The following is a 70198-nucleotide window of genomic DNA, read 5'->3' on the forward strand; positions in this document are numbered from 1 at the left end:
CTTGACATGTCTTTGTCTTGGAGACTTGCCTGCATCTCACCGTGAGAGGTATTGTATCCGCTTCTACCCTCTGGAGAAGCCCGTGTTCTCTCTCTTTAAACATGTAGCTCTTCCTCTCTCTGTCTCTGTCTCTGTCTCTCTCTCTCTCTGTCCCTATGTCTCTGTCCTCTCTCTCTCTCCTCATATTTCTCTAGATAAAATTATTTGACTTCACAATAAATGAATATAGAGACCTGGAGAGAAAGTACAGGGGGCACTTGCTTTGCATGTGGCTCAAGCAGCCGCAAAGTGGTTCGAATCCCGGCACCATATCAGTTCCCTGGCATCCCGCATGGTCCTCAGAGCCCTGTTGGGAGTGACTCTTTCTTTTTTGTTTTCTTTTTGGGTCACACCCAGCTATGCTCAGGGATTACTCCTAGGTCTGCACTCAGGATTACTCCTGGCCGTGCTCGGGGAGCCCTATGGGATGCCTGAGATTGAACCCGGGTCAGCCGCATGCAAGGCAAAAACGTCCTACTCTGGGGGCTGGAGCAATAGCACAGAGGGTAGGGCGTTTGCTTTGCACTCGGCTGACCCGGGTTCGATTCCTCCGTCCCTCTCGGAGAGCCTGGCAAGCTACCAAGAGTATCCCACCTGCACGGCAGAGCCTGGCAAGCTCCCCAGGGCGTATTCGATATGCCAAAAACAGTAACAACAAGTCTCCCAATGGAGACGTGACTGCTGCCCGCTCAAGCAAATCGATGAACAATGGGATGACAGGGCTTCTATTGATTGTGGAGTCACACCTGGCGGTGCTCAAGGCTTAGTCCTGGCTCTGCTCTTAGGGATCACTCATGTCAGGGTCTGGGGAACCAGACAGGGTGCCGGGGATTGCAGTTGTCAGCATGCAAGACAACCCTACCAGCTGTGCTATTGACTGGATTGACGTTACTGGTGCCCACTCAAGCAAATCGATGAGCAACGGGATGACAGTGACAGTGACAGTGGCTTGGAGGCCACACCCAGTGGTGCTCAGGATTTAGTCCTGGCTCTGTGCTCAGGGATCACCCTTGGCAGGTTGGGGGACCCTATGGCATGCCGGGGATTGAACCTGGGTCGGCCACATGCGAGACAAATGCCCTCCCCGCTGGACTATCGCTCCAGCCCCAACTATTGATTGTTCTGAAGCCTACTGAGACCTCACTCCCCAAACATGTAAAATCACACCCCAGTGTTTCTCTGCACACACAGTGTGTGTTTATTGCGTGTTCCTCAACTGCACGTGCTCATCTTCTCCCTGAAACACTCCAGGAATCTTCTAAGCCACCCCACCTCTCTCTCTGCATAAAACCAGCCCCAACTCCTTCTCTTGGAAAACAGTTCTCTAGCCCACACTGGTGACCTTTTTTCTCAGCCTCAGTGACCTTCATGCCTCTGAAGTCCCTCTTGTTCCGGGTGTTGGTGTGTTTTCAGGGAACACTGTCTACCTGTGGCTCTAAAAAATAATCCGGGGGGCTGGAGTGATAGCACAGCGGGTAGGGCATTTGCCTTGCACGTGGCCGACGCAGGTTCGGTTCCCAGCATCCCATATGGTCCCCTGAGCACCGCCAGAGGTGATTCCTGAGTGCAGAGCCAGGAGTGACCCCTGTGCATCGCCGGGTGTGACCCAGAAAGTTAAAAAAAATAATAATAATCCGGGTCTGGTGCTGGAACAATAATCCAGCCGGGAGGCGTTTGTCTCGCATGTGGCTGACCCAGGTTCAATCCCCGGCATGCCAAGGGTCCCCCAACTGCCAAGGGTGATCCCTGAGCACAGAGTCAGGACTAAACCCTGAGCACCACTGGGTGTGGCCTCCAAGCCACTGTCACTGTCACTGTCATCCCGTTGCTCATTGATTTGCTTGAGCTGGCACCAGTAATGTCTCCATGGTGAGACTTGTTGTTACTGTTTTTGGCATATCCAATACGCCACGGGGAGCTTTCCAGGCTCTGCCGTGTGGGCGCGATACTCTCAGTAGCTTGCCAGGCTCTCTGAGAGGGGCGAAGGAATCGAACCCGGGTCAGCCACGTGCAAGGCAAACATCCTATCCGCTGTGCTAATGCTCCAGCCCATAAATAAAATAAAATAAAATAAAATAGCCATGGTAAAAATATGCCTGAGCAATAGAACAGCGGGTAGGGCATTTGCCTTGCACGTGACCAAACTGGACTTGATCCCCAGTACCCTTATATGCTAGGAGTGATTTTTTTTTTCTTTGATTTTTGGGTCACTCGGTGATGCACAGGAGTTACTCCTGGCTCTGCACTCAGGAATCACTCCTGGCAGTGCTTGGGGAACCCTATGGGATGCTGGGAATCAAACCCGGGTCGGCCACTTGCAAGGCAAACGCCCTCCCCACTATGCTATCGCTCCAGCCCCCAGGAGTGTTTTCTGAGTGCAGAGCCAGGAGTAACCCCTGAGTACTGAGCATTGCTGGGTGTGACCTTCCACACACACACACACACACACACACACACACACACACACACCAAGGGGGGAAAAAAAATAGCGACCCCTCCCCCCTAAATGCCTGTCAAGCAGGCGGGCTTAGGGGTGGGAGGGAAGCAAAATTAAAATAAAATAAAATAAAATAAAATAAAATAAAATAAAATAAAATAACCCATGAGATGGTTCACGGGTGTTAGGTCCAGGTTTCTGGTCTCCAGAACTGAGCTTAGCCCAGTGGGGCCTGGCGGTCGGGAGGGCTGAGGGGCAGGGAGGGGGACACTGAAGCCAGGAGGGGTGGGGATGGGGGGAGCAGGCGCCGGAGTGGGCCGTGGGGTTGGCGCCCTGTGTACGAGCACCCCAGTGCAGATCATGGCGCTACACAAAAGAAAGAAGAAGACAGGGGCCGGAGCGATAGGACGGCAGGCCGGGCACTCGCCTGGCCGAGGCTGCCCTGGGCTGGGAGCCAGCCCACCAGGGCCGAGTCAGAGAGCAGAGCCAGGAGTAAGACCCCAGCAAGGCCGGGTGTGGCCCCAGAGCAAAGCACAAACAAGCCACCCACAAAGAAAGCTCCTCTGGAAGCTCCTCTGAGGAGGCCGACTGGATTTCCAGGATCTCAACTAAATCCATTATCACTGGGATGAGTTTAGATCTTGTTTCCTGGGGTGTGTGTGCGTGTGGCACGCCCCAGCTGTGCGTGGGAGCTGGGGGGACCCTTTATAATGCAGATCTGCTGGTTGGGTTTTTTTTTTTTTGGGGGGGGGTCACACCTGGCGATGCACAGGGGTTACTCCTGGCTCTGCACTCAGGAATTACTCCTGGCAGTGCTCAGGGGACCATATGGGATGCTGGGAATCGAACCCTGGTAGGCTGTGTACAATGTAAATGTCCTCCCCGATGTGCTATCACTCCAGCCCCTGGTTGGGTCTTTTTTCATTCTCTTTCTCTCTTTCTCTCTTTCTTTCTCTTTCTTTCTTTCTTTCTTTCTTTCTTTCTTTCTTTCTTTCTTTCTTTCTTTCTTTCTTTCTTTCTTTCTTTCTTTCTTTCTTTCTTTCTTTCTTTCTTTCTTTCTTTCTTTCTTTCTCTTTCTCTCTCTCTTTCTCTTTCTCTCTTTCTTTCTTTCTCTTTCTCTCTCTCTTTCTCTTTCTCTCTTTCTTTCTTTCTCTCTCTCTTTCTTTCTTTCTTCCTTTCTTTCTTTCTCTCTTTCTTCCTTCCTTCCTTCCTTCCTTCCTTCCTTCCTTCCTTCCTTCCTTCCTTCCTTCCTTCCTTCCTTCCTTCCTTCCTTCCTTCCTTTCTTTCTTTCTTTCTTTCTTTCTTTCTTTCTTTCTTTCTTTCTTTCTTTCTTTCTTTCTTTCTTTCTTTCTTTCTTTCTTCCTTCTTTTTTTGAGGCCTACGAGGAGATAGGATGATGGAAGTATGATGACTGTGACTGTGACCAAAACTGCAACTACGATGGTGCAGTGAGGGGAGAGAGAGGGGGGGGGTATTTTTTGGGGGGGGCAATGCTCAGGGGTGACTCCTGGCTCTGCACTCAGGAACTACTCCTGGCGGTGCTGGGGAACTATGCAAGGCAAACGCCCTACCCGCTGTGCTGTCATTCCAGTCCCTTCTTTTTTTATATATATATGCTTTTTGGGTCACACCCATCAGTGCTCAGGGGTTACTCCTGGCTCTGCACTCAGGAATTAACTCCTGGTGGTGTTCGGGGGACTCTCTGGAATGCTGGGGATTGAACCTGGGTCAGCTGCATGCAAGGCAAACGCCCTCCCCGCTGGACTATTCTCTCTTTAAAATTCTGTGCTAGTCTATTTTAGAATTTACATGAAATATGTAAAACCTACAAATGTAAAATTTAGCGGGGGTGAAGAGAATTGAGAAAAGTTGAATGGGAAAATCTGAATAGGCCTATGAAGTTCAAGGTGTTTTATCCCAAGAAAGGGAGTTGGGTTTGTTTACTTTGTTTTGGGGCCACACCTGGCGATGCTCAGGGCTTACTCCTGGCTCTGTGCTCAGAGATCACTCCTGCTGAACTCAGGGGATCCTATGTGATGTCGGGGCTCCAATCTGGGTCAACCACATGCAATGCAAACACCCTCCCTGCCATACTATCACCCTGGGCCCCCCCAACCCCAACCAAAAATGCTAACTTTGATGTTTGCTTTATTCTTTTTGTGTCTTGTGTCTTTCGGGGGGGAGGGAGTAAGGTGATTCGGGCCACACCTGGGGTTGTGGGAGCTACTCCCATCTCTGCGCTTATGACACTAGGGGGTGTCAGGGATTACGGGAAGGCAGGCACCACGCCCCTGAGCTACCTCTGACCCTGATAACGCTTGCTCCTGTGAATTTAGCTAGAAAGGAGGCCAGGGAGCTAGTACGGCGGGTGGGCACTGGCCCTGCACCCTGGGTTTGATCCCTGACACCCCATACGGCCCCCAGGAGCCCATCCAGGAGTGAGAGCAGAGCCTGGAGACCTCCCTAGGCACTGCCCGGTCTGGCCCCCGCCCTAAACAAAACAAAAGCTTAGCTAGAACCCAGAGAGATGCTGGGTGTGGCTCTGAGGTGTATCACAGATGCCTTTTCTCTTTCTTTCTTCCTTTTTTTTTTTTTTTTTTTGCTTTTTGGGTCATACCTGGCGATGCACAGGGGTTCCTCCTGGCTCTGCACTCAGGAATTACTCCTGGCGGTGCTCAGGGGACCCTATGGGATGCTGGGAATCAAACAACCCGGGTTGGCCACGTGCAAGGCAGACGCCCTCCCAGCTCTGTTATCGCTCCGGCCCCATAGATGCCCTTTCAGTGTGACGTCAGCTGACTTGTGGGCTTCCCAGGGGAAGGCAGGCGGGTCGGCTTTTTTTTTTTTTTAAATAATGTAAGGAGATCAGCCATTGATGAAGCTGATTGAGTTGGCATGAACCCCACCCTTGGCGGGATTTAAAGCCAGAGCGTTACGGCTCCTGCAGACCAGTTGACGGTCGCGCTCCACGTCCAGCCTGCAGCTTCTTGCTCGGCTTGGCCTGCCTGCCCCTCCTCGAGAGGTAAGCCCGTTTCCTCACCCTCACTGGCGGTCTCACAGGCACTGGTTTGAGTTAGTTAGGGTCCTGCAGTTTGGGAGTGCGGGCAGGAAAAGCTGGGTGCATTCAGGAGAAAGTGAATTTGGTGATTTTTTTTTTCTTTTTTTGGTCTGTCGGCTCGTGATTTGCTTTGCTGTGTTGTGAGTGGGAGGGAAAACATGTAGTCGATGTTGGCATCCGCCCAACTCACCTGATGCATGGGAACTTGGGGAAACCTTGGCAAAAAAAACCCCAAAAACCTTTTTTGGGGGAGGGGGGGTGGCCGTGGGATGGGAGATGGGCTTATTCCTTGCTCTGAGGTTAAAGATCATTCCTGGCGGGGCTCTTTGGACCATTTGCGGGAATCGAACCCAGGTCATCTGCATGCAAGGCGAGCACCTACCCACTGCCCTGGGAAGTTGCTGCCTATTGCTGCGACCCTCAAAGCTCTTTCTTATTGTGCTTTGGGGAAAAAGTTTATAGGGGAGCTGACGTTTATGGCTTTTTACGGTTACTGCACCCCCCCAACATCAAAGTCCCTAAGACATCCCTCACTCCTGTCATATATTTTTTGATTTGTTTTGGGTCACATCTGACTCTGCACTCAGCAATTACTCCCGGACTTGCTCAGGATACTTCTGGCCGTGCTCGGGGGGCCATATGGGATGCCGGGATCCAACCCAAGTCTGCTGTGTGCAAGACAATTGCCCTCCTTGCTGGACTATCACTCCACTCCCTCTCCCACACACCTCCGTCCATCCCCATCCTTATATCACTTTAAGTTCATCTACGAGGGCTGGAGCGATAGCCCAGGGGGTAGGGCATTTGCCTTGCACGTGGCCGACTTGGGTTTGATTCCTCCGTCCCTCTCAGAGAGCCCGGCAAGCTACCGAGAGTATCCCACCTGCACGGCAGAGCCTGGCAAGCTCCCCGTGGCGTATTCGATATGCCAAAAACAGTAACAAGTCTCACATGGAGACGTGACTGGTGTCCGCTCGAGCAAATCGATGAGCAACGAGATGACAGTGACAGTTCATCTATTCCTTCATCCCATCTCCCTCCTCTCTCTTCATCACCTAGATTTAATCCCCTGCATTCCATATGATTCCCTGAGCCTGCCATGAATAATTCCTGAGCACAGAGCCAGGAGTAAGCCCTGAGCATGGCTGTGTATGGCCCCTGTGTGGCTCCAGACATGAATTTCTATTTTTTTTGGGGGGGATGATTGGCGGCTGACAATGCTCCAGCATACTCCTAGCTCTATGCCACTCCTTGCTATGCTCAAGAGACCATGTGGTACCCAGGGCTGAGCATCCCATACATCCTAGTCTGTTGAGTGATCTCTAGTGCCGTGAAATTGACTGAAACACAACCATTCCCAGGGGGCCGGAGAGATAGTCCAGTGGGTAAGGCAAGCCTTGCTGTGGCCGACCCGGGTTTTGTCCCTGGCACCCCTAGTTCCACCAGGCGTGATCCCCCGCCCCACCCCCATTCCCGGGACCACTGGGTGTGGCCCCCAAACCAAGTAAAAACAAACTGGGAATTCCGTAGTAGTTTTTCTTTTGCTTTGGGGGCCACACCCGGTGCAGGGGAGAAGCTGTTGCCAGGGTGGGGAGGGAGGGACCTCACCTTGGGTCTTATTTTGAGAATTGTCTTATCCAAGGTCACAAAGATTTCTCCTAGGGGTCATTTTGGTACAAACAGTTTTCTGTAAGACAGCAAAGCTGTCAGCTGTAGTTTTGACTCCTCTGGGAATGGTCCATGCTTGAACGACATTTTTTCTGTAGTTTAGTTTTCACATTTAGGTTTTGTTTTTGTTTGGGTAGCCCTGAGCACCCCCGACTGTGCTCAGGGCTCAGTCCTGGCTCTGTGATCAGGGATGACTCCTGGTAGGAATCAGGAGACCATATGGGGTGCTGGGTATTGAACCCAGGTCAACTGCATGCAAGGCAAGGGACCCTACCGTGCTGTACTATCTCTCTGGCCTCATGTTTAAGTATTCTACAAATCTCATAGCCTACTTCTCCCTCTGGGAGAACCTGGCAAGCTACCGAGAGTTTCTTGCCCACATGGGAGAGCCTCCCAAACTCCCCATGGTGTATTCATATGACAAAACCAGTAACAATGCTGGGTCTCATTCCCCTGACCCTGAAAGAGCCCCCAATGCAGCATTGTTGGGAAAGGACGAGAAGAGAGAGGCTTCTAAAATCTCAGGTAGGACGAATGGAGACGTTGCTGAGACCGCTCAAGAAATTTGACAATCAAAGGGATGATGATGGAATGAGGATAAATTCTGAGTTATTTTGGGGCTGGAGTGATAGCACAGCGGGTATGGCATTTCCTTGCACGAAGCCAGACCCTGGTCGATTCCTAGCATCCCATAGGGTCCTCCAAGCACCGCCAGGAGTGATTCCTGAGTGCAGAGCCAGGAGTCACCCCTATGCATCGCCAGGTGTGACCCAAAAAACAAAAAAATATTTTTAATTTTTGCATACCATAGGTTGGCAGAGGACCACACATTATTTTTTCTTTTTTGGGTCACACTGAGCAATGCTGAGGGGTTACTCTTGGCTCTTCACTCAGGAATTACCCCTGGCAGTGCTCGGGGAACCATATGAAATGCCAGGGATTGAACTCAGGTTGGCCACATTCAAGGCAAACGCCCTACCCTCTGTACTGTCGCTCTGTCCCCACACAAATTCTTTTGCATATGAACTTCTACTTCCTGAACCATTTGTTTCAATGGTTGCATGCTCAGGCCCCTTTGCCTTATATGTGGATACAGGCATTAGTGTACAGGCTGATTGCTAGTTCAGCATGCTTGTTTTTGGTGGTGGTGGTGGTGTCTGTTGGGGGGAAAATCTGCAGAATGGTCTTCAGGGCTGATTGCTCGTGGTGTTCTGGAGACCAAATGTGGTTCCGGAAATCAGTGGAATCGGTCACTTGCCAAGCAAGTGTCTTACCTGCTATCTCTCTAGCCACACCTGGCCATGCCTCAGGGCTTACTCCTGCCTGTGGTCAGGGATTATTCCTGGTCGCGCTTGGGGGACCACGTGGCGTGCTGGGGAGTGAACCTTATGTGCCGTGTGCAAGGCAAGCATCCTCTGCTCTCTGGTCTCTGGTATGATCTTGTATTTTTTTTCCCCTCTAATACTTCCAAATAATCATACCTCCAAGATAATCATTTGTTCAGTGGATTGAATTAAGCAAGAGTGAAATTTGCAATGGGAACATTTAGGAAAAATAAAAAATGCTTTTATGACAACACGATGACAGTATTCATCTATGTTAGTTATTTGCTTTCATTTATTTCCAACATAAACTCACAAAATAATTAAAATACATTTATCGGAAAAGAAAGTTTAAAAAAAGGACACTTTATAGGCAGTATACTATAAAACAGGTGAGAGATTTTAATTAACTTTTTTACAAACTTATGTACAATAAAATTAAGACAATGCAACATATTTAACTTTTTTGTTTTGTTTTGGGGTCACAACCAGACAATACTCAGGCGTTACTACCGCCTCTGCCCTCAGGAATCATTCCTGGCTGGATCAGGGGACCACATGGGATGCCTGGGATTGAACCCGGGTCGGCCTCATGCAAGGCAAGCGCCATCACTGCTGTCCTGTTTCCCCATTCCCATGTTCAACTTTTCAAACCTTTGAATCAGTTCGTCTTCATGCAAGGGTACTTGGTAATAAGTGTAGTCTCATGGGCTTTACATGCGTGGAGAAGAATCGTGGCCACAACTGGCAGTGCTAAACACTTCGACTGATGTTTAAAAGAGCTTGAGGTTAAAAGAGCCCTGTAGGAGCCTCCTTGCAAGCATCACGTGTCAAGAGTGAGAGGGGACGTGGTAGCTTCTGGAAGGTGAGCTGCTTCCAGCTTCCTGCTTCCAGCTCCATCAAGGCATCGATGACCTGCTGATGCACAGGGGTTAGTCCTGGCTCTGCACTCAGGAATTCCTTCCTCCTGGCAGTGCTCGAGGGACCCTATGGGATGCTGGGAATCAACCCGGGTCGGCCTCGTGCAAGGCAAACGCCCTCCCTGCTGTGTTAATCGCTCCAGTCCTCACGATCATGATTTATGATCCTTTATAACCTAGTCAGAAGGTGACCTTACCTGTTCATTGGTAAGAAAAATAAACTGTACTAACAAGAAAACGTCCTAGGGGGTCGAAGTTGAGGTTGAGCGAATGCTTCTCCTGTGTCTCTGTCCCAGGCACAAAAACATCAGCCTCAAAAGACAAATCAATCAACCAAACAAAGACAAATCAATCAACCAAACAAAGACAAATCAATCAACCAAACGTGCATGGATATTCATGCTCTGAGAGGTTTGTGCTATAGTCCCTTATTAGGAGCCTCTAAGAGATCACTTCAGAGTAATCCCCAAAGGAAAAGAGGGAAAAAACCAATTTTGTTCTACAGTCATAATCAATCAAATGATTTTGAAAATTTTTGTTTTGGTTTTCTACCTTCCCCGAGACGTGCCCTAGAAGGAGGTCCCAGACCCTGCAATTCCATAATACCCCAGCAGGGGGAGGCATAGCCTTGAAAATGTGCAGTTATACCTCTGCTCCCATTTTCAAGGGTTTTTTTTTTCTTTTCAAGTCATATTTTTCTCTAAGTAGAAAAACGGAAAACGTGGATTGTCCTTTTCCCACACTCTCTTCAGAGGCAGTTTGTCGTAGGCGACATCCTAAGAGGTCAGTATCAAAGTCCCAAAGTACGAAATGCATCACGTAGATCATCCACTTCATACAGGGGCTGTGGAGGAAGGGAAAAAGAAAAGGGGTGAATGGCTGAGGCTTTGGAAGAAAGTGAACTGAAAGGGAGCAGGAGGCAGCCTTGGGAAGAGGCACAGGAGGGACCAGGAGGGACCAGGAGGGAAAGAAAAGTTCAACCTGAGAACTGGGGTGGAAGGGAAAGGAATCTTAGGACTCTGAAATACAGAACCAACTATTGTCGGGAAAGTGACAACAAAAAAGCACATGAGAGAACAAGGTTTTCATAAAGAGCCAAGTGACAAATACACGCAGAGTGCATTTTCTGTGTGATTATAGATGATATAAATGTATACATGGGCGGGGCTGGCGTGATAGCACAGCGGGGAGGGCGTTTGCCTTGCACACAGGGCCGACCCGGATTTGATTCCCAGCATCCCATAGGGTCCCCTGAGCACTGTCAGGAGTAATTCCTGAGTGCATGAGCCAGGAGTAACCCCTGTGCATCGCCGGGTGTGACCCAAAAAGCAATATATATATGTACGTATATATATATATGCATATGTATACGCATGTTGGGTTTGATGTGTAGAAAAGAGACTTAGAGTGAAAATATGAGTGATACATGAGGAAAAAAAGCTGGAAAAAAAGCCCCACTAAAAAAACATACCAGGGGCTGGAGTGATAGCACAGCGGGTAGGGCGTTTGCCTTGCACGCGGCCGACCCGGGTTCAAATCCCAGCATCCCATATGGTCCCCTGAGCACCGCCAGGGGTAATTCCTGAGTGCATGAGCCAGGAATGATCCCTGTGCATTGCCGGGTGTGAACCAAAAAGAAAAATAAATAAATAAATTAAAAAAAAAAACATACCAAAAGAATGCGCCGAAGCTGTCTGGAAAGACGAACTGAATTTTCGTGCAGCCCCTCCCAGGCCTTGAAGGTTCTCTCTCGGTTTTCCACAAAAGTATTCCAGCAATAAAAATAATCTTTAAAGGTCCAGGGAGATAGATAGTTAGTACAATGGTTAGAGTCGACCCCAGCTCAACCCCGGCACCACGTGTGGTCCTCCAAGCCCTGCCAGGAGTGATCCCTGAGCACAGAGTCCTGAGTTAGCTCTGTGAGCACCCCTGGGTACCACCCCCAAATGAAAACCAAAGTATTTTATATTGTTATCGTTTTGGCATATGCATCTCCAAAATACAGTAACAGGTATATACAAACCTCTCGGAGAGCCCAGCAAACTACCGAGAATATCTCGCCCACACGGCAGAACCTTGGCATATTCGATACGCCCAAAACAGTAACAATAGGTCTCATTCCCCTGACCCTGCAAGAGCCTCCAATTGTTGGGAGAGACGAGTAAGGAGAGGCTGCTAAAATCTCAGGGCTGCGTGTAATAGAGACGTTACTGGTGCCCGTTCGAATAAACTGACAAACAATGGGATGACAGTGATACGGTGATTGGTGATTGTTTTGTCTTGGGGTCACACCCATTGTTTTGTCTTGGGGTCACACCCAGTGATGCTCAGGGCTTACTCCTGGCTCTGCACTCAGGACTCACTCCTGGCGGTGCTCGGGGGGCCATATAGAATGCCGGGGATCCAACCCGGGTTGGCTGCATTGCAAGGCAAGTGCCCTACCCATTGTACTATCTCTCCTGCGCCGAAAAACATTTTAAAAGGGGCTTGGAGCGTGGAGGGTGGACAAGATGATTTCAAACCAATAAAATTCTAGTCCCCCTTAATTTGGGGCTTTGGCGGAGCACACCTGGTAGTGCTCAGGGCTCTACCTGGCTCTTTGCTGGGGAAGGCGGGGGGGGGGGGGGGAAACATATCCTGTGTGTATTTGGGGATCAAGTTTACGTCAACTAGGGGCTGGAGTGGTAGCACAGCAGGGAGGGCATTTGCCTTGCATGCAGCCGACCCGGGGTTCAACCCCCGGCATCCCATAGGGTCCCCCAAGCATCCCCAGGAGTAATTCCTGAGTGCAGAGCCAGGAGTGAGCCCTGAGCATCGCCGGGTGTGAGCCCAGACCCCTCACCCCCCAATATAACCAGACAGGTGCCAACCATACGCACCTTTTCTCATCTTTTCCTATTTTGACACCCCGACCCCATTCCAATGCACAGTTGGGGGCTTGGCCGGGGGTCCCCCCTCCCCACCCCCCGCCCGCCCGCCGCACCCTGCCCTGCAGTCACCTTTGAAGGTCATGATGGCGAGCTGCACCCCCGCGCGGTGCAGCCGCCGCAGCCCCTCGGGCTCGGCCTTGCGGTCCTCGCAGAAGTACAGGCGCGCGGCGAAGATGCGCAGGCTGAGGTTGGGGTTCCCCCGCAGGAAGTCGGCCACGTGCCGCGCGCAGTCGTAGCAGGGGCTCCACGACGTGAACCAGGTGACGCGGTAGCAGCGGCCGGGGTCCAGGTCCCAGTCGGAGATGTAGCGGAGGAACAGCAGCTCCACGTGGCAGCCGGACTGCGGGGGGCAGCCGGACAGAGGGGTGACCGGGGGCGGGGGGCAGCCGGACAGAGGGGTGACCGGGGGCGTTGGGGGGCCAATCGCGCGCCCCGCTGTGCTCAGGGCTGGCTCTGCACTCGGGGTTCCCCTTGGGCGGGAATCAGGGGACCCTTTGGGGTGCAAGGTGAGCGCCCTACCTGCTGTATCATTGCTCTGGCCCTCTGCGCTTTTTTAAAAAATTATTTTATTTTATTTTTTTGCTTTTTGGGTCACATCCCGTGATGTGCAAAGGTGACTCCTGGCTCTGCACTCAGGAATTACTCCAGGCAGTGCTCGGGGGACCCTATGGGATGCCAGGGATCGAACCCAGGTCGGCTGCTTACAAGGCAAACGGCCTCCCCGCTGTGCTATCGCCCCAGCCCCCCTCTGTGCTTTTGTGGTTCGCTGCCTATTGTCAGGGCTGACTCCTGGCTCTGCTACTCAGGGAACCCGGGTTCAAGGCACAGGCCCTATCCGTTGTATCATTGCTCTGTGCTTTTGTTGTTTCCAGCTATACTCGGGGCTTGCTGGGTATATTCTGGCTCTGCACTCAGGGATCATCTTGGGTAGGCTCAGGGGATCCTCATGAGGTGCTGGGATTCGAACCCGGGTTCAAGGCAAATGCCCTATACAATGCATTATTACTGCTCGGGCCCTCTGTGCTATTGTTGCTTCCTGCTGTGCTCAGGCCTCACTGAGTAGACTCTGGCTCTGCACTCAGGGGTCACCTCCTGCTGGGCTCAGGGGACCCAAATGGGGTGCAAGGGATGGAACCCCGGGAGCAAGGCAAGCGCTCGCACTCCCTGAGGGATGGTTGCTCTGGCCCCTTGCCCCTTTGTTGCTACTTGTCCCGAATGCCAGGTCCTGATCAGTCCCGTAGCGGGTGTTAAGGGCGCGAGCAATGCCCTCATGTCACCGACTCCATCCAGAGGGCAAGGGCGACAATTGGAGGAAGGTGGTGCCACAATGTAAGTGGAGGCAAGGGACCAGAGCGAGAGCACAGCTGGGAGGGCGCTTGCCTTGCACGCGGCCGCCCAGGGTTCAATCCTGGCATCCCAGAGGGTCCCCTTGAGCACTGCCAGGAGTTAATCCTGAGTGCAGAGCCAGGAGGAACCCCTGTGCATCGCCAGGTGTGATTCATAAAGGAAAAAAAGAAGCGTGGCGGGAAAGGGATTTGGGGACTGGCAGGAAGGTCGGCAGCAGGTGGCCGAACTCCCGGGGAGCAGGGCGCGCGTCCCTACCTTGTTGCGAAGGTAACCGAAGTCCAGGGAAAAGGACGTGGCGCTGTCCCGCCGCTTCACCACGTAGCACAGGTAGGTCTCGTGCCGCCCCTTGGCCCAGCGCACGTTTTTGAAGTGGTAGAGAAACTTCTTCTGCTTCATGAGGAGGCTGCGGCGAGAGGTGGGGGGAGGGGAGGATACAGATTGTCGCCCCCCGAAGCCCCACCCCCTAAGCCCCGTCCTACCCAGCCCTGGTGGGTTCCTGCCGTTTCCTATTCGCCTCCAGCTTCTACCTAGTCACTCCACTCATCGCGACCCGGGTTCGATTCCTCCGCCCCTCTCAGAGAGCCCGGCAAGCACCCGAGAGGATCCCGCCCGCACGCAGAGCCTGGCAAGCTCCCCGTGGCGTATTGGGTATGCCTAAAACAGTCACAAGTCTCACGACGGAGACGTTACTGGGATGACAGTGCTACAGACAGTGCTATTTATTTATTTATTTCATTTTTAAATTTTTTTTTTGCTTTTTGGGTCACGCCTGGCGATGCACAGGGGTTACTCCTAGTTTTGCACTCAGGAATTACCCCTGGCGGTGCTCAGGGGACCATATGGGATGCTGGGATTCGAACCCGGGTCGGCCGCGTGCAAGGCAAACACCCTACCCGCTGTGCTATTGCTCCAGCCCCCTATTTATTTATTTATTTATTTTTATTGCTTTTTGGGTCACACCTGGTGATGCTTAGCAGTGCTTGGGGAGTCACTCGTGGAAGTAATCAAAGTACTATATGGTGCTGGGCATTGAACCCCGGACCTCTGCATGCACAGTCATCACCCTAAGCCATCTAGAATTTTTTTTTTCTTCTTGGGCCACATCCAGGGATGCACAGGGATTTCTCCTGGCTCTGCACTCAGGAATGACTCCTGGTGGTGCTCGGGGGACCCTATGGGATGCCGGGGATCAATCCGGGTCGGCCACATGCAAGGCAAACGCCCAACTCACTGTTCTATCGCTCCAGCCCCTCATCCATTTTTTAAAACCTAAGTTCCTTTTTTTTTCATACCTGGTGATTCACAGGGGTTACTCCTGGCTCTGCACTCAGGAATGACTCCTAGCAGTGCTCGGGGGACCCTATGGGATGCTGGGAATTGAACCCGGGTTGGCCGCATGCAAGGCAAACGCCCTACCCGCTGTGCTATCGCTCCAGCCCCTTAAGTTCCTTTTATTGAATCACCATGACAACCACCAGGAGGGATCCCCGAGTGCAGAACCACCAGTAAGCCCTGAGCACTGCCAAGTGTGGTCCCCAGACAGACAAAGCTTGCCCTGGGCACACAGTTATGGAAACCTGAAGAGGAGTGAAATAAATCAGGAAGTGAAAGACACAGAATGGAGGGGCTAGAGCGATAGCACAGCGGGGAGGGCGTTTGCCTTGCACACGGCCGACCCGGGTTTGAATCCCAGCATCCCATAGGGTCCCCTGAGCACTGCCAGGGGTGGTTCCTGTGTGCAGAGCCAGGAGGAACCCCTGTGCATCGCTGGGTGTGACCTAAAAAAAAAAGGAAAAAAACACAGGATGGATTCATTCACAAATGGGATGGGAATAAGTGAACTGGCAAAACCCAAAAAAACTTGGGGTGGGGGATGGAAGTGGTGGCAGGAGGGAAGTTGGGGACATTGGTGGTGGGAAATGTCCACTGGGGAAGGGACGGGAGTTGGAACCTTGTATGGCTGAAGACCAATCAATCAGGAACAACTTGGTGACCGTGTTCTCACACGGATTCAATTAAAATGATTTTTTTCAATTAAAAAAAAAAAGATTTCTTATCCATAGTACTAAGTGGCTCCTGGAGGGGAGGGAACAGAGTGGGGACAATGATTAGAGGGCTCTCCGGTGGGATGGCCTTGGAACTTTGGATGTGGTGAGGCTTCTATCCGGAGAAGTAATGCTGCTAAAACTCCTGGATTTCCATAATGCCCGAGACCAATGTTTTCCATCCTGTTTTCTGTAGGCACATAATTACATGATTTTGAATGTTGTGTAATTTCAGAGTCTGGTGCTTTGATGTTTTGAAATGATTATTGGCAGGGTCTCTCCTGGCGGGGGGCTTAAAGGGGCGCCTGTGGTCCTGGAGATCAAACCAGGGCTTCTTCATATAGTAGGGGGTGCTCCAGCCTTGCGTGTTACCTCCCTGCTCTTCTGTTGCTTCTTTAAAAATTCATTTTTTAGATTATATTTTTTGGGGGAGGCTTTTTGGGTTAAATCTGGCCATGCTCAGGGGTTCTTCCTGGCTCTGCACTCAGGAATTACTCCTGGCGGTTTCTCAGGGGATCCTAAGGGATGCTGGGGATCGAACCCGGGTCAGCTGTGTGCAAGGCAAACGCCCTCTCCGCTGTACTATTGCTCCGGTCCCCTTCTGAGGCTTTTTTAAAGGGGCTATAATCTAAATCAGTCCTGGTCGGGTCTGTTTCCTAGCTCCTAGACACATCTTAGATGCCACCGCACTGTAATTATGGGAAATAGCAGGTATGGGAGCCCCCCTCACAGCGTTCCCCCCCCAGGCCAGGCAGTGTGGCTGGCACCGGGCTGAGTGCTCTCTGGTTATCGTCCTGAGACTACGACAGGAATGTATTTGTCCAACCCAGAGTCAGGCTGTCAGCACCTAATGGTCTCTGCAAACACGCTGAGAACTAATCAAAGTAAACCTAGTGAGGAATTTGAATACGGTTTGCTGGCAGGAGAATTGAAACTTTTTTTTTTTAAGCACCGAGGTGTAATTTACATGCATAATATATAAATTGTCCAGTTCTATGAAGGTTGTGAGACGTAAACACCCCCTAAATTACTACCAGCATCAGGGGACAGAACATTTTCAGGGTTTGCTTGTTTCATTTGCTTTAAAAAAAAATTGTCTTTTTTTTTTTTTTTTTACTCCTGGCTCTGCACTCAGGAATTACTCCTGGTGGTGCTCAGGGGACCATATGGGATGCTGGGATTCGAACCTGGGTCGGCTGCGTGCAAGGCAAACGCCCTACCCGCTGTGCTATTGCCCCAGCCCCCCTCAAAACTTTTTAAAAAATGATTTTATTATTAAATCACTGTGAGATAGATCCTTACAAAGCCGTTCATTATTTGGTTTCAGTCCTACAGTGTCCCAACACCCATCCCTGCACCCGTGTCCCCAGGTTCCCTCCCATCCTCTCCCCCCCATGCTTTTTTAACTTTTTTTAAAAGAGAGGTGTTGGGGGACAAACTTGGCTGTGTTCAGGGAATTACTCCTGGCTGGGAACTGGGAACCAGGTGGGGTACTGGGGATACAACCTGAGTTGGCTGTGTGCAAGGCAAGTGCCCTACCCATTGCACTATCTCTCTGGCCCCCTGACTCATTTGCAATCAATTCTCCCCTCCTCCAGCCCTCTATGAAGCTATTTTCCACAACTTTTTGTTTTGGGGCCACAACCTACAATCCTCCGGGCTTACATCTGGCTCTGCACCCAGGGGTTACTCCTGGCGGTGCTTGGGGGGACCGTATGGGGTGCTGGGAGTCAAACCCGGGTCTGCAGTGTGTAAGGCAAACGCCCTACATGCTGTCCTATCACTTTGGCCTCCGCTTTCTTTTTCTCTGTTTTCCATAACTTTGTGTTTCATCGCTTAGAATTTCATATCCATCAGGCATAATCCCTTGCGTTATGTGTGACCCCTTTCACTTAGCAGCGCCCACCACATTCTTTCGTGGTGTTGTGCGTCTAATTTTGCACGGATAACCCTTTCCTTGTGCAGACCCTTGTGGCTCGCTCGTATTGGGAAGCCGTTGGGATTCACTTGCCGCTCTTGTGCAGAGAAGGGGTATTGCGGGGGCTGGAGCAATAGCACAGCGGGGAGGGCGTTTGCCTTGCACGGGGTCTACCCGGGTTCGATTCCCAGCATCCCATAGGGTCCCCTGAGCACCGCCAGGAGTGATTCCTGAGTGCAGAGCCAGAGTAACCACTGTGCATTGCCGGTGTGTTCATGACGCGGTTGTCTTATTGGAACAGGACTGGGGATTCTTGGGGAGGTGGTGGGCTGACTTTCCTCCTTTCTCATTGGTCGAAGTCAGGTTACGTGCGTTGACTTTAGCCAATCCCTGGCAAGGGAATTGGCTCAGCCGAGGGCAGGTTCGATTCCCAGCATCCCATAGGGTCCCCTGAGCACCGCCAGGATTAATTCCTGAGTGCAGAGCCAGGAGTAACCCCTGAGCATCGCTGAGTGTGACCCAAAAAGAAAAAAAAACCCCAGCTGGTTATTGGTTTGGGGCACTGGAAAAAAAAAATCTACAAATTGTGGCCTTAGAGATAGAGAGTAGAGAGCTTGCCTTCCATGTCCCCCACCCAGGTTGGATCCCCAGCCCGCTATGTGGTCCCTCAAGACCCCTCCAGGTGTGATCCCTGAACACATAGCCAAGAAGTAGGAGTTGAGCATTACCCAGGTGAGGTCAAAACCCAACCAACAGAAAGAACCCAAAGACCAAGAAGGCTAGAGGGAGTGTGTAAGGAAAATCCCGAATGCCCAGGGAGGTGGCTCCAAGGGCTTGGAGACCTTCTCCGGCTGGAACAGTGGAGTCCCCGGCACTGCACGGTCCCCAGGACACCCTTGGGAATGACCCCCAAGCACTTCCAATTGTCTCCTAAAAAAAATGCTGGTGTTTGGCCTGGTCGCACGTGTTGGCAAAAGTGTCTGTGTGGCACCCACAATGCACCAAGGTGTGGTGCTCAGGGCTGACTCCTGGCTCTGTGCTCAGGGATCACTACTGCCGGTGCTTAGGGACCATATGGGATGTCAGGAATCAAACCCGGCTCAGCCGCATCTAAGGCAAACACCCTCCCCACTGCACGGTCTCTCCGGCCCAACGGCAAGATCTGTTCAAGGGCCAACGGGACACGAGTCCTTTCCGTGAATGTGACACGCCTCTCAGTGGCTGGGTTGCTCTCTGGAGCCATCCTTTTCTTTCCATCTGCCCAGAATCCTCTCAGCACCCTGCTCTTCTCTTCCTGGCTCCAAGGATTTGATGGAGCTTATTTGGTTTTTTTTTTTTTTTTTTTGGTTTTTGGGTCACACCTGGCGATGCACAGGGGTTCCTCCTGACTCATGCACTCAGGAATTACTCCTGGCCCTGCTCAGGGGACCCTATGGAATGGTGGGAATCAAACCCAGGTGGACTGAGTGCAAGGATACGCCCTACCTGCTGTGCTATCACTCCAGCCCCAGTTTTTTTTTTTTTCTAATGTAGGAGTACTGCTATTTATTCAGCCATTGATTAAGCTGATTGAATCGGGCATGAACTCCACATTACTTTTTTTTAAAATACAAAATGTTAATTTTATTTTATTATTTTATTATTATTATTATTATTGCTTTTTGGGTCACACCCGGTGATGCTCAGGGGTTACTCCTGGCTCATGTACTCAGGAATTATTCCTGGCAGTGCTCGGGGGACCATATGGGATGCTGGGAATCAACCCAGGTCAGCCATGTGCAAGGCAAATGCCCTCCCCCTATACTATCGCTCCAGCCCCTATTATTATTATTATTATTATTATTATTATTATTTTAATCACTGTGAGATACAGTTACAAAGCTTTCCTGTTTGAGTTTCAGTCATACAATGATTGACCACCCATCCCTCCACCAGGACACATCCTCCACCACCCAGAACCCCAGTACCCCTCCTCCCCGCCCAACCCCTCCCCCCTGCCTCTCTGGCAGACAATCTCCCCCATACTCTCTTTTGTTTTATTATTTTTTTTTTGCTTTTTGGGTCACACCTGGCGATGCACAAGGGTTATTCCTGGTTCATGCACTCAGGAATTACTCCTGGCGGTGCTCAGGGGACTATATGGGATGCTGGGAATCAACCCAGGTTGGCCTCATGCAAGGCAAACGCCCTCCCCGCTGTGCTATTGCTCCAGCCCCAAACCCCGTACTCTCTTTTGATGGAGAGTTTCTGTTGTTGTTGATGTTGGAGCCACCCCTGGCAGTGCTCCGGGCTTAATTCTGGCTCTGGGCTCAGGAATCACTCTTGGTGGAGCTCAGGGGAGCTGGGATCCAATCAGGGTGGACTGGCCTGCAAGGCAAGCGCCTCACCCACTACTCTCCGGCCCCTGTGTAGGAGTGTGTCCAGCCCCCGGGCTGACAGCTGCTCTGCACAGCTGTGTCCCCTGAGGCGGAACGTGACTGTACCCCCAGCAGTGCAAGCCGGAGAGGAGCGAGTTAAAAATAAGCTGGCCACTCATGTGATCACTCCAAGACATTGCACAAACAGTACTTACAAAAAAATTCTAAATTTCTTTGGGTTGAATTTCATCTTTTTTTTTTTTTTTGCTTTTTTTTTTTTTTAAGTAACACCTCCACCGTTTTTTTTTTTTTTCCCTTTTCTTTTTGGGTCACACCCGGCGAACCACAGGGGTCACTCCTGGCTCTGCACTCAGGAATCCCCCACCCCCCGCCCCCGGCGATGCTCAGGGGACCCTATGGGATGCTGGGAATTGAACCTGGGTCGGCCTCGTGCAAGGCAAATGCCCTCCCCGCTGTGCTATTGCTCCAGCCCCCCACCTTCACCTTTTGCTTTGCATTTTTTTTATAGACTACCAGATCCTTTGTCTTATACATCAGACTAAATGTTCAAAATTTTATTTGCCAATGAAGCAGAGGTTTAATTTCCTTGCTCTCAGGAAGATTTTCTGAAAAACACTTAGTTCTACCACTTAATATATATATTATATATATATCATATATATATATATGAGAGAGAGGGGGGAGGGAGAGGGGGAGAGAAATGACTGAAGGATTAAGTTGGGGGCTGGAGTGACAGTACAGTGTATAGGGCGCTTGCTTGCATGCAGCCACCCTGGATTTGAGCCCAGGCATCCCCCCGTGTGCCCTGAGCCTCGACAGTCAGTGATCCCTGAGCCTGGAGTAAGCCTAGTGGTTAGGTCTGATTCTCAGGCATTTCTTCATAAAACCAGGAATGGATTTCCTACTGTATTATAGCTCCAGCTTTCTCCCTGTATCTTTTTTTTTTTTTTTTTTTTTTTGCATTACACCCGGCGATGCACAGGGGTTACTCCTGGCTCTGCACTCAGAAATTACTCCTGGTAGTGCTCGGGGGACCCTATGGGATGCTGGGGATCGAACCCGGGTCAGCCGCATGCAAGGCAAGCGCCTTACCCTCTGTACTATAGCTCCAGCCCCTAGGAATGAATTTCTGAGGAAATAACTTCACCGTCGAGGGAGCGAGCGCACACAGGTGCTGTGAGGTTTTTGTTTTTTTTTAAACACACGGCGCATTGAAAAGAGAAGAAATGAAAAAAGATGAGGTCTAGTGACAGTGCCCTTCGCTGAACGAGCACGAGCCAGTCATATGCGTGACAGCATTGCTTTCTCTTTGTCAGGGGTCACAGCCCTAGCGCCTTATTTTCCTGCCATCCGTTCTGAGCCTTGGCATGACGGAATCGCTTCCTTTGTAACAAAATTATTCTGCTAAGAAAGTTCATTTTCAAGCTCTTTGACAGTTGACTATTTATATACAATGATGAGCCCGTCCTGTTTTTAGCCACTGAACCAGAGCTTACCCTCACCTTTTTTTTTCACTTTTTGGGGTACACCCAGTGTTGCACAGGGGTTCCTCCTGGCTTTGCACTAAGGAATTACTCCTGGCGGTGCTCAGAAGACCATATGGGATGCTGGGAATCGAACTCGGATCAGCCGCGTGCAAGGCAAACACCTTACCCTCTGTACTATCACCCCAGCCCCCAGAGTTACCCCTTTATGTGTTTTTTTTTCTTTTTTTGCTTTTTGGGTCACACCCGGCGATGCACAGGGGTTCCTCCTGGCTCTGCACTCAGGAATTATTCCTGGCAGTGCTGGGGGGACCGAATGGGATGCTGGGAATCGAACCCGGGTCAGGCAAACACCTTACCCACTGTGCTGTCTATCCCCCTTTCCCCTAGAGCTCTCCCTTTTAATACGGTGAGAGTCTCCAAACATTCCCTGCCCATTAGCACCATAAACTAGTCGGAACCGAGGCGCAAAGCTCAGGCCTCACCAACCCATCCTGCAAAAAAGATCTTTGAAATGGGACCAGGCAACAGAGAAAGGGTGAGCTCGCAGGAGGGCTGATGAGAGAGCTGGAGAAGTGAGCGTGGGCAGTGGGTGAGTCAGAGGGCAGCTGCCAGGCTCTCCAGAAGCCGCCTCCTTACCTGTCCATTGGGCAATCCAGGGCGTCTGTCCCTCTGAGCGAAGCAGGCCACGGGAGCTGGCTCAAGGTGTGCTGCTTCTCTGACAACACCGGGGCCCCAAAATTCAAATTTGAGCCAGCTCTGGAGGGCTCCTCCTCCTCCTCACCCCAGCATCGTTGCCCCCACTGGGTACCCCAAAGGCCTTCCTCCTGTTAGGGTGCAGTGAAGAGGGGCGGGGCCACACGGGCAAGAAGGATTGGATGCCACCTTCCTTTTTTTTTAAAAAAAAAAGATTTTATTTTCATAAAATTTCAAAGCAGCACACATGGGTTTGGTGCTAACATACTTGCTTGCATTCTCTGTCCCTCTCAGAGAATGCTGGGGAATGCTGGGGATTGAACCCGGGTCGGCCGGGTGCAAGGCAAACACCCAACCTGTTGTACTATCCTCTGCCTCTAGAGTTAATCCATTTTGAAATTCATTTGGGAGTCTCTGGATCAAGGCCATTAATGCGAGTTGAACAGCCTTGCATTGAGACGGTGCCCAGGGGCAGTTCATGGGTGTGACAGAGAGGACCCTAGGAATGTCACCTTCCTTAACTGTAGGTCTGTTGTTGTTTCTTTTAAAGCTTTTTGGGTCACCCCTAGCAATGCTTAGGGTTCACTCCTGGCTCTGCACTCAGGAATTCCTCCTGGTGGTGCTCAGGGGACCATATGGGATGCTGGGAATCGAACCTGGGTCATCCGTGTGCAAGGCAAACGCCCTCCCTGCTGTGCTATCGCTCCAGCCTGCAACTGTAGGTTCTTTCAAGGTATTCTTTCAAAAAAAATTTATCTACTCCCTGTCAACTAGATAAAAGACCAAGAGACAGTTGTATTAGTCACAGTCGCAATAGGAGGCCAGAGAAAATAAAGCAGATAGGACATTTACCTTCCTGCTGGCAACATTTACTGGCCAACCCATGTTCATTTCCAGCATCCCCAGTGGTCCCCCATTCCCTACCAGGAGTGGCCCCTGGGCACAGAGTCAGAAGTAAGTATCTGGGAGTGGCCCCAAAACCATTTGCAAAAAATTTTTAGTGGTACTTACATATGAGCAAATACCCTCATTTATTTAATCATTTTTTTTTTTTTTATTTTGGGTGTTTGGGCGACACCTGGCTGTGCTCAGGGCTGACTCCTCGCTCTGCACTGTGGTGTCACCCCTGTCATTTCTCAGGGGACCACATGGGGTGCTAAGGATCAAGGCTGTCAGGCCAGCAGTCTACCTGCTAAACTATCTCTCCGATCCTCTTCAGAGCTTTGTTTTCCGGGTCATACCTAGTGGTGCTCAGGGCTTAGGACTGGTATGAGCACTATTTTCAGAGACTGAAGTTCATGTATTGAAAGCCTAATGAGCGCGGCGCATGGGACAGTACTGCAGGGAGGGCATTTGACTTGCAAGCCCTCAACCCTGGTTTGATCCCCAGCATCCCATAGGGTCCACAAGCACCTCCAGGAGTAATGTCTGAGTGCAAGAATAACTCCTGAGCATCACCGGTTTGAGCCCCCAAGCAAAACAAAACAAAAAAATAATCCTAGATGAGAAAAAATGTAAAGTAGCTTTGAATGGGGCCACATGGCATTTGATAGTTCCTCAGGGGATTTACGATTTTGTATAGGGCTTTGAAAAGGAATAATGGGGTGTGGGGGGGAAATGAAATGCTGACAAAAGGCAATAAGTCTAGAAGCCACAGAATAGGAGTACCTCAAAATGGAAGGACCTTAGTAAGCATCCACCCTTAAGCAGCTCAAAAAGGAACGTGTGGAGGTTGGAGCGATAGCACAGCGGGTAGGGCGTTTGCCTTGCACTCGGCTGCCCCAGGTTCGATTCCCAGCATCCCATAAGGTCCCCTGAGCACCGCCAGGAGTAACTCCTGAGTGCAGAGCCAGGACTAACTCCTGAGTGCAGAGCCAGGAGTAACTCCTGAGTGCAGAGCCAGGAGTAACTCCTGAGTGCAGAGCCAGGAGTGTGACCCCTGTGCATCGACAGTTGTGACCCCCCCCAAAAAAAAAGGGAACATGTGTGTTTGGAAAGAGGTCAAAATTCAGGCATGAAACTAGGTCAGCCACAGAATAATCTAACCAAGTTACCAACCAAGTTACCTTAGCACATCAAGGCTCTCGGGTGCTGAAGAGAGAGAGGAAGAGGATGCAATTCTTGTGAGACTCAAGTTTGAGCCAGCTGCTGTATATGCCTCAACTCACCCCCTTCCCCATGACCACATGTGCCACATGTGCCCTTGCATTTGTTTGGGGTGGGGTCGGGGTCGGGAATGTGGTAGCACACCCAGTGGTGCTTAGGATTTACCATCGGCTTTATTCAGGGATCACTACGAGTGGTGCTCAGGGAACTTGGGGTGCCAGGAATCGAACCTGGGATCTAGCCTGGGTTGACCTGAGGCCAAGGCAGGCGCCCTACCACACTATAGTGTGGCTCTACCCCCTCAGCGCTTTTCTTTTCTTTTCTTTTCTTTTTTTTTTTTTTTTTTTTTTTTGCTTTTTGGGTCACACCCGGCGATGCACAGGGGTCACTCCTGGCTCATGCACTCAGGAATCACCTCTGGCGGTGCTCAGGGGACCATATGGGATGCTGGGATTCGAACCTGGGTCGGCCGCATGCAAGACAAACGCCCTACCCGCTGTGCTATCACTCCAGCCCCTCCTCAGCGCTTTTCTTATTCCTCTTGGTAGAACAGTAAACAGAGGGATGAAATGAGAAAAACGATTTCTGTAATTCTCTGAGTCAATCAGTCCAAACAGGGGTCTCCTCCCTTCCCGAGTTTGGATCCCACCCCTGGTGTCTGGAGTTTGGAAGGAGAAGAGACTCTTCCTTAGGTGCTACATGTCACCTCAGGCACGGTACCAGGTGAAGACCTTGAGGAAATCATAAAAGTTATTTTTTTTTATTTTTGGGTCACACCCGGTGATGCACAGGGGTTCCTCCTGGCTCTGCACTCAGGAATTACCCCTGGCGGTGCTCGGGGGACTCTATGGGATGCTGGGAATCAAATCCAGGTCGGCTGCGTGCAAGACAAACGCTCTACCCCCTGTGCTATTGCTCCAGCCCCAATCATAAAAGTTTATGTATTAAAAAAAAAACATGATTTTCGTGGAGGAGTTGTTGAGGAACAGCTGGCACCAAGGCAGGACTCTGGGGCTGTGTGCTTTCTGTTGTATTCAGTAAACATAAGCTGTTAATTTGATTTGACACAGAGCCCATAAGTGTGTGTGTGTATGTGTGTGTGCGCGCATCACACCCAAAGTGCTCAGGGCTCACTCTTGGCTCTATGCTCAGGGATCATTCCTAGCAGTGCTGGGAGATCACACGCAGTGCCAGGAATCGAACCCACGCTGGTCACGTGCCACACAAGTGTCTTACCCTCTGACCCTGACCCTTCTGCACTATCTCTCTGACCCACAGAATCACTGCTATCCCGGTTTCATACAGGCTGCTGACAGAAAACTTGCTAACAAAACCTTTTTTTGGTTTTGTTTTGTTGTTTCTGTTGTTGCTTTTGTTGTTGTCTTTTTGGGTTCCGCACTGAGGAATTACTGCTGGTGGTGCTCAGGGGACCATATGGGATGTCGGGGATCCAACTCGGTCCCCGCTGTGCTATGGCTCTGGTCCCACTAACAAAACTTCTAACAAAAGCAAAATTAAGGAGTCTTTCTAACGGCCGTTTAGAGCGTCAGGCGTGAGAAAGGCAGTGTTGGGTACCCCTAGCGAACAGCAGTTTCTCTGAAAGCGGACCACCTTTCCGAGGAAGGCAAAGACGCATCTTTTGGGTGCAACTTTTATTCCTGATGACTTCTAATCACCAGTGAGATGCGGGGGGAAAAAAAAAAAACTTCCCAGCTGGGAGGAGGGGGTTTATTCAGCTCTGCTTTCAAAGCCGGTCTCTTTACTTATGCCCCTCACCACGCGGCCATTTCTCTTGAAAAACCACAGCACAACTGGCGTGGCATTATTTCTAACACAACAAGCTGCGTCAGGAAATTTGGAGCCTGCACACCTGGGCCGCCGTCCTGATTCTGCACGATGAGAACAGGGCAGGGGTTTCACAGGGCCCAAGGTGTGGGGCCGGAGCCCCCCTCTCCCCGGGGGGCTCTCCAGGGGGTTCATTCCTGTTCCTGAGAGCCAGCCCTTTCCCACAATGACTCCCCCGTGGCTATTTGTGGACTCCAGGTTGATTGCTCAATCTGATACTAGCTTGTTTTTGAAAGAGCCCCCCAAAAAGGGGTCTGTGTGGGTGAATGTGGCTTTTGGAGTGCTTCAACTTCTGCATTTCCCAAATTTTGTTTTTCTCACTTTACGACCACCAGTCATGGTATTTTATTTTTCTGGGGGGTGCCAAGAAGAGAGGGACAGACCTTTAAACATATACAGAAATTACTCACTCACTTGACCTCAGCCAGACAGCTGCCTCGGGCTCAGTGAGCTCGAACACTAAAACACATTCATCAAAAGCCTCGAGAGCCTCTGAGAACAGGGTTCATAAAGAAAGGCATCATTTAAAAAATTATTTATTTTATTATTATTATTGGCATCAGCAGAGCCTGACAAGCTCCCCGTGGCGTATTCGATATGCCAAAAGCAGTAACAATGATGGGTCTCATTCCCCTGACCCTGAAAGAGCCTCCAATGTGGCACTGTTGGGAAGGATGAGTCAAGAGAGGCTGCTAAAATCTCAGTGCTAGGACGAATGGAGACGTGACTGGTGCTGGCTCGAGCAAATCGATGAACACTGGGACGACAGTGATACAGCATACAGTAATTATTGGCATCATTTCTTTTTATTTAATTTTATTTATTTATTTTTTGAGTCACACTGGCAATGCTCAGGGATTATTCCTGGCTCTGCACTCAGGAATCACTCCTAGCAATGCTTAGGACCATATGGGACGCCAGGGATCAAACCTGAGATGGCCGAATGCCAAGCAAACACCCGACCTTCTGTACTGTCAACTCAGGTCTGATGAGTAATTGGCGGGGGTGGGTGGGGGGAAGAAGGGGCTGGGCCACACTCAGCTATGCTCAGGGGTTACTCCTGGCTCCACAGTCGGGATCTCTCCTCTTAGTGTTCAGGGGGCCATATGGGATGCTGAGCATTGAACCTGGGTCAGCCGCAGGCAAGGCAAGCACCCTATGTGCTGTATTATCACCCCAGGCCCTGTTTCGGGGAAATGAATGAAAGAAGCTCCTGACTCATGCACACAGGGCCATGAGAAAGTCTAACTTTCTAACACAGCAGGGAGTGGGTAGGTTGCTTACATTGCCAGCAACAGACCAGATTCTATCTATTGCACCGTGAGCACTGCCAGGAGTAAGTCCTGAGTATGACCAGGTATGGGTCTCGTCCTAAGTTTTTTTTTTTAAAGGGCTGGAGTGATAGCACAGATATTTGGGTAGCGAGCTGGCCTTGCATCAAACACCACTTTCATCCCCGGCATCCCATATGTCCCCCTAAGCCCGCCAGGAGTGACCACTGAGTGTACAACTAGGTATGGCCCCCAAACCCAAATTAAAAACTTTAAATAATAAAATAATTTAAATAATGTACACCTAGCCAGGGGGCTGGAGCGATAGCACAGCAGGTAGGGCGTTCACCTTTCACGTGGCCGACCCGAGTTCGATTCCTCCGCCCCTCTCGGAGAGCCCAGCAAGCTACCGAGAGTATCCCGCCCGCACGGCGGAGCCTGGCAAGCTCCCCGTGCATATTGGATATGCCAAACACAGTAACAATAAGTCTCACAATGAGAGACATTACTGGTGCCCGCTCGAACAAATTGATGAGCAACGGGATGACAGTGACACCTAGCCAGAGAGGTAACGTAGGTAAAGCTCTTGCCTTGCATGTATGTGGCTGGCCCAACTTGGAGCCTTGGCACTGCAGATAGTTCCCGGAGGATCGCCAGGTGTGATCCTGGGGCAGTCAGGGCTGAGTCCTGAGCACTGCCCGGTGTGGTTAATAAGGTATTCCATAAGCTGCTCAATACAGAAGGAAAATTAGTAAAGGAGGGGGCTGGAGCAATAGCACAGCGGGTAGGGTGTTTGCCTTGCACGTGGCCAACCCAGGTTCAAATCCCAGCATCCCATATGGTCCCCTGAGCACCGCCAGGAGTAATTCCTGAGTATAGAGCCAGGAGTAACCCCTGTGCATCGCAGGGTGTGACCCAAAAAGAAAAAAAAAATTAGTAAAGGAGACTTGGCTCAGAGAAATTGTCAGTTGCAAATAAAAAATCTTTATGAATAGTGCTGCCATGAACACAGAAGTGCAGGTGAGGTTTCTACTGAGCGTTTTGGGACTCCCAGGGAATATTCCAGAAGACGTATTGCTGGGTCATATAGAAGTTGAATTTCTAGGGTTTTGTTTTTTGTTTTTTGTTTGGACTTTATGTAACCCCCAGTGATGCACAGGGTTTACTCCTGGCTCTGCACTCAGGAATTACACCTGGTGGTGCTCGGGGACCATATGGGATGCTGGGAATCAAACCCGTGTCGGCTGTGTGCAAGGCAAACAAACACCCTACCTGCTGTACTATTGCTCCAGCCCCTGAATTTCTAGGTTTTCTTTTTTTTGAGGACAGTCCATATTGTTTTCCAAAAATGTCCAGACAGGTCGGCATTCCCGCCAACAGTGAAGGAGCATCCCTTTCTCCCCACATCAGCACCAGCACTGGTGGTTCTCATTCTTTTGATGTGGTATTTTGATTTGCATCTCCCTGATTAGTGATGTAGAGCACTTTTTTTCCCCATGTGCCTCTTGGCCATTTGTATTTCTTCTTTGAGTTTGTTCATTTCTTCTCCCCACTTTTTGATGGGGTTGGATATATTTTTCTTGTCAGTTTCTACCAGTATATCTTTGATATTAACCCCTTGTCTGATAAGTATTGGCTAAATAATTTTTCCCACTCCTTGGGCTATCTTTGTATTTTACTGTTTATTTTGAGGTGCAGGAGCTTCTTTATTTAATATAGTCCCTTTTCTTTATTTTCACTTTCAACTTGTTTGGTCAGTGGTGTTTTATCTTTGAAGATGCCCTTAGCGTTAATGTCCGTGTGACAATGACAGTTGGACAAGTGCTCTCTGGACAAGAATTGAGTACTCAAAGTAGATGAAGGGATATAAATGAGAACCTGTCAGTACCTGTAGTGGGAACCATAATGCTTTGTGGGGGGTGGGGAGAGGAAGTGAGAGGGATAGGGGGGTGGTTTGAAGGGAAACTGGGATATTGGTGGAAAATGTACACTGGTGAAGTGAAATGTACACGGGTACTGGACCATCCTATGATTAAACTCAATCATGAACAACTTTGTAACTGTATTTCATTGTGATTCAATTTTCAAAAAAAAATGTTTAAAACTCATAGCCCTTGCACGCAGCCGACCCGGGTTCAATTCCTCCGTCCCTCTTGGAGAGCCTGGAAAGTACCGAGAGTATCCCTCCCGCACAGTAGAGCCTGGCAAGCTTCCCGTGGTATATTGGATATGCCAAAAACAGTAACAACAAGTCTCACCATGGAGACGTTACTGGTGCCTGCTCGAGCAAATCAATGAGCAGCGAAATGCCAGTGATTTATATGAAAAAAGTTCGAGTTGAAATTAAGCTTTGTCAACAGGAAGTCATGGTTTCTGCACCTCTATTTATATAAACATTTGCTTTTTCCAGTCTGGGGTCTGCCCAGAAGTTGTTCTCTGACTGCTGCTTCCGATTCTGGTTGAGTGGTTTTTTAAAAAAAAAGAAAAGAAAAAAAATTTCACCACCTGTTCCTCTCCTTACCACAGAGAAGCCCGAGTCACTTTCCCTGGTGCAGGGATGTGCGTTTCCCATGGTCTGAGCTGTTCTTAGCCCAATCTGCCCGACAACTTTCAAAGGACAGTCCCATCTCGTGTCCCTAACACTTCTCCAGTCCTCCCAGCAGCCCGGGGGTGGGGGGTGGGGTTCCAGATCCCTCAAGACCTTTGGAACATTCCAGATCCTTCCAGGGCTTTCCTTTCTCCCAGACAATGTGGGAGTTCCCATCTTCTAGCTTACCCCGTTCTTGATGTCAGCCAGCACTCTCTATTCTGTTTTGTTTGTTTGTTTGTTTGTTTTGGGCTGCACCTGGCACTGCTCAGGGGTTACTCCTGGCTCTATGCTCAGGAATTAGTCCTGGTGGTGCTTGGGGGACCATGTGGGGTGCTAGGGATTGAACCTGGGTTGGCAGCGTGCAAAGCACTGTGTAACTCAGTGGGCTATCGCTCAGTCCTCTGTCTCCTTAACTCAGTGCTTCTCTAACTCTTAGTCCTGAGATTTATATTTGTGCACTCTCTCTCTCTCTCTCTCTCTCTCTCTCTCTCTCTCCTATCCCTCCCCTCTTTCTCCCTCTACTGGATATTTAAAGATGTGGATTCTCTCTCTCTACTGGATGTGATAAGATGGTGAATTCTCTCTCTGTCTCTTTCTCTATCTCTTTTCCTCTTTCTCCTTTCACCCCTCCCTCTCTCCTTCTCCCTCTACTGGATATTTATTTATTTATTTATTTTGGTCACACCCAGAGATGCTCAGATGTTCAGGGGTTACTCCTGGCTCTGCACTCAGGAATCACTCCTGGCAGTGCTCAGGGGACCATATGGGATGCTGGGAATCGAACCTGGGTTGGCTGCATGCAAGACAAATGCTGTGCTATTGCTCCAGCCCTCTACTGGATGTATAAAGATGTGAATTCTCTCTCTCCCTCTCTCTCTCTGTATATCTCTCTGTCTCTGTCTCTCTGTCTCTACCTCTGTCCTAACTCTAACTTTCTTCCTCTCTCTCCCTCTCTCTCTCTGTATATCTCTCTGTCTCTGTCTCTCTGTCTCTACCTCTGTCCTAACTCTAACTTTCTTTCTCTCTCTCCCTCTCTCTCTCTGTATATCTCTCTGTCTCTCTGTCTCACTCTGTCTCTACCTTTGTCTCTAACTCTCACTTTCTCTCCCTCCCTCCCTCCCTCCCTCCCTCCCTCTCTCCCTCTCCCTCTCTCTCTCTCTCTCTCTCTCTCTCTCTCTCTCTCTCTCTCTCTCTCTCTCTCTCTCTCTCTCTCTCTCTCTCTCTCTCTCTCTCTCTCTCTCCTGCCTGCATCATCTCCCAGGTAGAGAGTATTTGCTCCCACGCCCAGCCCCTGCAGCCAGGGAGGAAGGCTGTGAGTCTTCTAGAGCGCCGTGTCAGTGTCCGTTCCAAGGAGAGCGGCCAGCTGGCCCTGCACCCGCTGCCTGTGAGTCAAAAACCACCTCGAGAAAGTGCTGGCAGAGCTGAGAGCACTGCGCACACTCTCCGTACTTGTTGATTCAGGGAGAGTAGTGTGAAAGGGAAACCCTAAGGGGGGTCTGAGGGGAGGAAGGGGAAAGGGATTCGGCTGGGCGGGGTGGAGGGGACGGAGGGGTCGGGTAAGGGGGAGAGACCACAGGGAAAGAAGCTGGACCCAAACATCCTCCTTGAAACAGACTCGGGACTTGGTTTGGCTTGTGTGAGCGTGTATGTCTGTCTGTCCTCCTGAATGCCCCTCAGTGCTCCAAGGTGCCCCACAGTGCTCCAAGGCCGCTCCAGGTCCAGTGTTTGAATCCTGCCTGCGGCTGCCTGGGATGGAGCACAGACCCCCAATTTGCAAAGCAGGCAAATAGGAGCTCATTAGCTGGCCCCGTGGTTTCGGCCACAGCGGGCCACGCTCTCAAGAATCACAACAGGCCCCACAGTCTTCTTTTCCTCCCCCCACCCCTTTGGACCTTACCCAGCAGTGCTCGGGGGCTATTCTGGCCTCTGTCCAGGAGTGATCCCTGGCAGTGCGCTTGGGGGAGGGGCAGAGTCAGTGCCCGGATCTAACTGGACCTAACACTGGCTGTGGGCAAGGCCAGCGCTTTGGACGCCCTGGACTATCTCCCCACTCCCCTCAGACTTGAGACTTTTCTTTCTTTCTTTCTTTTTTTTAATTTTTGGGTCACACCCAGCAATGCACAGGGGTTCCTCCTGGTTCTGCACTCAGGAATTATCCCTGGCGGTGCTCAGGGGACCGTATGGGATGCTGGGAATTGAACCCGGGTTGGCCATGTGCAAGGCAAATGCCCTCCCCGCTGTGCTATTGCTCTAGCCCCAAGACTTGAGACTTTTCCTAAGGGAATTCTATTGGGAATATAAAGACCTTTAAAAACAAGGAGGTGGGCCGGATTGATAGGACGGTGGGGAGGGTGTTTGCCTTGCACCCGGCCGACCCGGGTTTAAATCCCTGCATCCCATAGGGTCCCCCGAGCACTGCCAGGAGTAATTCCTGAGTGCAGAGCCAGGAGGAACCCCTGAGCCTCTCTGGGTGTGACCCAAAAAGCAAATAAAAAGAAAAATAAGGAGGAAGGAAAGGAGATGGAATAGAAAGCAATTGAGAAATATTGGTTGAGAGAGAGGGAGAGAGTGAGAGAGAGAGACAGAGAGAGAGAGAGAGAGAGAAGTGCCTGCCATACAGGCAAGCTAGTGGGGGGGGTGATGGGAGGGAACCTGGGGACACTGGTGCTGGGAAACTTGCACTGGTGGAGGGACAGGTGTTGGAACACTGTGTGACTGAAACCCAATCAGGAACAGTTTCGTATGATGTATCTCACAATGATTCAGTAAAAAAAAAAAAAATTTAAAACAGAAATATTAGATATTTCAAACAAAATATAACATAAATATAAATTAAATATTTTATGTTTTAATTTTTAATTTTCAATATTTTATTTAATATTTTAAAATATTAAAGTAAGTGTAAATAAAATATTTTAAAAATTTTAAAAAACACTTGGGTGTTAGGAGACTAATACCCAAGAACAGTAGTATATAATACCAGGAAGTTGGCTCCATAGCTTGGAAGCAGGCCTCACAGGCTGAGGGAAAGTCATCCCAGATAGAGAGGGGAACACCAAGTAATATGTCATTGGAGGGGCTGGAGTGATAGCACAGCGGATAGGGCGTTGCCTTGCATGCGGCCGACCCGGGTTCGAATCCCAGCATCGCCAGGAGTAATTCCTGAGTGCATGAGCCAGGAGTAACCCCTGTGCATCACTGGGTGTGACCCAAAAAAGCAAAAATAAATAAATAAATAAAATAAAATGTGATTGGAAATCCCGCGCGGGGAGGGAGATGTGTGCTGAAAGTAGACTAGAGACTGAACATGATGGCCACTCAATACCCCTATTGCAAACCACAACACCCAAAAAGAGAGAGAGAGAGAACAAATTGGAATGCCCTGCCACAGAGGTGGGGTGGGGTGGGGGGGGTGGGACATTGCATGAGGTAAATCTGTAACTGTGCCCTCACGGTGACTCATTAATTAAAAAACAAATAATTTTTTTTAAAAAAAGTAAAAAAAAAATTTAAAAAACATAGGGAACCTATGTCAAAACCCTGAACAAATGGTTTGAGGCTCTTCGTGTTCCTGGAGTGAGCAGATGCCATTGGGCTACACTAGCATGTGACAGGGACAAATGGAGATGTTACTGGCACCCGCTCGTGCAAATCGAAGATCAACGGGATGACAAGTGCCAAGTGGTACAAGTGAAGGGAACCCCAGACAGTGGGGATGGCATGAAAGTGGGAACTTTGACCTTGCCTGTGTGAGGTTCACGTTGGACCCCCCCCCAGCCACACCCACAGAACCAAGTGTGCAACCCCTGGGCATGACAGCCCCGAGGGAAGGAAGGATTTTGTTTGGTGAGAGGCATTGGACCCCCAAATGGCTCTGTGTTCAGGGGTCTCTCGGGGGAGTGCTTTTGGGACCATGTGAAGTGACAGGCATAAAATCGGGCTGAAGGGCTGGAGCGATAGCACAGTGGGGAGGGCGTTTGCCTTGCATGCGGCCGACCCGGGTTCAATTCCCAGCATCCCATAGAGTCCCCTGAGCACCGCCAGGAGTAACTCCTGAGTGCAGAGCCAGGAGGAACCCCTTTGCATAGCCAGGTGTGACCCAAAAAAGCAAAAAAAAACAAAAACAAAAACAAAAAAAAAAAACACAACCTCAGGGCTAGGACGAATGAAGACATTACTGGTTGAGACCATGAGGGAAGAATCCCCTCCGCTCTTATAGGAGTTCTCTGGAACATAGGGAACATATTTAATGTAAAGAACATTGTTTTCTTTCTTATGAGTGTGTAGGAGGAGAGGGGGAGGTCTGCCCCCATCCCCTGCTGTGCTCAGGGCTTACTCCGGCTCTGCCCGCTGGGATCACCCCTGGCAGGGCTGGAGGGACCTTATGGGGTCCTAGGCATTGAACCCAGGTTGGCCACATGCAGAGCCAGTGCCCTACAGCTGTACGATATCTTTGGCCCCAGGAAAATTCTTTATGTTTAAAGGATAGTGCTGCAGGGGCCGGAGCGATAGCACAGCGGGGAGGGCGATTGCCTTGCACGCGGCCGACCCGGGTTCAATCCCCAGCATACCATATGATCCCCCAAGCACTTCCAGGAGTAATTCCTGAGTGCAAAGCCAGGAGTAACCCCTGAGCATCGCTGGGTGTGACCCAAAAAGAAAAAAAAGAAAAGAAAAAGGATAGTGCTGCATGGCGAAGCACAGGCATTTGACCATGGCGAAGGTGAAACTCAAGCCTGACACCTCCCTTAGTAAGAGAGCTGGGCCCGAAAGGCATAGAAGGGGAAAATAATTTTCATGGAGGTGAAACCATACCAAGGGGACCCCAGGGGCCGCTGGAGAACGACGGGTCAAGTCCTGACGAGGGATGGGATTGAATTTGGTGGGACGGAGAAACTCAAGTCACTCGTTGGCGAAGCGGGATGAAAAAGCACGCATTCAAAAGAGAAAGAAAAAAGCAAGACCCACACTCTGAGAAGGAAATTTGTGTGAGGGACGTTTATGGATACAGTCACGGGAAGAGAGGCGCCTTTGGGTGGGAATTTAATTATTCTGCGGCAGGAAGGGTAACTTCAAGCACAGATTCTTCTTATTTATTTTGCTTTTTGGGTCACACCCGGCGATGCTCAGGGGTGACTCCTGGCACTGCACTCAGGAATCACTCCTGGTGGTGCTTGGGGGACCTTTTGGGATGCTGGGAATCAAACCCAGGTCGGCCGCGTGCAAGGCAAATGCCCTCCCCACTGTGCTATTGCTCCAGCCCCAAGCACAGATTCTTAAATGAATGAAAATTCCCCGTGTTTATTAGATGTCTCCACACTGGCCTGTGTACTTAATATGCTTTGCGCGTGTAGTTCTTTCTAGAAACCTGGAGCAGAGCTTTCCACGCTTTGGGGGGAGTTTTCTTGCATCTCTATTTAATCAATTGTGCAAATCCCATTACATGAAATTGCTTCTGAACAGCAAGAGTCTGATCCTCATTTAGGTAGTTTTTCTTTTTTTTTCCTCCCAGCAATATGAAAGAAATCCAAGCCCTTCAGCATTCTTCAAAATATGGAGCTGGTCTCAAAGTCCCCGGACTCCTGTTTGAATTTCATTGGCTTTTTAATAAAATCAGGGGGGTTATTAAGAAGGAAAGGGTTCAGAGGCCCACAGACTTGTTACAATGGGATTTTGTTCTATTTACCTTGTGGATTGCTTTTTTTTTTTTTTTTTTTTGCTTTTGCTTTTGCTTTTTGGGTCACACCCTGTGATGCACAGGGGTTACTCCTGGCTTTGCACGGGTCCGCTGAGTGCAAGGCAGACACCCTCCCTGCTGTACTGTCGCTTCAGCCTCATATTTCTGCTTTTGCTTCTTGTGGATTGCTTTTGCAAACGAAGTATTTCTTGGATGCTGGGGTTGGTGGCACCTGATCTTCCAGAAATATGAACGGTATCACTGTCATCCCGTTGCTCATCGATTTGCTTGAGTGGGCACCAATAACATCTCCATGGTGAGACTTCTTGTTACTGTTTTTGGCATATCGAATATGCCACAGGGAGCTTGCCAGGATCTGCTGTGCGGGCAAGATACTCTCAATAGCTTGCTGGGCTCTCTGAGAGGGACAGAGGGATCGAACTCGGGTCAGCTGTGTGCAAGGCAAACGCCCTACCCGCTGTGCTATCTAGAGAATCGCAATGGAACGAAGTTTTGGGACAAAGCATGTTCATCCATGATCTCATGTTAGTATCCGGTGAAGTTCTGGCCAGGGAGATTGTACAGGGAATGAGGTTCAGGGAATGAGGTTCATCACTCCCTGTGGGCCCCTGGCTGGGTGCAGCCCTGGAGGCACCAGATCTCCAGAAGGACCCGTGGTAATTCTTGGCACCACAGGCCCAAAGCAGCAGCACATGTTTCAGTCCTGGCACTGATTGAAGGCCCAAGTAGCCAAAAATCACCAGCAAGGGTTCCTGTGCTTCCTTAGACACCCCCACACACACTGCCACCACCACCACCAAAAACATCTTCCCTCTCCCCCACCCTTTTTTCTGGGGGGGCGGCGCTTTTTGGGTCACACCCAGTAATGCTCAGGGGGTCCTCCTGGCTCTGCACTCAGGAATTGCTCCTGGCGGTGGTGGTGGGGGACCCTATGGGATACTGAGGATTGAACCCAGGTCAGCCGCATGCAAGGCAAACGCCCTCCCCGCTGTGCTATCACTCCAGCTCCCCCATGAAGACTATTTCTTTGACGCTCTCCCACGAACCATCCCACCCTCCTACCAGAGGTCAGTTTTGAAGACCCTTCTGAGCTTCCCAATCAGGAAACGAAACAGGGACTCATGAGCCTTACAAGTTCTTTATTTGGCCTTTTCCTCCTCTCTGGTTAACTACAGAGTCTGGGTTTAGCAGAAAATATTTTGGCTCGCCAAGAGGACTGTCTAACTTGTACTTGGCTTTGAAGAATTTTGCCGGTTGAGGGCCAAATCCTCCCCCTAAACAAAATATTGGATCTTCTAGGACTGCAAAAAAGGATGACAGTCCACACTGGGGGACGGAAGGGGGTGCCCCCAGCTGCGAGGGGAGGAGGGAGGAGGAATGGAGCAGTCAGGCAGATGTTCAGAAAATTCAAGAAAAACAATTCTGAGTCAAGGGGCCCTTGAAGAAGAAAGGGGGATGAGTCAAAAGAGACCGAGAATCTGCATCAACAGATTTAAGAGTAAATAATTCCCAGTGGGTGCCATTGCACAGCGGGGAGGGCATTTGCGTTGCATGCAGCCAACCCAGGTTCGATCCCCAGCATCCCATTGGGCTCCTGAGCACGGGCAGGAGTAATTCCTGAGTGCAGAGCTTGGAGGAACGCCTGAATATCGCTGGGTGTGACTCCAAAAGCCAAAAAAAAATTGTAAATGATACCTAAAGTTTATTCTACGGAAATGGCACGGGGAGTATTTGCAGAGAAGCCCTCGGTCTACTCCACCTAGGATCCTGAGAAGCAGCCAAACCCAGCGCTAAGAGAGGCTCAAAAAAAAAAAAAAAAAAAGATGGGGAGTAGAGGCAAAAGCAAGACAGGGCAAAGAAACGATTCACGCCGCCCGGAGGAGACCTGCCCAGGACACCCTCTCCCTGCCCCCCAGACAGCTGTCCTGGACTCCTCTCCGGTCACAGACTCCCGGGTCTCTGCAGATCCACGTCTTCGCAGGGTGGGAGTCGGAAGTAGCTGGAGCGGCGGAGCCTGCGGGGCGGGAGGCCGGCCATCTGGCGGCACAGCTCGTCTGGCGGCGACCGTGCGGGAGGAAACACAGGGAGACAGACAGCAGGGACTTAGTGGCGGTTTGGGGTTTTTTGTTTTTAATGTATTTTCTGTGTTTTTTAGGCCATGCATGGGGGTGCCTGGGGGACCCTGCGGTGCTGGGGCTAGAACCCAGGCCACCCACATGCAAAGCATGCGCTCCGGTCCTTTGATCCAGGCCAAAGATTTTTTTTTTAAAAAATTTATTTATTTGATGTTTCGGGGCCATACCTGGCAGCGGTCAGGGCTCACCCCAGGTTCTGTGCTCAGGGGTTACTCCTGGTGGTGGTTGGGGGACTGTATGGGGTGCTGGGGATCAGTCACGTGCAAGGCCAGTGTCCTCCCTGCTGTGCTATCACTCTTGGCCCCACCAGGTCAAGGATTAATTCTTATTTTTAAATTTTTATTTGTATATTATTATTATTATTATTATTGCTTTTTGGGTCACACCTGGTGATGCACAGAGGTCACTCCTGGCTCTGCACTCAGGAATCACTCCTGGCAGTGTTCAGGGGACCATATGGGATGCTGGGAATCAAACCCGGATCAGCTGCGTGCAAGGCAAACCCCCTACTCACTGCTATCGCTCCAGTCCCTTTAATTTTTTTTTCTTTTTCTATTTCCTTTTTCTTTTTTTTCTTTTTTTTTTTTTCTTTTTGGGTCACAACTGTCGATGCACAGGAGTTACTCCTGGCTCTGCACTCAGGAATTACCCCTGGCCATGCTCAGGGGACCATATGGGATTCTGGGATTCGAACCCGGGTCGGCCGCGTGCAAGGCAAATGCCCTACCCACTGTGCTATCGCTCAGTCCCTTTAAATTTTTTTTTAATTGAATCAACGTGAGCTTCAGTTACAAAGCTTTCATGTTTGAGTTTCAGTCATACAATGATCTGACACCCATCCCTCCACCAGTGCACATTTTCTACCACCAATGTCCCTGGTATCCCTTCACTCCTCCAGCCCTTCACCCCATTCCACCCTTCCCCCTGTCTCTATGGCAGACAATTTCCCTCTTTCTCTCTACTTCTCAGTATTATGGTTTGCAATACAGATACTGAGAGGCCATCATGTTTGGTCGTTTATCGACTTTCAGCATGCATCTCCCATCCCGAGCGATCCCTCCAACCATCACTGACTCAGTGATCTCTTCTCTATTCCAGCTGCCTTCTCCCCCAGCTCATGGGGCCAGGCTTCCAACCCTGGAGCAATCTTCCTGCGGACTAAAGATTTAAGGGACACGGGAAACCGAGGTTGAGGGAAAATCTGCTCAGAGCCTTTGTTGTGCTACTTACTCAACATTAATCATTTACTAGAAAGTTTCTTAGCTTTTCTGAGCCTACTGTAAATGCTATTAAAATACCTGCCTCAACAGGGGAGTGAAACCCATAAAATAATGTATGCAAAATGCCTTGCAGAGAACTGGAGGGAGAAAATAGTAGGGAAAGTGCTCGCCTCATGCAACTGAACTGGGTTCAATCTGCTACATCCAATCTGATCCCCCAAACCCCACCCCGAGTGCAGAGCCAAGAGCTAGTCCTGAGCACAGCCTAGCTTGCTTCCCTCCACCAGTACCTCCTCCTCTCCCCCAAAAAGTGTCCTAGCACAGGTCAGCCATAAATGGAAGCTCCTTTTATAGATTGCTGGCTCCTCTTTTATTTTTTTCATTTTGGGTCACACCTGGTGATGCACAGGTCTCACTTGGTGGCTTTGTAATCAGGAATTACCCCTGGTGGTGCTCAGGGGACCCTATGGGATGCTGGGAATCGAACCCGGGTCGGCCGTGTGCAAGGCAAACACCCCACCCGCTGTGCAATCGCTCTAGCCCTGAGGCTCCTCCTTTTATTCAGTACATATTCAATAGCCCACCTCCCCCTAAAAAAAGAGGGGCCGGAGCAATATTACAGCGGGGAGGGTGTTTGCCTTGCATGCGGCCAACCCGGATTCGGATCCCCAGCATCCCATAGGGTCCCCCAAGCGCTGCCAGGAGTAATTCCTAAGTGCAAAGCCAGGAGGAACCCCTGAGCATTGTTGGATGTGACCCAAAAAGCGCGCGCGCGCACACACACACACACACACACACACACACACACACGAGGCCCCATTGTTCAAACTGTCATTCAGTGTTTGTGCCGTGCAAACAGTTGCATGTCCAAATATTCCTCCTTCTGACTCTCAAGGTGCTTCCCTTGCAGGTGGCTCATTCAAGAGTCCTGAGGCCCAAGCCCGGGTTTCCTTCTGCAAAGTTCAGTACTGCTCTGACTCAGGCCCTCGCCCGGGCCGGCTGCTGAGTCAGAAGTGGCCGAGCCTGTGGGGACACAGCAGCCACAGAGTGCACTCGGGGCTGGCCCCGGGGAAGGTGAAAGGTGGGTTTGTTTCCACCGCTCACAGGATACATGACCACAGACCAAAGACCTTGTTTTTCTACTTTCCTCTAGGGTGGCCATTTCTCTGTCAGCCATGTAAATGTTGGGTTCCTGGAATTGGGGGGGATGGGGAGGATGGAGAACCCATTGGAACACTTCAGAACTGGTGACGTTTCAGTCCTATCCAAGCCTTAGCACAGCGGGTCGGGCGTTTGCCTTGCACGCAGCTGACACGGGTTAGATTCCTCCATCCCTCTTTGAGGAGAGCCCGGCAAGCTACCGAGAGTATCCCGCCCGCACGGCTGAGCCTGGCAAGCTCCCCGTGGCGTATATTCAATATGCCAAAAACAGTAACAACGAGTCTCACAATGGAGACACTACTGGTGCCCGCTCGAGCAAATCGATGAACAACGGGATGACAGTGATGCAGTTCAGAGCTATCCAAGCCTTGCTGTCTCTGAATTAGAGGAGTTGTGTGTGTGGATCTGTATGCGTGCACGCAAACATGTATCTTACCTTCTGTGTAAATGCTTATGTACGAACGTGAGTATGTAATCAAATGCGCGTATGTGCATGTTTGTGTGTATGTGAGTACGTGTGTGTCTCTATAGAGACATGAGCTTGGTCGCTGACTAGTCTTGGCTATGTTATGGCTAGCCTGACACGGTTTAGTACCTGGACAAATGACCCTCAGATCTGGTAGGACTCTAGAAAGTTCTGTCTATATGTAAAAAAAAAGATTGTGGGTTATGGTCTAGTTGGAAAAGAATGGGGTACTTTCCTTTGGTTATTTTCTTCTTTTTGGCTTTTTGGGTCACACCCAGTGATGCACAGGGGTTACTCCTGGCTCTGCACTCAGGAATTACCCCGGTGGTGTCAGGGGACCCTATGGGATGCTGGGAATCGAACCCCGGTCAGTTGTGTGCAAGGCAAACGCCCTCCCCGCTGTGCTATCACTCCAGCCCCTGGTTATTTTTATATACTTGGTATATTGGTTATCTGGGGGAACTTGATGGCTGATGGCAGTGAAGGGGGAGCCTTGGGTCTCCCTTAAAGGCAGAGCATGAACCTCTCCTTCACCCATTCCACATCCCGCCCTCACCTCACCTTTCATAGCCTCATGTTCTTTGCAGACCAGCCGGGAACAAATCTCCCTGTTGATGATGTACATGCGGCGCAAGCTGTCATGGGAACATTGAAGCGTGCGGGAAAGAAAGAGGAGAAAAGTTTTGAGAAAGAACGGAGCCTGTGTTTGTTCTTCTAAGGATGCTCAGGTGTACTCCTGGATCCGCACTCAGGAATTTCTCCTGGCAGTGCTCGGGGGACCACATGGGATGCTGGGGGGTCAATGAACCCTTGTCTGCCAAGTGCAAGGCATGCTATCACTCTGCCCCCTGAGGCTGTCTTCTTACTCACAGCTTGCACGTAAGGCAAAAGCATGAAGTCCTTTTTTGTTTGGTTTATTTTGGTGGAATTGGAGCCCAGGCCTCCCACATACCAAGCCAGCACTCTAACCCTGATGCTCTAACCACTGAGCCACATCCATGGCCCCCTGCTCCCCCAAAGAATGGAATTCCACAACGTTCCCCAGTGGCCTGCAGCCTGGTGGGCGTGTGCAGATGCTCCGGGGTCCTTACCTGGTGAAGCACAGCTGAGGGTGGATGCACTGCTTGATGGGTCGGTGCACAGAGTAGAGTCGCGTGCAAGCGAATTTCTCATCCCGACAGTCTGACGAAGCCAAACACAAAAACAGTAGGGAGAAGTACAACACCCAGGAAAGGCAGCCCTGAGGCACCGGAAGGGGAGATGGGGTTGGGGGGTGCCCAGAGCATCTCTGGAAGTCAGGACCATCCTTCCTGCTTGCCAAGGTGGGCAGTAGAAAACCAACTGGAGGGGGCGTCCCTGCCTGGAAGGATAAGTGGGACCCACCTCTGAGGACTCTTGGGGTGTGTGTATGTGTGGTGGTGGTGGGGAACGGGGGTTCCCCCCATTGAAAACATAACACCTCCACTCTGACTTTTTTTTTTTTTTTTTTTTGCTTTTTGGGTCACACCCGGCAAAGCACAGGGGTCACTCCTGGCTCATGAACTCAAGAATTACTCCTGGTGGTGCTCGGGGGACCCTATGGGATGCTGGGATTCAAACCCGGGTCGGCTGCGTGCAAGGCAAACACCCTCCCCGCTGTGCTATTGCTCCAGGCCCTCCACTCTGATTTTTGACTTTGTGTTTGCTTCACACCTGGCTGTGCTCAAAGCTTCCTCCTAGACTTGTGCTCAGGGATCAGTCCTGGCAGAGCTCTGGGGATCAGATGGGGCACATGCAAGGGGTAGGCTTTATATGTTTTGTTTTGCTCTTTGGATCACACCCGGCGATGCTCAGGGCTTACTCCCAACTCTGCAGTCAGGAATTACTCCTGGTGGTGCTCAAGGGAGCATACGGGATGCTGGAGATCAAACCTGGGTTGGCCAAGTGTAATGCAAATGCCCCCCCCCCACCCCACCCCCCCCCCCGTGCTTTCACTCCGGCCCTTTGTTTGATTTATTTTGGTGGAATTGGACCCTAGGCCAGTGCCCTAACTATTCACATTCCGGCCCTGGGGACGGGATGAATGCCATTTATTCTGTCCCTGGGTCCCCCAAATAGTAGAGAGAGATAGCACCATCTCTCCTGAGGCGCCTGAGGACGAGGAAAGAAAAGCTGCAGAGAGAGGCGGGAGACATCTATCTTACCTCCAGTGGCATTTCTGTCGAGTGCTGCGGGAAGAGAGAAACACTCAGTTAGGACTTGGTTCAGGAGTCCCTTCTCCATCACTCATGCCGACTCACCCAGGACCCGTGCAGGGGCCACTATGTAGGAAACGAATGAGTTTACAACTGTTGGTCTAGAATGTGTTTCTTGTTTTGTTTTGTTTTGGTGGTTTTTTTTTTTTTTTTTTTTTTTGCTTTTTTGGGTCACACCGGTGATGCACAGGGGTTACTACTCCTGGCTCTGCACTCAGGAATTACTCCTGGCGGTGCTCGGGGGACCCTATGGGATGCTGGGAATTGAACCCGGCTCAGCCGAGTGCAAGGCAAATGCCCTCCCCACTATGCTATGGCTCCAGCCCCAAGTTTACCATTATTGGGGTGTGGGGGCCACACCTGGCAGTGCTCAGAGCTTCCCCCGGACTCAGCCCTCAGGGATTGCTCCTGGCAAGGCACCAGGACCCAGACGGGATGCCAGGGGTTGAAGCTAGGACAAGGCAAGCAGCTTATCCGCTGTACTATCTCTCTGGGGCCCTCACAGTTCATAATCTTTAACGGGTTCTAAATGAAGCCCCCAGGGCTGGAGCAATAGTATAGCGGGTAGGGCGTTTGCCTTGCACAAGGCCAACCCGGGTTCAGATCCCAGCATCCCATATGATCCCCTGAGCACCGCCAGGAGTAATTCCTGAGTGCAGAGCCAGGAGTAACCCCTGTGCATTGCCGGGTGTGACCCAAAAAGCAAAAAAATAAAAAATAAATAAAAAGGAAGCCCCCAAGGAGCTTTTTTTTTTTGTCTCCACAACTTTGATGAGGAATCAGAATTTGGCTTTTCTCCACTTTCCTGGAGAGTTGGGACCTTCATTGTGCCATATCTCATTGGGGGTCGTACCGTATCTCATTAGGGGTTGGCAAGGAGCAAGTTTAATGGGATACACAGGCAAGAAGTGTCAGGCCCAGAAGAATGTCACTGGAAAGCTGAAGGAAGAAAAAGATCATATGCAGCAGTGTCTTTTTTTTTTTTTTTTACTTTTGGGATCACACCCAGTGATGCTCAGGGGTTCCTCGTGGCTCTGCACTCAGGAATCACTCCTGGCGGTGCTTGGGGGACCTTATGAGATGCAGTTGCGTGCAAGGCAAATGCCCTGCCTGCTGTACTATTGCTCCAGCCCCAACAGTGTCTTCTTACAGCCACACACATTTCTCCTCTAGAAGTTCTGAGTCATCAGAGATTCTTGGGTGGCATTGCTGGTTAAAGATCTTGAGAGTGGGCCCGGAATGATAGTCCAGAGGGGAGGGCGTTTGCCTTGCATGCCACTGACCCACGTTTGATCCCCGGCATTCCATAGGGTCCCCTGAGCACCGCCAGGAGTAATTCCTGAGTGCAGAGCCAGGAGGAACCCCTGAGCATTGCCGGGTGTGACCCAAAAAGCCAAAAAAAAAAAAAAAAAAAACAACCCAACATCTTGAGGGGACATAGCCAGTTGGAAACCTGACCTAGGGGCCGAGTTTGTAGAGAGGAGAACAAGGCAAGGAGTAAGATGAGTTTTAGGGAAAGACTAATGATGGGGAGATGTTAGAACACCACTGGAAAAGTTGCTCGTAGACAGGACATGATAGTAACTAGGTTTTCTCCTTGTTCCCCTGGTTTTAGTATCCTATGACTTCTGCTTGGACCAGTTGACGTTCGCTGTCCACCTCCAGCGCTGCAGCTTCTTGCTCGGCTTGGCCTGCCTGCCCCTCCTCGACAGGTAAGCCCGTTTCCTCACCCTCACTGGCGGTCTCACAGGCACTGGTTTGAGTTAGTTAGGGTCCTGCAGTTTGGGAGTGCGGGCAGGAAAAGCTGGGTGCATTCAGGAGAAAGTGAATTTGGTGATTTTGTTTGTTTGTGGGTTTGTGATTTGCTTCGCTGTGTTGTGAGTGGGAGGGAAATGTGTCGTCGATGTTGGCATCCTGCCGGACTCACCTGATCCCTGGGAACTTGGGGAAACCCTAGCAAAAAAAAAACCCCAAAAAACCTTGGGTTTTTTTCCTGGGGGAGTGGGATGGGAGAGGGGCTTATTCCTGGTTCTGATGTTAAAGATCACTCCTGGTGAGGCTCTTTGGACCATTTGCGGGAATCGAACCCAGGTCAGCTGTATGCAAGGCAAGCACCTACCCACTGTCCTATTGCTGTGACCCTCAAAGCTCTTTCTTATTGTGCTTTGGGGAAAAAGTTTATAGGGGAGCTGATGTTTACGGTTACTGTACCCCCCAACATCAAAGTCCCTAAGACATCCCTGACTCCTGTCATATATATATATATATATATATATATACATATATTTTATTTGTTTTGGGTCACATCTGGCGATGCTCAGGGGTTTCTGAGGGTTTGCTCAGGTGCAAGGCAAATGCTCTCCCCACTATACTATCACTTTGACTTCTAATTGGTATTTTGAGATGGCCCAGATTTGGGTAACAGGGGGTGAAGGTATCAGCAACGGGTTGGTTTTTCCCCAACTGTCTCTCTCTTTCTAGAAAATTTCTTTTGCATCCAGGTGATTCTGATGTTCACCCTGCACCTCAGCCCATCCCTTTCTTCACGCTCCTTGCGTCTGTTCACTGGAGCCCCTTCTCCTTGTCTTCCAGGAAACAACTCGGCCTAGGTGTTCTCCAGAAAAGCGTTTTTTCATAGTTTGCATTTTCTGCATGAATACATCTCAATAGACGTTTCTACTTTATACCTCCACATACCATCTCGGGGTGTGTTTCTCCTTGCCTTAGTCCAACGACCATTTAAACATTCATCTTAATTCTACTTCTTAATAATATTAGTCATGTATGGACACAGTAAGAGATACGTTATGAAGGTAGAGAAATATCACCCGAAGCACCCTCAAGGTCAACAATCGACGAGGTCACACAGCTATTGACTGCCTCCCTTTCGCCCCTTAATGCAATTCTTCATCTGTGAACATGAGGGGAATGTGTGTGTGTGTGTGCGCGCGTGCGTGTGTGTTTGTATGCACGTGTATGCGCGTATTTCTGGACTTCTCTGACAGCTTTTTTCTGTTTGCACAATATTGCCCTTATTTATTTTTTTACACCTAACCCTCAGAACATGGTACTAAGGACGCACCTTAGGAAGAGCAGCAGAGGACAGAGTATGGGGAATGGGTGTGTAGCTTTCATGCCTTCTCCAGGGGTGTTGTTCTGTGATGTGTTCCCCATGTGTTCCCCAGCCCACTCTTAATTCCCCACCTGCTTTGGTTTTTATTTTCCCCTTTTCTGGGTCACACCCAGCGATACTCAGGAGTTGCTCCTGGCTCTGTACTCAGGAACTACCTCTGGCGGTGCTCGGGGGACCATATGGGATGCTGGGAATCGAACCGGGTTGGCCGCGTGCAAGGCAAATGCCCTACCCACTGTTTGAATACGGTATAACTGAGACATAAACCTGAGAACTCTATAACTTTCCACATGGTGATAAAATAAAATTTAAAAAAATTTTAAAAAATGCCCTACCCACTGTGCTATCGCTCCATCCCCGATATTTTTATATATTCTTATTGGTATATGTGTGTGCATGGTGTCAGGGATCGAACCCAGGCCATCACGCTTGCCAAATAAGCTCTCCACCACTGACTAATAACCCCAGTCCCCTATATTTTATGAAATGTTATAAAACATAATCTTTTATAAAATATGATTTTATAAAATATAGACTAACTGCCAGCACTGTTTTCTTTTCCTTGTGGAGGGGAAAGAAGAGCGTCAGTAACAGAAATTGAAGTGTCTTATTTAGGACCACAAACTCAATGAATGGCACTGTCTTGCGTCATGTCCTATCTGTCTGGGGGTTCTTCTCCGGTGGTCCTGCCCTCGTGGGCTCTGGGCAAAGCCCAGAGTGGCCCCATTGCTCTGGGATCCCAGATCTGAACTCACCCAGGTCATCTGTGGAAGGCTCGAGATCGGCCAGAACTGAAAAGGCACAAAACAGCATGTGTGAGGAGGACTTTGAACCGGCAAGGGGGGGGCAGAGGAGAACCGGTGAGTGGAGACAGAACAGGGCATAGGAAGGCCAGGACGGGGCTTGTGTGTATGTCCATTCTAGGTTACTTTTTTTCTAAGTTAATCTAAGTAAAAATTTTAGGGGAAAGACTAGATGTAGTTAACATTTGGAAGCCTTTATTCCAAATTTATTTATTTATTTAAATTTTTTTTTCTGCTTTTTGGGTCATACCTGGCGATGCACAGGGGTTCCTCCTGGCTCTGCACTCAGGAATTACTCCTGGCGGTGCTCAGGGGACCCTATGGGATGCTGGGAATCGAACCCGGGTCAGCCGCATGCAAGGCAAATGCCCTACCTGCTGTGCTATCACTCCACCCCTATTTATTTATTTTTTTGCTTTTTGGGTCACAGATGGAAATGCACAGGAGTTCCTCCTGGCTCTGCACTCAGGAATTACTCCTGGAGGTGCTCAGGGGACAATATGGGATGCTGGGAATCAAACCTGGGTCGGCCACGTGCAAGGCAAACACCCTACCAGCTGTTCTATTGCTCCAGTCCCTGGAAGCCTTTATTATCTAGATCTTAAATCATCTATTAATCCTCTTCCCCACCCCACCCCCCTGCCTTTTATTTAGTGAACTAAGGGACCTCTCTTTTCCCCTTATAATTATAATAGTACACCCACCATTTCTCTAGCCCATTCTCAGAATTAAGAAAACAGGGATCAGCGCAACATCTAGACTCAAATCAGTGAATATTCCCAAGAATCATTCCTTTTGGAGAAGGGTGAGGGGCTTGGGCCATACCCCATGGTGCTCAAGGACTATTCCTAGTTCTGTGCTCAGGAATGACCCTCGGCAGTGCCCAGGCGACCATACGTGGGTCTCCCGCAGGTGAGGCAAGGGCCTTGGGCCACAGAGAAAACTTACCCGTTTCATCGGTTGCGGGATCATTCACCAGATCTGCAAAGAGGTGCAAGGAATGAAACTGCCAGTAGGAAAGTAGCAGAAGGAAGGAAACGGGAATGATGGCTTTAAAAGAAGGAAAGGAAAACTAACGCAACTGCGGTTGCAGACACTGGGCAGAGAGAGAAAGAAACAGGGAGTGATCACAGGCTTGTATGTGTTCACCTAAGAGTGTGCATGTCAGATCGATGTGTGTCGCCAGAAAGTCGTCTTTACGACATCTGTCTTGCTCTTCAACGGTTTAGTTTGTTCTTTGGGGAATTTTGCCACCATCCACAGTAGCCCATGCACCCAACACCTGTCCTGCAGGAATTCAGAGCAAGCACCCACCAACCTTCTTTCTAGTCTTCACTTGTCTTGGCTTTTGTCCTCCATCCCTTTATTCCCCAGTTTGAAAACACAAACCAAATACAGTTTTTTAAAGAAGAATGACTTACTAGGATCTTCTGTGAATACCTCGGGAGTCGCTGTAGTTGCATCATTGTCTAGAAGTGGGGGATTAAAAAAAAAAAACAGCATTGTGAGACTTTGATGACCCTCTCTCAAGCTTGCATAGCTACCCCTCAGCCTGCTGTTAGTGGAATTGTTTAGCTGGTTCCATTGTCTTTGTTTTTGCTTGTAACCAAATTCCTTTTGCTGGTGGTGCTTGGGGGACCCTATGGGCCGAGTGCAAGGCAAATGCCCTCCCTACTATACTATTGCTCCGGCCCCAAGTTTTTCTTTTTTGGAATTAGACTTTGATTTGCTAGCAGGACTGAGATGATTTCATTGTCCTTAAACTTAGCTAATGTGGGCTTACCTAAGTAGCAGCCTGGTGGAAATCCCCGTTTACACAGATGATAAAAGTTGAGTATCAAGATGGCAATGATTTACTCAAAAATCACTGAGCTTATTCATAGTCACATGACTCGGGAACATTATGAGCTTCTATATATAATCGATTTCATGGGATGTCAATGTGCTGATAGGCTTACACCCGAGCATTGCCAAAAGGAGACTTAGCTATCTGATGCCCAGTGAGCAAATGCTTTGCGTGCAGTTGATTACAGGAAAATCAAAGGTCGGGAGGGATCTTGAAGCGGAAGCTATTAGGAAAGCACTAAAAAATCTGTAAATGAAGTCTTTCTTAAAACAGTCTCTACTTGAAAAACCATGACGCGTGGGAGCAGGGCAATAAGATAGTGGATAGGGCACTGTTGCACACAATTGACCCAGGTTCAATCCCTGGCATCCTATAAGGTCCCCTGAGCACCGCCAGGAGTAATTGCTGAGTTCAGAGCCTGGAGTAACCCCTGAGCATCTCCAGGTATGACCCAAAAGCAGTGAGTAAATAAATAAATAAATAAAATTCAAACCACAAGGCAGCATCAGCACCGACATATTTACGAGCTGCTGTATTCCTTCACGGACAGGTTAAGCCATTAATCAGTTTTAACCACCAGGGCTTGATGAATTCCCAGACCTTGCCTTCCTTGCCTTTCTAAAAAACTTGTCTAGGAGATTTATTTTTTAATTTTATTTATTTATTTATTTATTTATTTTGCTTTTTGGGTCACACCCGCCAAATGCACAGGGGTTACTCCTGGCTCTGCACTCAGGAATCATTCCTGGCTCATGCACCAGGAATTACCCCTGGCGGTGCTCAGGGGACCCTATGGGATGCGGGGAATTGAACCCTGGTAAGCCACTTGTAAGGCAAACGCCCTCCCCGCTGTGCTATTGCTCCAGCCCCTTATTTTATTATATTATTATTATTATTATTATTATTTGCTTTTTGTTCTCTAGGAGATTTAAATCTGGTGAGAGTAGCACTGGATTCCATTGACTGATCATTTAAGTTTCTTTTGGTTTTGGGGCCACCTTCAGCTGTGCTCAGGAATTACTCCTGGCTTTGTGCTCAGGGATGATTCCTGGTGGGGCTACAGGGATCGAACCTAGGTGGGCAGTGTGCTAAGCAGTCACCCTGCCTGCTGTATTATCATCTCTCCAAAGCAGAAATTAAACAACCCCTTTAAAAAATGTTTGAGCTACACCCTGCAGTACCCAAGGGTACTCCCGACTCTTAAACTAGCCCCTCACATCTGGACTGAAGTCAGGGCCCCCTACATGCAAAACAGGAATTCAAAGGGGATCCATCTCTCTAGCCCCAAATACAAATCTTTAAAAAATCATTTCTATGCTTACTGCTTTATCTTCTTAAAATTCTAGATAGGGGCCCGTGGGATAGTATAAGAGGTAGTGCATTTGCCTCACATGCGGCTGACCCAGGTTCAATCCCCGGCACCCCATAGGGTCTCCCCAGCACCGCCAGGAGTAATTCCTGAGTGCAGAGCCAGGAGGAACCCCTGAGCATCGCTGGGTGTGACTCCAAGTAAAAAGAAAAAAATTCTAGATGGTCTAGAGTGATGACTCTTGCATGAGAAGCCCAGGGTTCAATGCCCAGCACCGTATGGTACCTAGATCACTTCCAGGAGTGACTGTCCAAGCACTCCTGGAAGTCAGGAATAGTCCTGGAGTCAGGAATAGTCCCCATGCACTGCTAGGCATGGCCCAGAAACCAACACACACACACACACACACACACACACACACACACACACACACACACAATTCTAAATAGGAAGTCATCAGATCTAGCCAGTGAGATAGTACAGGGTAGGGTGCTTGCCTTGCATGCGGTTGACCCAGGTTTGATTTCAGGCATCACATATGGTCCCCAGCATGAGCCAGGTGTAAGCCCCGCGCATCACCAGGTATACCCCCAACAAACAAACAAAAAAAGCAAAAAAATAAAAAAAGAAATAAAAGAAAGCAAGTCATCAGCTAAGAGAAAGGACAAAGTAAGCGTTTTACGTTTTGGGGTTTTTTTGGCTTTTTTTTTTTTCAGTTTTCAAATCTGGATCTGCTCCAGTCCCAAGGGGAATTTGAAAAATCACTGACCCAAACCATTCTGGAATCTCTGCACGGGGGAATGGAGTCCCTCCAGGGTGTAGCCCGAGCCTGCCCTGGCTCTCAGCACATTCCTATCCAGCTGCTCACACCATCGGATGCAGAGCCAGAGCCCGGGAGGGTCGGGGCCTGCCCCCGCCTCCGCGTTTTCAGGCCTCTGTCTCGGGCACCTTTCTCTTTTCTTTTTTTTTTTTTTCTTTTGGGTCACACCTGGCGATGCTCAGGGGTTACTCCTGGCTCTGCACTCAGGAATCACCCCTAGCAGTGCCCAGGGGACCATATGGGATACTTGGAATCGAACCCGGGTTGGCCACGTGCAAGGCTAATGCCCTACCCACTGTACTAGCTCCAGCCCCTCAGGCACCTTTTTCATAAGCTCTTGCTGGGAAAAGGCTTGTTCTCCCACCTCAAGACCCTCTTTTGCCACTTGCGGGCCCATTCCCGCTGTGCTCAGGGCTACCTCCTGGTTCTGTGCTGAGAGGTCATTCGTGCCAGGCCTCTCTGTGGTACTGCATCCTGAACCCGAGTCTGCCGCAGGCAGAGCAAGTGCACGCCACTTGTACTAGATGGAGGAGCAGCTCATGAAAAGGATTCTTTTTTAATTTTGGGGATATATTCTGGGGTTTTCATGGGGATGCTCCCCCAAAAGCACTCAGGGAACCATGTGGTGTCAGGGATTGAACCTGGAGCTCCCACATGCAAAGGATGTGCTCTGACTGCATGAGCCCTGTCCCCAGCCCCTGACAGCACTCTAAAGAAATAATAAAAGAATCTCCATATGGTATTTCTGTGGGTAAGCATCCCAGGGGCTTGGCATATAGCAATAAATTCCTTGCCATTAATCCTGGTTCTGAGTAGCGTCAGGAGTGATGCCCAAGAATCCAAACTAAAAAAAAAAAATTTTTTTTGCTTTTTGGGTTACACCCGCTGATGTAATGCACAGGACTTACTCCTGGATTTTCACTCAGGAATTACTTCTGGCAGTGCTCGGAGGACCTATGGGATACTGGGAATCAAACCCAGGTCAGCTGCGTGCAAGGCAAACGCCCTACCTGCTGTTCTATCACTCCAGCCCCATCCGAACTAAATTTTAGAAAAACATCCAAAAGTAGGATTTCTGTTTGTTCTGAGACTTTACTCTGGGGGAGGTCTGTAAGAACCCAGGCCAGCTGATTGCGTAGCAAAGGCCCCACCCGCTGTACTATTGGTTGATTTTTTTTTTTTTTTGGTTGATTTTTTGACCCATTAATGGATAGTCTTCTTGGCAAATATGTTATTTATTTCTTGCTTTTATTTGGTCAGTTTCCAAACTGGCAGAGCTCAGAGGCTACTCCCAGCTTCATGCTGTTTTCTGGTACTTGGGGACTATGCAGTTCTAAGAATTCAATCGAGAACCCGGAGTGATAATACAGTGGGGAGGGCGTTTGCCTTGCATGCGGCCACCCAGGGTTCCATCCCCGGCATCCCATATGGTCCCAGGAGCATCACCAGGAGTGATTCCTGAGTACCAGAGTAGGAGTAATCACTGAGTATCACCAGGTGTGACCCAAAAAGCAAAAAAAAAAAAATTTTTTTTAAAGAATTAAACAAAGACTTCTTGCCTGCGAAGCAGGTTTGCTTAGGTTGTTAGACAGCCCTGAGATCTCAGATTCTGGAGGAGATTGTTAGAGGAGGGGAGTTTGGGCCATACCTGGTCTTGCTCGGGCATTTTGTTTGTTTGCTTGTTTGGGGACCATACCCATTGATGCTCAGGGTTTACTACAGGCTCTGGACTCAGTGAATAGTACCATGTGAGGCAAACACCCTACCTGCCATACTATCAGGCCGTACTTCTGAGCAATCTGAACAATCAGGGGTCACTCCTGGCAGTGCCCTGGAGATCATAGTGTTGCTGAGGGTTGGACCACGGCTAGTCAGATACAAAAATACTTAACGATTTTTTTTTTAGATGGGAAGAGTGGGAAGTGGGGGGTGGACCACATCAGAAGCATTCAGGGTTTACTTTTGGTTCAGTGCTCAGGGATCATTCCTGGCAGTAACCAGGGAACCGAGTGGGATGCTGGCAGCATCCAAGGTCAGCGCCTTACCTGCTGTCCTGTCTTGCTGGGCCCACGATCAATGGCTTAACTCTGACCCCTCACTTGCAGTATTTAGTCAAAATCCTATCAGAGCCCAGATCCAGGGGTTCACCTACCTCCTCGTTGACCACTGACCCCTAGGGGTGTCCATTCTGTACCAAAGGAAAGAGAAAAGAGAATGTGAGAGATTCCCGGCCTCCACCCCCAAGCAGGGCCCCGCCAGAAGATCCAGAAGAAGTGAGGTCCCATGGGTGATGTTTTCTCCCCGTTCTCTTTCAGGGGAGCAGGGAGAGAATGATTTGGGCAGTGCGACAGACAAATGGGGTACAGATAAAACATCCCCAGAGATAAGTTTCTGAACCCAAACCTCCAGAATACTTTTCTTTTCTTTCTTTTTTTTTTTTCTTTTTGGGTCACACCCAGCGATGCCCAGGGGTTAACTCCTGGCTCTGCACTCAGGAATAACTCCTGGTGGTGCTCAGGGGACCATATGGGATGCTGGGAATCAAACCCGGGTCGGCCGCATGCAAGGCAAACGCGCTCCCCGCTGTGCTATCACTCCAGCCCCCAGAATACTTTTCTGACTCTATTTCTCTAAAGGCCTGGGGTCTTGTTCCCCCAAGAGGGCCAGTGGGTTTCCTCACCTTCCCTGCTTCCCCGCCAACTGGCTGCCCGGAGCCACCTAGAGCAAGGGTCTCACAGTCTCTCTGTCTCACAGTCTCTCTGGCACCATGAGGGAAGACTGAGATCTCTTTGAAATCCCAGACTCACTTTCTCTGTGGACCCTTTTCTAGCTATGGGGGGCCCAGCTGATGTTTGCTGTGGGGGCCAAGCTAACACAATGGATCTGTGTGGTGGAGGGTTAGATGCTTTGGTGCTCAGTGGCTCCTCCTGGTGGCGTGCTCGGGAATGAATCCTGGTGCCGGGGATTGAACCGGGACCAGCCATACCTCCCTCTGATCTTTCCATGGGATTTGAATTTGATTGGGTTTCTAGATCTCTGATGCTTAATCTCTTTCCCCCGGGGTGCTTGTGGACGCCTGCTCTGTGTGGTGACACACACTTGTCTTGGATGCAGGTATTTGAGCACTGGTGGTGCTCAGCGATTACTCCGGCCTCTGTGCTCAGAAGCCCTTTCTGGTGCCCAGGGATCAAACCAGGCTCAAGTCACGTAGAAGACGCTTGCTTAGCCCCTGTCCTACTCCTCCAGCTCCAAGGCTCATGCACTTGCATGCCTTTGCACGGCCCCCTCAGAACTTCCCATTCCTTCTCCAGAGCAGATTCGTCACCTCAGGCCGCCCCCTGCCCTTGCTTTGGGTGCCAGATCTGCTCTTCCTTGGTCTTTCTGGGGGTTTTGTTTTGGTTCTTGGCCACACCCAAATGCTCAGGGGTTTCTTTCTCCTGGCTCTGCCCTCGGGGTTTTCTCTTGGCAGTGCTCTGTGCAAGCCAAGCACCCTGCCTGCATCCTAGCCTCCAGCCCTCTCCCCTCGACCTCCATGGCCAGCATTTCTCCCCGCCCCCCTACTTCCCTCACCCCGCCCACCCCGCCTGCCCCCTGCGGATGGCAGAGAGGCAGAGGGGACTCACCTGCAGGGATGAAGAGGGCGGTGAGGAGCAGCAGCACCCTGGGTCCCGAGCGCAGCATTCCTAAGGGACAAGAGGAGTGCAGAGGGCTTGATGCCAGGGGGCAGGTGGGTTGGGGGTGACGGGGAAGGGGGGTCTCTTCCGGAGCTTTTTTGGCTCCCCCCGCCCATGAACAATCCTCTCTCCGTTCTCTCTCCTGTCATTCCTCCAAGGGAGGCCTTGCTGCTCATTTAATATTTGGTGGCTTGGAGGGGTGGTGGTGGCGGTGACATGGGGCCACCTCCAGCGGGGCACACGGCTTCCTCCTGGTGGGGCTCGGGAGACTCTCGGCAGTGCCCCGAGTCAGCCTGGGTCAGCCACATGCTATGCAAGTGTCCTCCAGCCAACCTATCTCTCCAGCCCCCTGCGATTCATTATTTATTTTTTTATTTATTTATTTACTTATGTTTATGCTCCTAATTCCTTTCTACTGAGTCACAGGAGCGTGATCCTAGATGGCTACACTCCCAGCAGTGGTCTCTGTCGGCCCCGTGGTTGCATCTCCCCTTTGGATGTCTCTTGCCTCTTCCTGTCATCACATCTCAATTGCATTCTAAGTCCAGTGACATGGACTCTGCCCCCCTCCCCCCCACACACAAACACAGACACACACACACTCATGCATGCATGCATGCACACACACACAGGCACGCACACTCTGGCCACTGGAGGCATTTGTACACTCACTGTCCGATGGTCGGCTCCTTGCGCTGAATCCTTTGGCGACCGAATGTGTCGTTTCTCCTCACGCCGCTCCCACACTGGCTGGGAAATAAGATGAACAAGCCACTCCCTGGGAAGGACTTCCAATTTGGCCTCCTCTGAAACTATGAGATGAGGGAGAGAGAGAGAGAGAGAGAGAGAGAGAGAGAGAGAGAGAGAGAGAGAGAGAGAGCCCGGAGGAGTTCAATGCAGTTACAGTGAGAGAGGGATGGAGGAACTCAGTCATTCACAGCATCCCACCCTCATTCCAAAGCTGATGACCACATTGGTGAGAATCAGCAGCTCCCTCGAAGCTTGGCCCGAACTCCCAGCCTCTCCCGCTGCCCCCCCCAGGAATCTCTTTCAGTCTCTAAGTTTGCCCCCAAACTTGCCTTTCACGTTGCCTTGGGTTCCTTCACTAAGTAATTCCATCTTGTCCTCTAAGTTCATTTTGTGTTGTTTGGGGCCCCCACCCAGCCCTGCCCGGGACTTTTCCTTCCTGCCTCTGTGCTCAGGGATCACTCTTGGCTCTAGCCCCTGGACCATATCTGGATGCAGGGATCAACGAACGCTGCATTGGCCACGTGCAAAACCAGCACCTTTCCTGCTTTGCTGTGGCTCTGGCCCTGTCTTTAAAGGTTTAATGTACGATGCCAGTTTTATACCTCTCTTTGTATGTATCTCTCCATACTTTCTTTCTTTTTTTTTTTTTTTTGCCTTTTGGATCACACCCGGCAATGCTCAGGGGTTACTCCTGGCGGTGCTATGGGATGCTGGGAATCGAACCCGGGCCGGCCGCGTGCAAGGCATACACCCTACTCGCTGTGCTGTTGCTCCACCCCTGATACTCCATACTTTCTTCCCTTTTCTCACTTTTTTCCCCAGCATTCGTCTCTTAATACAACAATTCCTTTGTTTCTCTGTGCTTCCCAAAATACTGTCTCTCCCTTTTCTCTCCTTGTCCCCCACACCTTCAATCTTCATGCCACTTGCCCCCCCTCCACACCCACGTGCCAAATCTTACATATTTCTATAGACAAATATGAGTTTATTCCAAAGGGAGATTATCTGTCTAAGAGTTTGGAAAAGTTAAAGCACACAGAACCTCCCAGTCTTCTGACATGCTTCCCCAGAGTGGAGGAGCTCGGGGCTGGAGGGGAAAGAGTACAGTGGGTTTGGGCTTGCACACACTTACCCGAACCCTCTCCCTGGCTCTGTATAGGGTCTTCCAAGAACCACGAGCATTTATCCCTGAGCCAGGAGTAAGCCCTGAGCCCTGCCCTGTGTGGCCCCCAAACCAAAATAAAACCCAAACCCAGAGTGAAAAATACTGAAAGGAGATGTCATCTGTATTTGGTCTTTGACTTTGTTTAAACTCACATCAAGAATATTGGTTTCCAGGGGCTGGAGCAATAGCACAGTGGGGAGGGCGTTTGCCTTGCATGAGGCCAACCTGGGTTCGATTCCCAGCATCCCATATGGTCCCCTGAGCACTGCCAGGAGTAGTTCCTGAGTGCAGAGCCAGGAATAACCCCTGTGCATCGCCGGGTGTGACCCAAAAAGTAAAAAAAAAAAAAAGAATATTGGTTTCCAGCCCAGAGCGAGGATACAGTGGGGAGGGCTTTTGCCTTGCTTGTGGCCAACCTGGGTTCGATCCCCAGCATTCCATACAGTCCCCCAACAACCGCCAGGAGTAACTTTTGAGTACCGAGCCAGGAGAAACTCCCGAGCATTGCTGGGTGAGCATACCTCCCCCACAAAACACTGGGGGCGGGGGGTTGGTCCAGGTTACTCATGGGTCTGTATTCAGGAATTCTGACACTGCTCAGGGTGGGGGGTGCGGGACCATGTAGGTGCCAGGAATTGAACCCAGGTGGGCTGCATGCAAAGCAAGTGGTGTACCTGCTGTACGAACTCCAGCCCCTGCTTTCCAGAATCTTAAGGACCAAATGTTTCAACACACTTGGGCTCCAAGTTCATCCTGATTGGCTTGTCCTTCATAGATTGCGTTTCCTCTGATGCAGGAATTCTTTTCTTTTATTTTCTTTGCTTTTGGGTCACACCTGGCAATGCTGAGGGGTTCCTCCTGGCTCTGCACTCAGGAATTACTCCTGGCGGTGCTTGGGGGACCCTATGGGATGCTGGGAATCGAATCCGGGTTGGCTGCATGCAAGGTAAATGCCCTACCCACTGTGCTATCGCTCCAGCTCCTGATGCAGGAATTCTAAAGACCTTACGAGTGTGCTTCTTCGAGGGAATCCTCGCGTGTCCATCGTGTAAGCATCTCCACTTAGTCAGGAATAAGCCTGAAACACAGAAACTCCAGCTGAGGGGCCAAAGAGACAAGAGTACAGTGGGAAGGCGCTTGCCAAGCACATGGTAACTCGGTTTCGATAATCCAGCACCACTTTCTGTCGGGAGAGATCCCTGAACACAGAGCCAGAAGCAAACCCTGAGCACTACTGGGTGTGGCTCAAGAGGGGAAAAAAAAAAGAAGAGAGAGAAGAGAGGGAGGTGGGGAGAAAGAAGCTCAGACGTGAACGTGGTAGACCTCCTGCACACTGCAAGCTCGCCCCTTAGATGCAGCGTGTATTTCCTGGGGGGGGTGGGGGTAGAGGACAGGTCGGCAGAGTAGATAATATGAACAGGTGACAGACTAGGAGAAAGAGTGAATTGAGGCCAGAGCAATAGTACCGCAGGTAGCATGCTTTCCTTGCATGCGGCCAACCTGGGTTCAGTCCCCGGCACCCTATATGGTCCCCCGAGCACCGCCAGGAGTAATTCCTGAGTGCAGAGCCAGGAGGAACCCCTGAGCATCGCCGGGTGTGACCCAAAAAGCAAAAAAAATAATAATAATAAAAAATGAGGAAAGAGTGAATCATGAGAGGAAAGAAGGAATAAAGGAGAGAGGAGGGGGTAGGGAGGGAGGAAGAAAGGAAGGAAGGAAGAGGAAGAAGGGAAGAAAGGGAAGAAAGGGAAGAAGGAAAAGGAGGAAGGAAAGAGGGAAGGACAAAAGGAGGAAGGAAGGAGGGAAAGAGGGAAGGATGGTAGGAAGGAAGGGAGGAAGGGAAAGGGAAAGGGGATAGGACATAGGGGACAAGGAAAGAAAGAAAGGAGGAAAAGGGAAGGAAGGATGGAAGAATGGAAGGGAGGAAAGAAATGAAGGAAAGGGAGGAAGGAAAGAAGGAAGGAAGGAAAGGAAGGTGTGTATAAGGAGAGGGAAAGAAGAAAGCTCAGGATGACTCAAAACTGAACCAACAGTAGCACCTCCCTGGGCACCGGGCGAGCTCTAAACATTCCTGTGAGACCCGGGATTCTGCCCGGCCCCAGCTGCCTCCCCACAGCCCCCAGCTCTTGCATCTGCTGTGGAGGGTGGGGGAGGAAAGCCAGCAGAGCAGATGCTCCCAATGCCAGGAGACGAAAGGCAGGAGGTGGAGGGAGAGGGGGACAGCGGCCCAGGGCAGCACCCAGACCGTCTGAGCCCAGAGCTAACTCATGTTTTCCACGCAGCTCAGACAGATGGGGGCTGAACTCGGGCCAGTCCTCTGGCAGGCCCAGCTATGACCTCAGTGCGGGCCTCGAGGGGAGGGAGGAGGGGGCGCTCTCCTGGGGTCCTGGAGGGAGTCTGAATCAGGGCAGGGAAATTGGAACAGCATGTTCCGAGAGAGGACGAAAGGCAGAGGGGACAGAAGGAGAGGAAGCCGGCAGGCCACTGGGGGGGGGGGGGGAGGAGGGAGGACCATGAGCAGGAATGCCCGCAGACATTTTCTATCTATCTATCTATCTATCTATCTATCTATCTATCTATCTATCTATCTATCTATTTATTTCTTTTTGGGTCACACCCAGAGATGCTCAGGGGTTACTCCTGGCTCTGCATTCAGGAATCACTCCTGGAGGTGCTGGCGGGGGGACATCTGGGTGCTGGGGTTGGCCAGCTTGCAAGGCAATTGCCCTAGCCGCTGAACTATTGCTCCAGCCCCGGCCCACAGACTTTTTGCCGCGTTGACCTTGCAGGCCTTGCCTTTGGCTGCCCAGAGACGTCATCATTCTCAGGGCTTGGCCACTCAGCATGGGAGACCCTAAGGGAGTTTGCTTTTTGGAGCATTTTTGGTCTGTCAAAAAAGGCCCCCCTGGTAATCATAGTTAGAAATGAGTAGCGGGGGGGCGCGGCTGGAGCAATAGCACAGCAGGGAGGGTGTTTGCCTTGCATGCAGCCAACCCAGGTTTGATTCCCAGCATCCCATGGGGTCCCCTGAGCACCACCAGGAGGAATTCCTGAGTGCATGAGCCAGGAGGAACCCCTGTGCATGGCTGGGTGTGACCCAAAATGCAAAAATAAACAAATAAATAAATAAATAAATGATGGTTACTGAGGGGCTGGAGCAATAGGATAGTGGCGTTTGTTTGCCTTGCACGCAGCTGACTCAGGGTTCAATTCCCAGCATCCCATAGGGCCCCCCCCGAGCACCACCAAGAGTAATTCCTGAGTGCAAAGCCAGGAGTCACCCCTGTGCATTGCCAGGTGTGACCAAAAAAGAAGAAAAAAAGAAAAGAAAAGAAAAGAAAAGAAAAGAAAAGAAAAGAAAAGAAAAGAAAAGAAAAGAAAAGAAAAGAAAAGAAAAGAAAAGAAAAGAAAAGAAAAGAAAAGAAAAGAAAAGAAAAGAAAAGAAAAGAAAAGAAAAGAAAAGAAAAGGGGGCCGGAGCAATAGCACAGCGGATAGGGCGTTTGCCTTGCACGTGGCCGACCCGGGTTCGATCCCCGGCATCCCATAGGGTCCCCCAAGCACCGCCAGGAGTAATTCCTGAGTGCAGAGCCAGGAGTGACCCCTGTGCATCGCCAGGTGTGACCCAAAAAGAAAAAAAGAAATGAGTAGCAGTATGGGTCAGGGGGGTGCTTGTCACCTCTCATGGTTGGGGACCTGGAGCCACTGCCAGGTGTGCCCCAAAAGACAAAAGAATAGGGGCTGGAGCGATAGCGGGGAGGGCATTTGCCTTGCACGAGGCCGACCGGGGTTCGATTCCCAGCATCCCATAGGGTCCCCTGAGCACCGCCAGGAGTAATTCCTGAGTGCAGAGCCAGAAATTACCGGGTGTGCATCCCCGGGTGTGACCCTAAAAGAAAGAAAAGAAAGACAACAGCTCTAAGGCCAGAGAGATAACACGGGGTTAAGGGCCTTCCTTGGGCAAGGCTGATTACTGAACATACGTCTGGTTCCCCCGGAACTGTGGCTAATGACCTGAGCAGAGCCATAGTAAGTCCCAAGCAGTCAGATGTGGCCCTCAAACAAAAACAGAAAACAACCAAAAAGGAAAGGAAAGAAAAGAAAAATGAAAGTGAAGTAAGTCAAAAGGACAAATAGCAGATGTCCTCTCTCTTCTGTGGGGATCCGGAATAATATGCTGTGGGAAGGGAAGGTGTCAAAGGTGGGGACACTTTTTTTTCTTTCTGCACTCAGGAATCACTCCCGGCGGTGCTCAGGGGACCCTATGGGATGCTGGGAATCAAACCCGGGGTCGGCTGCATGCAAGGCAAACGCCTTCCCCGCTGTGCTCTCGCTCCGGCCCCCTGGTGGGGACACTCTTGACCCCGCCTAGCTCACAGAATGCAGATGTCTCTCCTGGGTGGAGCGAAATGAGTGGGGAGTAGGGAGGGGGGTCGGGAGTTCAACGACAAGGGTTCGGGGTCTTGGGCTCATTTGGGGGTGTAGCGATGAGGGCCCGCCCTCTGACCCTCCCTAAGACATGCCCCCAGACCCTCCCACTGCCCCCGCCCTTTCAGCCACTCTTGGACCTTCTCTGACCAGCCCCCTGCCCCGCCCTGTGGCCCCAGAGCCATCGTCACTGGCCCCCAGACTATAATTATAAACTCAGGTGGGCGCATGCAGGGCCTTGACCCACTCTAGCCTTCTCTAGAAATGACTCCATCTGGGACTGGCACGGCGGTACAGAGGGCAGTTACTAATACAGACCAGGTAGTACATGCCAGGCCCTTACTATAGATCCGGTAGTACATGTCCGGTCCATGATGAAACCAGATGGCTATGGGGTAACACGTCACCCGGGGACATTAGTGAAGGAAGGCTGACCACTGCTAGTGGGGTCGGTGTTGGCACACTGTACCCCTGAAATTCTTTTTTTTTTTCTTTTTGGGTCACACCCAGCGATGCTCAGGAGTTCTTCCTGGCTCTGCACTCAGGAATTACTCCTAGTGATGCTTAAGGGACCCAATGGGATGCCGGGGATTGAACCCTGGTCAGCCGCATGCAAGGCAAACGCCCTCCCCGCTTTACTACCAGTCTGGCCCCACCTGAAATTCTTTTTTTTTCAAAAATATTCTGCTTATAATTTATTTTCCCCTGAAGTGCTTTAATGGAAATAATCGCTCATTTTAGTGACTGCTTGCTAGCATTCATGTTTCTGCCGAATGACACCACCTGAGACCTATTTTCTTTCTTTTCTTTCTTTCTTTCTTGCTTTCTTTCTTTCTTTCTTTCTTTCTTTCTTTCTTTCTTTCTTTCTTTCTTTCTTTCTTTCTTTTTCTTTTTTTTTCTTTTTTTTTTTTTGCTTTTTGGGTCACACCCGGCGGTGCACAGGGGTCCCTGGCGGTGCTCAGGGGACCATATGGGATGCTGGGATTCAAATCCGGGTTGGCCGTGTGCAAGGCAAACGCCCTCCCACACACACACCTGAAATTCTTATAGGGGGCCCATACCCAGCGGTGCCCAGGACTTCCTGCTGGGTCTCCCCTCAGGAATCACTCCTGGTGGGGCTCGGGACCCTACGGGATGCCGGGAATTGCATCTGTGTCGGCCGTGTGCAAGGCAAACCCCCTCCCCGCTGGACGATTGCTCTGTACTCCTCACGCCTCGTTATCCTGAGGATGGAAGAGCACATTCCCAGAGATAGGAAATCCCGAATGCACCCAGCCTCGGGAGGGAGGGCCCCGGGAATGAGCTGCTTCCTGAATAAGATGTCTCGGTCCCGGGACAGATGGGTGCGGGGCGGGCTGGATTCCTCTGTTTATTGGCTTGTCAGGAACCCACCCATGACTGAGAGCCCCCAGACAAATGCACAGCAGCACTGGGACCAAGAATGCAATGCAATCCAACTAAATTAATTCCAGGGCTGCCCTCCCCCACCCCCCTCCCCGCCTCACTCCCAGAAAGGAAGGAAAGGGAGGGAGGGTGAAATGAGGTGGAAGGAGGGTCCAGTGGCAGCCGGGTGTGGAGAGGAATGAAGCAATCAAGGCGCAACCGCCAAAAACAGCTCCGGGCGGGACTCGGGAGCCAGCAGACATTGTCCTGAGAGAAGTTGAGCTGGGGAAAACTTGCTTCTCCAAGACCCGCACCCACTCACCACACTTCTTCATGGTTTGGTTTTGTTTTTGTTTTTGTTTTGGCTTTTTGGGTCATACCCGCCAATGCTCAGGGGTTCCTCCTGGCTCTGCACTCAGGAATTACCCCTGGCGCTGCTCAGGGGACCCTATGGGATGCTGGGAATCGAACCTGGGTCGGCCGCGTGCAAGGCAAATGCCCTCCCCGCTGTGCTATCGCTCCAGCCCCTTCTGCATAATTCTGTGCGTTGCATTTCTGGCTTCTTCCCCTTTCTGGTCTTTGTTGTTGTTTTGTATTTGGGTTTGATATTTTGGGGGGCTGGGGAGACATGGGGGAAATGGAAGGCTACAGTTGGTGGTACCCAGAAGCTGTTCCTGCCTCTGCTCAGGCAACCCTATGCTAAAATTCAGGGGGACTGCAGGAGAGGCCAACACCTGCACCCACTGTCCTATGTCGTTGGGGGAACAGTTTTCCCCCAGTGGTGCCTGGACACGTTGTGCACCGGGTCCAGGCAGACGTGGGGCGAAGGATGACAGACGGGCAGAGAAACACCCTCCAGGAGCCGCCGATGGCTGTTCACTTTATTGCCAAGCACACGCATGTTTCATAGAGGGTCTCGGCTTGCAAGAAGGTCCAATCACATGAAGTTCGGCATCATGGGCCTATCCCCTCTCCAACTCTGCTCTGCCCCGGCCCAATCCCCATCAAGGCTAGATGTTGCGGTTTGGATGACCTGCTAAGCGTACGTGACAGTTTCTGTGTCAGGCGTCTGTGGCTAAGGAGGTCGAGTAAGGTTCAAGGTCGGACATCCCGTGCTGACGCCCTGTTTTTGCTTGGCACTCCCTCTTGTGAGGTTTTGCTTCTGGGCCGCTGTGCAAGGTCCCGTCTGATCTGCTCCGGTATATGAGGCTGGCCTTGTCCCAACTCCTGGAATGACCTGATGGTGTCACAAGCCCACAAGCCCACAGAATCGGAGAGATAGTCCAACGGGTGAGATGCTCACCCTACACGCGGCCAACTCAGGTTACATCCCCAGCATTCCATAGGGTCCCTGGGACACCACCCAGAGTGATTCCTGAGTGCAGAGCCAGGAGTGAGCTCTGAGTGAGCGGCCAGGTGAGCCCCGGTCCCCCCAAATACCCCACAAGGCCCCATCGAGATGCAACTTCTTCCCAAATAACTTTCCTAGCCCTTTTATTCCAGTGTGCTTAGGGGACCCGGCAGTGCCAGGGATGGAACTCTATGGTACCCTCCCCACCTTCCTCTCTCCTTCCCTCCCTCTCCTGCCCCCTTTCTTTCTTTTCTTCCCTCCTCTTTCTTCTTCCTTCCTTCCTTTCTTTTCTTTTCTTTCTTTCTTTCTTTCTTTCTTTCTTTCTTTCTTTCTTTCTTTCTTTCTTTCTTTCTTTCTTTCTTTCTTTCTTTCTTTCTTTCTCTTTCTTTCTTTCTTTCTTTCTTCCTTCCTTCCTTCCTTTTCTTCTTTCTTTCTTTCTTTCTTTCTTTCTTTCTTTCTTTCTTTCTTTCTTTCTTTCTTTCTTTCTTTCTTTCTTCCTTCCTTCCTTCCTTCCTTTTCTTCTTTCTTTCTTTCTTTCTTTCTTTCTTTCTTTCTTTCTTTCTTTCTTTCTTTCTTTCTTTCTTTCTTTCTTTCTTTCTTTCTTCCTTCCTTCCTTCCTTCCTTTTCTTCTTTCTTTCTTTCTTTCTTTCTTTCTTTCTTTCTTTCTTTCTTTCTTTCTTTCTTTCTTTCTTTCTTTCTTTCTTTCTTTCTTTCTTTCCCTTCCCCTTCTTTCTTTCCCTTCCCCTTCTTTCTTTCTTTCTTTCTTTCTTTCTTTCTTTCTTTCTTTCTTTCTTTCTTTCTTTCTTTCTTTCTTTCTTTCTTTCTTTCTTTCTTTCTTTCTTTCTCTTTCTTTTTTCCTTCTTCCCCAAGGCCACATTGTCTACTGGCCTTGTATTATGTATATCGTTCTTTTGTTTTTTTTTTTTTTGAAACGAGATATTTTTTTCTTGAACAAAACCTATTCAGAAAAATGTGAGGGGAGAAAAGAGATGAAATGCGTGTTTCAGAGAGGCCATGCGGGGCAAAAAGATAAAAAAGTAAAGAGATATAAAGACAAGCCAGGGGAAACAGACTTGAGGAGCAAGGCTTCCTTGTTGTTGTTGTTGTTGTTGTTGTGGGTGTGTTTGGGACGCACTCAGCAGGGCTCAGAACATACTCCTGACTCTGTGTTCCCTCCTAGCCACGGTTGGGGACCATACATTATGCCAGGGTTCCGATTAGGGTTCACAGGATACAAGGCCAGTGCTTTAGTGGCTGCACTTTTTATTTTTTCTGACCCTTTTCTTTTCATACATCTGCATTTTCAGTTAGATTCAAAATTCCTTGATCTCAGATAATATGTGTAATTCATCTTGGGCTGACGTAATAGCAGAACAGTTCAAAGTATGGTCAGCTGAATTGGCCTGAGGAGGCTTGCAGCAGTTGTTTCATATTATTTTACTCTTCTCCGAACCAGAGCTAAATGCAAAGAAGTCAAGACATAAGCTTTCTGAGGGGTCGCAGGAAGTACAGCCTGGAGAGAGGCAGAGAAATTGAGGCAAGGATACTTGACACAGAAGACTTTTTGTCAGGAAGTTTCTGGAATGCGTGCATTTAATTAGTGGTGTGGTCCCGTGATTTGGCCTCATGTGACCGTCTCCTGGTGCTGCTGATCCCCACCCTTGTACCCACCCTTAGCTTCGCAAGTGTGGAATGCTCAGTCCCCTTTAGGATTCAGCTGAAAGTCCTGAATGAAAGCCCAAACGGAACACATAAAATGGAACACTCTGGGGGCAACTTGTGACTGTGTTCAGGGCTTACTCCTAACTGCATTTGGGGATCAGCATCGGGGGACATTTTCAGGCACAGAGGGGTGCGCTTTGGGGTCACACCAACGATGTTCAAGGGTTCCTCCTGGCTCTGCACTCAGGAATTCTTCCTGGCGGTGCTCGGGGGATCCTATGGGATGCCAGGGATCGAACCTGGGTCGGCCGCGTACAAGGGGGATAAAAGGACAAATCTGCAGAAGAGATGGGGTGTTTCTCTTTCCACTAGAGGACAAAATGACTCTGACATCAGCCTGGATGCTCTGTTCTGAACAAAGACAGCTGTTCCACTAGATTCTCAGGAGGCAAGGAAAGTCATCTCTAGCCAACAGCCAGCACCCCCGTGCTTGGCAAAAGCACACAAATGAACTTGGAAAACGGCTCTTGTCTTAGTCAGACCAGGAGGAGGCTGTAATTGTGGCAGGATCATGGGCAAGAGCCTGAGAGAACCCCAGAGGCGCTGGGCCCCTGCCCAAAGATTTCTAAACAACAGAAATTCTGTGCAAAGATGTGAGCACTGGTTTAGGCTGCTAAATACATCATTGACAGGCTGTATAACTACTGTATGTAATGATCTATTATAAATATAGCAGCTACATTTATCATTGTTGAAATATAAACAACATTAGCATTGTTTGTAGTAATGTAATATTGATGCGATTACCTTTCTCTGAAGGAGGACAAATCATCTATAGAGCATGCTAGCTATTAATCTAGACTAAGTATAGCCAATGTTTAGCATTTGCCATATGCTAAATTCTTGGCTTTAATATAATAGGACATGGGAGAGCCTGGCAAGCTCCCCATGGTGTCTTCATATGCCAAAAGCAGTAACAATGATGGGTCTCATTCCCCTGACCCTGAAAGAGCCTCCAGGGTGGCACTGTTGGGAAGGACGAGTAAAGAGAGGCTTCTGAAATCTCAGGGCTAGGATGAATGGAGACGTTACTGAGACCACTCAAGAAAATCGACGATCAATCAAGGGATGATGATGATGATGATGATGAATGTAATAGGAAATTTTTTAATAGTAAAACATTAAAAAAGGGGGTTGAAGGGGCTGGAGAGATAGCACAGCGGGTAGGGTGTTTGCCTTGCACGCAGCCAACCCGGGTTCGATTCCCAGCATCCCATAGGGTCCCCCGAGCACCACCAGGAGTAATTCCTGAGTGCATGAGCCAGGAGTAACCCCTGTGCATTGCATGGTGTGACCCGAAAAGCAAAAAAAAGGGGGGGGTTGGATGAAAGAGAAAATTACAAAATTGCCATCCAGTTAGTTAGGGTCACACCCTGCAGTGCTGAAGGCTTACTCCCATCTCAGTGCTCAGGACTTGTTCCTGGTGGAACGCTCAGGGAAGGTGGTGTGGAAGGGAGGGTCTTCCCCACTGTAGTGTGGAGAGATGCTTTGGTGGTGGGTATGGTGTGGTGACATCGTTAGACCTCCTAAGTCACAGAAAGACACTTTCAGGCACCCTGAGACTAATCCAGCAGCAAGCTGGGTGCTTGCCTTGCATTTGGCTGACTTAGTCTCATCCCTGGAGCCATCCAGGTCCCCAGGGGTGATTCCCGAGCACAGAATCAGGAGTGCACCACTGGGTGTGGCCTCAAGACCAAAATAAAATGTTAATGCTTGTCAATTTATTTTTACCACAAAAATAAATCCTAAAAAGAGCCTGGGGGGGAGGATGCCCAATTTAAATAAAATATATCCAACCTTAGCGAGAGGGCCAGAGGGATAATCCAGTGGGTGGGGCACTTACTTTGCAAGTGGCCGACCTGGGTTCAATTCCCAACATCCCATCTGGTACCCCAGGCACTGCCAGGTGTGATTCCTGAGTGCAGAGCCAGGAGTAACCAGCCACACTGCCAGGTGTGGCCAAAGAAACAAGCGATGTGTGATTTTAGGCTGCTGATGGGCTAATGGCTGCCAGCGGGAGTCTCTGGAGGGCTGAATCTCTTGCATTGTCTGCCAAGTCTTCACTCATGTCCTCCCTACCCCCCCCCCAAAACACACACACAAGCTTCTATTCAGTGTCATTTTCATTTTGTCCCTGTTGTCGGGACAAAAAGAAGGAACCCTGTTTCCCTGGCCAGAGGAGACGGTACTGTCTGTCTTTGTGGGGCATGCAGTCGGCCAGGGTTCCACTCTTGGCATCCCATATGGCCCCCTTGAGACCACCAGGAGTGATTCCTGAGCACAGATTCAGGAGTAACCCCGGTGTGGCTCCAAAACAAAAGCCCACAAAACCCTGTTTCTAGGGGGTGAAGTGATCGCACATCGGGTTGGGCAATTTGCCTTGCACGCGGCCAACCCGGGTTCAATTCCCAGCATCCCATTTTGTCCCCCGAGCACAGCCAGGAGTAATTCCTGAGTGCAGAGCCAGGCGTGACCCCTGAGCACCACCAGTGCGTCTCCAAAACAAAAGCACACAAAAACCTGTTTATAACACGCCAGTTCATGGAGCCAGTTCATGTAGGGGCAAGTGCCCATTTCCAAGAATCTTACTGGGACGTTGAGTGAGGTGGTGTCCACGCCCGGCTGCCGGGACGCCTGACCTCATCATGGCCCAGAGTTGAGAAAAAGAACCTTCCAAGAAACGAAGGAAGAAACCGTTCCAGCTCCCTCTCGCTGGCTCTCTCCTCCCGCGCCGTTTATGGTGCCTGGGGTCCCACATAAGAGTCTCAAAACCCTCCCACCAAGCCACACCCCCCTTAGCCCCCCAAGCTGCAGCCCCCAGCATCCCACCAACCCAGTCGCTGGAAATGAATCTATTGGGGGGGGGGCGTGGTAAGTGAATGGTGGAGGAAGGGGGGCAGGCATCAGTTTTAAAGTGAGGGAAGTAGACTCGGAAGAGGATCAGAGGGGCTGGAGCGACAGCACAACAGTTAGGGCATTTGCCTTGCACATGGCCAACCTGGGTTCGATTCCCAGCATCCCATAGGGTCCCCCGAGCACTGCCAGGAGTAATTCCTGAGTGCAGAGCCAGGAGTAAATTCCGAGCATCGCAGGGTGTGACCCAAGGGGATGCCCAATGCGGTGCCTCTAAGCCTCTAATGGCCTCTGAGTCTCTCTCTCTTTTTTTTTTCTTTTTGGGTCACACCCGGCGATACACAGGGGTCACTCCTGGCTCTGCACTCAGGAATCACCCCTGGCGGTGCTCAGGGGACCATATGGGATGCTGGGATTCGAACCTGGGTCGGTCGCGTGCAAGGCAAATGCCCTACCCGCTGTGCTATCACTCCAGCCCCTGGCCTCTTCTGTGTCTTTATTCTCTCTCTCTCTCTCTCTCTCTCTCTCTCTCTCTCTCTCTCTCTCTCTCTCTCTCTCTCTCTCTCTCTCTCTCTCTCTCTCTCCTCCCCCCCCTTCTTTGAGATCACACCCAGCGATGCTCAGGGGTTATTTTTGGCTCTGCACTCAGCAGTCACTCCTCAAAGTGTTCAGATGCCAGGGATAGAACCCAGGTCAGCTGAATACACGGGAAACACCCTCCCTGCTGACTCTTCACTCCAGCCCCTTTGCAGCTTGCAGGTCAGTCTTGCCTGTCCCCGGGACCTAGTTCACTTCTCACAACGTCTCAAGTCACACAGGACTTCTCTGCCCACTCAGAGAGAAGGATTTTGTTTCTCATTTCTGGGGCACTGAGTACTGGGTACTGAGCATTGCAGCCAGGCCCTCTTGCACGCGGCCGACCTGGGTTCGATTCCCAGCATCCCATAGGGTCCCCCGAGCACCGCCAGGAGTAATTCCTGAGTGCAGAGCCAGGAGTAAATCCTGAGCATTGCTGGGTGTGACCCAAAATGAAAAACACACACACACACACACACACACACACACAAAATTTCTGGGGCTGGAGCGATAGCACAGCGGGGAGGGCATTTGCCTTGCAAGTGGCCGACCCAGATTCTAATCCCAGCATCCCATATGGTCCCCTGAGCACCGCCAGGGATGATTGCTGAGTGCATGCGCCAGGAGTGACCCCTGTGCATCGCCGGGTGTGACCCAAAAAAGCAAAAAACAAAAAACAAAAAACACCATTTCTTTATTTGGGGAGGCGGGTGTTGCTCTTTTGGGAGGTGTGGGTGCAGAGAGCCACTCACAGCAGTACTCCTGGCATTTTTTTTTGGGGGGGGGCGGAGGTCACACCTGGCGATGCTCAGGGATTACTCCTAGCTCTGCACTCAGGAATTATTCCTGGCGGTGCTCGGGGGACCCTATGGGATACCGGGGTTTACTCTTGGCTCCTGGGATGCTCGGTGGATGATATGCCTTTCAGGGGATTGAACCAGAGTAAAGCACATACAAGGCAAGCACCTAGCAGCTGTAGTCTCTCCAACCTCTCACCCCCACCCCCCTATCCCCACCCCTGCTTTCTCTCCCCTTGACTTCCTTTTTGGACTCTTGGGCCACTCCTGGCAGCCGCTTGTCCCCGCCTTGCTGCTCAGAGGGTTGCTCCTGGCAGCGCTGGGGAGATCATAAGTGGTCCAAGCACTGGCCCTGCATGCAAAGCTCTCTCCAGCCTCTCTGTGCTGGCATTCTTCATGGGGGATGCCACGCCTGGCTCCTGGCTCTGTCTGTACACAGGGGTCATTCCTGGTGGAGCTTGCTTGGCTACATGTGGTATCCGGGATCAGCTGGGGCTCACCCCTGTGCACGGCAAGCGCCCTGTACTCTCACCCTGGCTTTTGGGGTCACACCCGGTGACGCTCAGGGGTCACCTCCTGGCTCTGTACTCAGGAATCACTCCTGGCGGTGCTCGGGGGACCG

General features: G+C 50.4%; 2 protein-coding genes across 2 annotated transcripts; both read right to left on the bottom strand.

Moving 5' to 3' along the window:
• Nucleotides 1-10234: 10234 nt before the first annotated feature.
• Nucleotides 10235-22305, bottom strand: AICDA (activation induced cytidine deaminase). Its single transcript, XM_012933195.2, has 5 exons — nt 22186-22305; nt 13977-14124; nt 12444-12714; nt 11117-11232; nt 10235-10288 (listed from the first exon to the last, which is right to left on the bottom strand). The coding sequence occupies exons 1-5, from the start codon at nt 22191-22193 to the stop codon at nt 10235-10237; spliced, it is 597 nt and encodes a 198-aa protein (XP_012788649.1). The 5' UTR covers nt 22194-22305.
• Nucleotides 22306-36992: 14687 nt separating this feature from the next.
• On the bottom strand, nt 36993-55335 carry MFAP5 (microfibril associated protein 5). Its single transcript, XM_055143065.1, has 10 exons — nt 55226-55335; nt 54503-54562; nt 53032-53067; nt 48326-48373; nt 47853-47885; nt 46857-46892; nt 42918-42941; nt 41826-41916; nt 41296-41369; nt 36993-37806 (listed from the first exon to the last, which is right to left on the bottom strand). The coding sequence occupies exons 2-10, from the start codon at nt 54558-54560 to the stop codon at nt 37694-37696; spliced, it is 513 nt and encodes a 170-aa protein (XP_054999040.1). The 5' UTR covers nt 54561-54562; nt 55226-55335; the 3' UTR covers nt 36993-37693.
• Between the last annotated feature and the right edge of the window lie 14863 nt (nt 55336-70198).

This window comes from Sorex araneus, chromosome 6 (genome assembly GCF_027595985.1).
Source record: "Sorex araneus isolate mSorAra2 chromosome 6, mSorAra2.pri, whole genome shotgun sequence".
Lineage (NCBI taxonomy): Eukaryota > Metazoa > Chordata > Mammalia > Eulipotyphla > Soricidae > Sorex > Sorex araneus.

Excerpts from the sequence above, each read along its gene's own strand:
- MFAP5 (XM_055143065.1), bottom strand. The coding sequence starts at position 54,560 with ATGCTGCGCTCGGGACCCAGGGTGCTGCTGCTCCTCACCGCCCTCTTC. Across the intron at positions 46,893-47,852 it reads TCCCGCAACCGATGAAACGG|TTCTGGCCGATCTCGAGCCT; the intron begins GTAAGTTTTCTC and ends GTGCCTTTTCAG. Across the intron at positions 37,807-41,295 it reads AGAACATGAGGCTATGAAAG|ACGAGCTGTGCCGCCAGATG; the intron begins GTGAGGTGAGGG and ends GGTCGCCGCCAG.
- AICDA (XM_012933195.2), bottom strand. Across the intron at positions 12,715-13,976 it reads TCGGTTACCTTCGCAACAAG|TCCGGCTGCCACGTGGAGCT; the intron begins GTAGGGACGCGC and ends TGCCCCCCGCAG. Across the intron at positions 11,233-12,443 it reads CGCCATCATGACCTTCAAAG|ATTATTTTTATTGCTGGAAT; the intron begins GTGACTGCAGGG and ends GGACCTTTAAAG.